This window comes from Rhododendron vialii, chromosome 6a, assembly GCF_030253575.1.
Source record: "Rhododendron vialii isolate Sample 1 chromosome 6a, ASM3025357v1".
NCBI classification, from domain to species: domain Eukaryota; kingdom Viridiplantae; phylum Streptophyta; class Magnoliopsida; order Ericales; family Ericaceae; genus Rhododendron; species Rhododendron vialii.
The window spans coordinates 12,387,195-12,456,187 of NC_080562.1; the positions used below are offsets into that span (position 1 = coordinate 12,387,195).

Sequence of the window (68,993 nt, forward strand, 5' to 3'; positions counted from 1 at the left end):
TGGCTTGGTGGTTGTAAAAGAAGAAGAGGATCTCCGCGAATAAGAGGATAGGCTTACCGTCATACTCGCGGTCATCGCGAGGGTAGCGACACCTCGGCGGTCAGGGGGGACAGAAGGGACACGTGTCATTTTATCAGCGCGCCACTTGGTGCCCGAGCATTAGCTCGTGTGGTCTATAAATATGAAACGTCTCTTCATTGAATCCCAAGTTTTAGAGCACATTGTGAACATTCCCTAGAGAGAGAAAGTTGGTGAGCACTGATTTTAAAGAAGGTCTTATCCTCTTTCAAGGGCTCTATTGTCTTTCCTCTTGGGGATCTCTGGGTTTGGATATCCACTGCCTACCCTCTTTGTTCACTCCTCCTCTCTTCTTCACCCTTCTAGATCACTCCTTTCATTTCTTTCCATAGACTATTCTAACCTCTCCGGTATATCTATTCCTAAGGGGTATTTGTCCACTCAGAAATCGAACCTATCCTACACTCTCTGATCTAGAGGACTACAAACCTAAAACTCATTGAAATTAAACCGGGGATGTTAGGTATTTGAGGAAGGATGAAGGTAGAAGTTGTTTTTTCAAAAATCCACAGTTACTGCGGGTGGGTGGCCGGGTTCATTGAAGGATCATTGTCTCATGTTCTTCAAGAATTACCTAGCTTGGATTTCAATTTTGCTTTAAGGAGTATCATGAAATGTTTCCGCTTGTTAGATATGCTGATGATTCAACTTCTTTCCCACTTCATGATCTGCCCATTAATATGTTGTCTTTTTTGGGTATAGTTTCTGATGCATCATTATGATGATTCTGTTAGATTTATTCCAATTTTGTGGACTAGCATATTCATTTATGTTAAAATGTTTTGGATTAGTTCGACTATCAAATATATCAAAGTATTTGTTTAGACCCATTTGGTTAGTGATCACCATTTTTGTAGTGGGTTATTTTGATGCACCTAATTTTGTTAGTATGTATTTTGTTAAGTGTGGGCCTGGTGCTATATGGTTAATTTAGACCCATAATGGGCTGGGCCATTTTATAAGCACAAAAAGATATCTTACTCCCATCCTCATAGATATGTGTGTCTAGCCCATTGAGATACACACGGTTGTTGAGAGGAAGAGGAAAAGGGAGTAGCTACTCCTCTCAGGGAAATACCTGGTGCCTTTAAGAGGCTTGATCTTCTTCAGCCATCTAGAGATCAGAATCACTCATCTATGGCGTCTTCGTCTTTCACAAGTATGAGCTTAGGTTTTAAGTTTATTTCACATGCCATGGATTGGAGCAAGAAATTAGGGTTTGTAACTGTGCAAATTTCTAACAATTGGTATCAGAGCTTGCTTGCTTTTCGATTCATGTGCTGTGATTGCAAATTTGATTCGTATTTATGTTGATTGTGGGATGAATGACTGCCGATCGAAAGTTTTAGGCGAGGAGACCCATTTTTACTTTTCCTCCTCATTTGTCGTCAACTATTTATCTCCTCCTCTTGATTGTGTTGCCCTTTCGCACAGATTGTAGGTATAATTTAAATGCTCCATTTGTTTAATGTTTGAAGAATGTATTGGAAGTGTTAAATATGTTGGTTGTTGCACGTCTCATTGCTGTTTTGTCTTCTTCCATTAAAGCTGTAAATCTGTCTTTTGCAAGCTAATTTTGGTGTAGCTTGTTTATTGTTACAAGAGAACAAGTTTTCTGCGTTGATTAAAAATAAAAAGGAAAAGGAAAAGGAGAAGGGCTGAAAACCCTTTTTTGTGCTCCTGTCTTTTTTCGACATTTTTTTTTCTTCGAAGCTGTTCAAGCCTATTTTGGTCTCTTTTGTAACAGATGTTGGCTTTAGTTAAATGCTTGAAGTGTTTAATCTTTAGACGAAAGGGAAGTGATGAAACCTTTTAACTGTTGCATCTCACGGACTTCCCGTCGTTGTTCATCTTCTTCTATTAAAACTACTATTTTTATATTCTGGTTTTTGAAAGGGCTTTTACTAGACATTTATACTCCTTTGGTTTAATACTTGAAAGTATGAAGAGAGCTTACCATATGTTAGTATCCATGGTGTGTTGGCGTGATTTTGAGAAAGATGGGCTTTCCTCTTTTTAGTCATTTATTGAACTTGTTGCCAAATGAATTTTGGTGTTCCTTGTCTATTGTTAAAGGAGAACACGTTTTCTGTGGTGATAATAATAATAATGGCTTTACCAAATTTTGGAGGACTTGATTGGTTTAATCTTTGATGAAAATAAGGGAAGTGGTGAAACTTGTTGACTATTGCACCTCTTGACACTTCCGTCTTTTCCGTTTCATCCTTTTAAAAGCTTTTGTTTGGATAAACAAATCGAAGTACCATTTTAGATTGGTTTTATAACCAGTTTTTAAGTGCTAAAGTGGATAATATTTTTCATCCTTATTGGTTATCAAAAGCTATTCTTTGAACGCCGCTTATGTTGATTACGGTGATATCGTTGAGATTAGCAAAGGTCCATATAGTCTAGCTATGACTTTACCCTATCGGTAAATCATTGTTTGGAAGGATACTTTGAACGATAAAGAGAAAGATTAACTATATTGCATTTGGTGACTCAATTTTACCCTATCGGTAGTGGGTCATTTTAAGTCGTTATATTTAATTGTTCTGCTTTGTCCTACGTAAGAGTCTTACTAGTCTTGTGATTTAAGACTCTAGTAGAACTTTTGTAGCTAGTGAAGTGAATAAATTTTTTATAAGCATGCTTTCGTTTTACATGCTTAGTAAATCTAATATTATTTCTTCAATTTTCAATCCTAGTGTATCTCTGCAATTGTCTGCCATCAAAACACTGAATGAGACCAATTATGAGGATTGGAATGAGTCGCTTAAGGTGAACTTGGCCATTATGAATTTAGATTTGACCATAAGGGAGAATGCACCACCTAAGCTAACTGCCGAAAGTTCCACTGAAGCAAAGGCTTATTATGAAAGGTGGGAGCATTCAAACAGTACTTGTCTCATGATTATGAAATTTACTATGGACAAGTCAATTAAACAATGTGCTCCTGATAACAAAAATGCTAAGGCTTACTTGATTGTTGTTGGCATGCATTTTACCAAGTTTGACAAAGCTGAGAAAGCAACCTATATGTCTGTGAGCACATCATGAAGCGAACACACTATTATAACAAGTTGAAGGACATGAAAGTTGAGCTGGCTGAAGATTTCTTGGTCTGGACAATTCTTGAATCTCTTCCTACAGAATTTGATGGTCTCAAATCTGCCTATAATGCTCAGAAGGGAGAGTGGAACCTGAATGAGATGACTGCAATAGTCTCACACAAGAGGAAGCGGGATTCAAGGAAACCAAAGGGCCAAGTTTGAAAGTGCATTTGTTGTTACTAATGGTAGTGGTTCTCACAATAACAAGAACTTCAAGTCTGAGAACAATAGTAATAAGTCTCATCCCAATAAGAAGCATGGGAAATCTACTCAGCAAGCTGCACCATCGAGTCTAGTTGAGCCTAAGACTAATAGTTTTAAAGGAAAATGCCTCTTTTGTCATGTCTATGGTCACAAAAGGGTGGATTGTAAGAAATTCAAAGCTTGGTTGGAGAAGAAAGGAATTCAGAAGCAACCTGAAGCCAAATGAACAGGAGTTGATGGTGAACATAGGGAATGGAGTAATGGAGTATATATGAGTGGTTAGACTTCCATTATCCTTTGGACATATTTTGGAACTAAGGGATGTAGCTTTTGTACCCTCTATCAGAAGAAACCTAATATCTGTATCTCTTTTGGATCGATGTGGATACACTTTTGGAAATGGACATGTTAGCTTGTATTATAACTCTCTTGTTGGTTCAGGCACTCTATTTGATGGTCTCTACATGGTTGATACATCTTCAGATTTTGGTTCGTGCTGTTTTTCTTGAAGTTTGATAAGATTGTCACCTCTTGTGGCTCTAAGGAGAACGTTGCAGGTCAGTGTATATACCTGAAGGTCGGTGGGAGTAGTTATATTTTTCGTCTTGTATGTCGATGATATTCTACTTCGATGCTAATGATACTGCACTTTTGATTGAGACGAAGCAATTACTCTTTATGCTTTTGATGTGAAGGATCTTGGTGAGGTATCTTATGTTTTAGGTATCCGAATCCATTGTGATAGAACAAATAGTATTCTTCGCTTGTCTCAGAAAATCTTACATTGACAGAATTTTGAGAAGGTTCATCATGTAGTCCTATTCTCTCGGAAAAGCACCTATTGTGAAAGGGTAACAAGGTTTTTGTGTTTACTTACCGATGCGCTAATATTCTGAATATAGTTGGATACACCAATGTTGATCATGTTGGTTGTATAGATGACCCAAAAAAAAAAATCCACCTTTGGTTATGTGTTTATGATGGCAGACAGAGTTGTATCTTGAAAAGTGTCAAACAGACACTTACAACAACTATGGAGGCAGAGTACATAGTTTGTTATGAAGCTACTTGTCATGCATTTCTGCTGTGCAATTTTGTTTCATGGGTTAGGAATTGTTGATTCCATTTCGAATCTACTAAAGATATTTAGTGATAACTCTGCTACAGTTTTATAAATGTTGAACACATTTTCACATAGCTAATGTTGGCTGACCTACTAACTAAAGGTTTGGCTCCTAAAGTGTTTTAAGAGCATGCGACTCATATGGGATTGGTTGAGTCTTCTATTGTTTTTGCTTAGTGGGAGTTTTGTATATTGTAATCAGCTGCTACTGTGTTAATGGTGTTATTTTTGGTTGATCATACTCTCGAGAATTTATGTATGCATGCTATGATCAATGTTTATAGCCATATTTTGTTGGGCGTGCAATTTTGTTAATTATGGCATTATTGGTGCTAGAATCTGAGATATTTTGACCCAATCTCAGTAGACATAGTGTCTTGGGCGGACACATGGATCTTGTGGAAATTGATGTGATGATCACATTTTGTATATTTTCCACACCACACTTCCATACTACCATATGTGTCACAGGTTCTAAGTGTTTAGTTGTGTGCTTTGGATCCTGTCGATGCATTGACTTACATGATTGAATACTTATGTACCCTTTATGGACACAGGAATGGTTTTGGGTGCTGACTCACGTTTGATAGTCTATGTTGTGGCCATTTATTAGCTAATCCGGATATGTGTTTGCTTATATCATTATAAAGCATCTTTTGTGTCTTACATAATGACATATGTTGTCCAAGTGGGAGAATGTTAGATTTATTCCAATTTTGTGGACTAGCATATTCATTTATATATGTTAAAATGTTCCGGATTAGTTCGACTATCAAATATATCGGAGTATTTGTTTAGACCCATTTGGTTAGTGATCACCATTTTTGTAGTGGGTTATTTTGATGCACCTAATTTTGTTAGTATGTATTTTGTTAAGTGTGAGCCTGGTGCTATATGGTTAATTTGGACCCATAATGGGCTGGGTCATTTTATAAGCATAAGAGGAGATCCTACTCCCATCCTCATATATATGTGTGTCTAGCCCATTGAGATACACACGGTTGTTGAGAAGAAGAGGAAAAGGGAGTAGCTACTCCTCTCAGGGAAATACCTCGTGCCTTTAAGAGGCTTGATCTTCTTCGGCCATCTAGAGATCAGAATCACTCATCTATAGCGTCTTCGTCTCTTACAGGTATGAGCTTAGGTTTTAAGTTTATTTCACATGCCATGGATTGGAGCAAGAAATTGGGGCTTGTAACTGTGCAAATTTCTAACAGATTCAACTTCTCTCAAACTCATGATTGATGCTAATGTTCCGGTTTGAGATCGACGTTCATTAGCAAGGCATTAGAACCAAATGTCTTGGGACAAATTCTTAAACTGGTATGTATATTTGTCATTGTACCCATGAGGAAGATTTTAGTCAAGGTGACTTGCAATCCGTTTGGCAACCTAGGAGAAAAAAGCACGGAAGAAAAATGACTACGATGTCTCTCTTTCTATTGTTTGTATGTGCAAGATAGAAATGAGAGAGTGATTTTTCTGATATCTTTTGATTAGATTGGCAATTTAGGAAAGAGAGTGATTTGTCTCATATCTTTTGCTCTCTCAAAATCTCTCTACATCCTTGAGATTTAAGGGAAAACATGTCTTTAGACTACTCTCCAATGCTCTCCTCTCTTTTTTTCTGATAAACCAATGCTCTCCTCTTTAACAATGCAACCAAGGAGTTTTTTTTGACAAGGGAGGAGATGTTTACATGTCTATTTTTTTTTCTTTAAATCTCGCAAGCCGGTTTGATTACCTAAGCAGCATCATTCAAAATGTCTCGTGCTATATATTGGTCCAACTCTTGTATTTTGAACTTAATAAAAGAATTTGTTCTTTATAACTTTAATATACATATCAACTTATGCACACCTCAACTAATCTTTCACGGCTAATTCCACTATCTATTAGTAGAAGTTGAGGCAAAGCCCAAAATAGTTTCATAGTTATCACGTGCATTGCTTTTAAGACAGTCCCAACCCTTGCAAAAAATTAAGACAGTCCCAACTACTCTCATAAACCCCGTCCATGTCTCCCAACCAACCAACCCATTACCCATCTCTCTCTCTCTCTCTCTCTCTCTCTCTCTCTCTCTCTTCGCAATGCCCAACGACGCCGCATTCCGGTGGGCTCTGGTTTGGCTGGCAGCAATAGTGGTAGTGATAGGACTGTACACCCACTCCTGGAACAAGATGATGGCCACTTATCTCCTGGGGATCCTCGGAATAATGGGAGTGCTATTGCCCGATTGGGACTTCTTCGACCGTCCTTTCTCTCACTGGAACTCTCCTATCTCATCAGTTGATCATCATCGTCACGGACCCAATTCTGCTCCCACACCGAAACCCCCCACAAGGTGCTCATTTCATTGATCGATCACTAGCTAGCTACTTCTTAATTTTAAAGAGATCTATATATATGGAGTAGTATATATAATATCGATCCTCTTAATTATTTCGTAGATTAATTCAGATAGTACGTAGGGAGTATTGAATTAGATCGCTTCTCTCCTGATCGAGTATTTGTTTTTGTTTATATGCAGGTTCAGAATGTACCCAGTGAGATTGGTTGTTTACACGCTGGTATATGGTTTTGGATTTTACAAGTGGTGGATGTTCATATCAAACTAGCTAGTACTGTACTCTACTGCACTGGAGATCGATGTTTGATCTCGATCATGATACATATATACATATATATATATATATATATATATATATATATATATATATATATATATGCATGTCTGACAACATGGGTTTTTTTGGTTGATGATGTTCGTTCACGCTTAAGTTAATTAAGTAGTTCTGTTTAATTACTTGCAATGGATCTTATATAGATGTACTCCATTAATTAATTACTGTAATTAATGCTGTGTGGTAACTGCGACTTTTGTCTATCTCTTCATTCGCATTGAGATTACACTACACGGAAGCTTACATGAATCACTTCTCTTGTAAAATGCCCAATATTTATCACGTAGTATTTTTCCCAAATCCATGGAAGGGGCCGGGGTTGTGTACCCTGTCTTTAGTTGTTTAATTTGTATAGTTACATATTTCCCCACTGAATTGAAGAGAAGAGACCAACATGGTTGGCAAGGGTGGAGCCACGATTTTCGATAAGTGAAATCAAAAATTTGAACTATGTATGATTCATTTTTTGTCATTGCTAATTGAAAAACACAATTAGATTAACAAGTTAATCAAAAAGTAGATATATATAGAGAGTAACAAAATGTAACTTTGATTCACAATTAATCTCGATGACTTTTCATACTTTGAAACCGATGGATGATAGCCTCGTTTGTAATGGTTTCAAACGCCAACACTAAATTAACAACACCAACAGCCTGTTGGTATAAAATACTAAAAACTATTTTAATGACTTTAATCACATGTTTCGAAACAAAAAGCACTAATCCCATGATTTCCATAACTATTGTAATCCGATAGCAGAAACAAGCATTTAAAAGAGGCTAAAGTGATGTAATAAATTTGAATAAGTAATCTGAAACAGAACCCTTACATGGGTGGTGATTCTATTTTGACCCATTTTCTCTCTAAGTACAAAACCTTTATATAGGGTGGGGCAAAAATAAATTTTAAAATGGGGTCAAATGAGTAAAAATGGGATGAAAATCATACCTATCACTAAGAAAATTTGGGAGGCAGTTGACCGGGAGGCAGTGGGGTCAACTGCCTCCCCTTGTCTCTCACTAGCTTTGCCACTGTTGGTTGGGTTTGTTAATAATATTGGGATGATCGGGTAGGATGATCAGGTTTAGTCAAAAACAGTCTAAAAAAATTAAGTGTTTTAATTTTTAATCTATTTGAACAAGTGCGAAGATTTTACTATTTTGATCATATTATTCTAAAGAGACATAATTAAATTTTGTCTCTAGGGCTCTTATATCACATTTCTGCTCCACAGGATCCTAAATAAAGAGATGATACTTAATTATGAGAGTCCTAGAGATAAAAATTAATTATGATCATTTAGAATAATATAACCAAAATAATAAGATCTTTTCACAGAATCAAACGGATTAAAATTAAAAAATATAGTTAAAAAATTAAGTACTCCAATTTTCAATATGTTTGAACCGGTGCAAAGATTTTATTATTCTGATCATATTATTCTAAAGAGACATAATTAAATTCTGTCTCTATAGCTCTCATAATCACGTTTCTGCTCCATAAAATTGGAAATAGAGATTAAGGTTTTTTTTTTTTGGCAAACGGTGCCGTTCTAGAACTGGGTAGGGGCGAGACCCCACGTCCGGCAATTTGCCTAACGTGTCAAAGGATTAGCACCTACTGCAAATAGCTTATTTCCGGCTGGGCCGGAAATAAGTTTTCCTCAGAATGAGTGATAGAGAGAGCTGGGCCTGGGTAAGAGATGCTCTAACATCAAAAAGAAACTCGTGCAGTCTAGGTTGATGAAATGCTAATAATCCTCTTTGGGAAAATGACAGTCCCAGGACGTGCTCTGATAATTAATACTCGTCAATGACAAGCTAAGAACATTTGTTAATGTTGAAAATGTCATTGGTGGGTATTAATTATCAAAACACGTCATTGGTCGTCATTTTCCCATCCTCTTGGGAAAATGACAGCCCAGGACGTGTTTTGATAATTAATATCCGTCAAGGACAAACTAAGAACATTTGTTAATACTAAAAATGTATGAGAAAATGACGGCCAATGACATATTTTGATAATTAATACCCACCAAGGACGGCCAAGGACGTATTTTGATAATTAATACCCACTAAGGACATTTTCTGCATTAACAAATGTTTTTAGCTTGTCCTTGGCGGGTATTAATTATCAAAACACGTCCTGAGCTGTCATTTTCCCGAGGATGGGAAAATGTCCCACGAGAATGGGAAAATGACGGCCAAGGACGTGTTTTGATAATTAATACCCACCAAGGACATTTTCAGCATTAACAAATGTTCTTGAGTTGCCTCAAAAGAGAAAAGGTAATTACCTAAAAATATGTTATTGAAAAAAATAAAAACCGTTGAAGGAGCCTTAAAAACAAAAAACAACTACTATGCCAAACTGTAATGGGCCGGAATACCGATTATAGCAGTGGCAGAGGTGTGTAGGAGTCCGAGAAGCCTCGGCCAACCCCCAATTTTAGGATTTTACTAATATTATGAATAAAATTGTTAACATAATATTAAAAAATATTGTGTTACCATGTTTTGTAAGTTCTATTATTTTATATTTATTAGTTGGTTTAGGTTTCTTGTCAATTTTCTTCTATCAAATATTATTAGCATTTATATAATTTACTAATTTCGTATACAAATCTATGAAAATCTAAATATTTTTTGGATTTGATCTAGTCAAAATTTAAATTTATTCTACACTGTCATGTGGAATTTTCTCGGAGACCAAAATAATCATACATGAGCGTTGCAAATTGATGACCAAAAAATAAAATAATGTCATATACAATATTGTAATGTACTACAAAAGCTACACGATATATTGAGTACATTTCTGAATGAAAATACTTTTCATAAGACGAATAAAACACACTACACTTAAATTAAGTTTACAAGAATGGAGTAAGCCAACCTTAGAGCTTCTTTTATTTATTTTGTTCTACAAATCGTTCTAATATATCCCTATTCGTAAATTGTTGGTAAAAAATTGATAAAAGTCTTCGAAATAAGCTAAGAACATCTCCATTCCTTATTCAAATTTGAGTAAAAATCACCCAAAACACCACTCCACTACTTACTCAAACTCATATCAAATTTGAGTTTTATTCAATTTTTTTCCCAAATTTGGTTTGAACCAAATCCTTACTCAAATTTTGAAGGCTATTTTCTTCCCCTCAAATTTAAGACTATGCTATTAATGAAACCTTTACTCAAATTTATGCCTAAATTTGCATTTGTCCATTGGATTGCTTCATACCAAATTAAGTTTTTACCCAAATTTTTACTCAACTTTGGGTAAAAAATTAAGTAGTAAGGAGTGGAGAAGCTCTAATATAACAAATCGGGCCAACAATACGGGACTGGCCCAGTTTCGTAGAAAAGCCCAGTCCGTCCTACAAACCCTTCAACGACTCTCTGTCTCTCTCTGCTAAAACCCTCGAAACAAGATTTTCACTCTCCTCATCAAGAGAGAGAAAGAGAGATGAGGCTTCTAACCCACAACATGCTATCATCGAACATCAAGGGGGTGACAAACGGCTTCCCTCTCCAAATCGAAGCCGTAAAAGTGGTGGAGAAGCAAGTCGACTTCAACCCCGACTTCCTCAAGAACATGTTCTCCAAGGTCGACTGGGCCGCCCTCGCCGCCGCCTCCAAAGCCCTCGGTTACGCCGACCTCCCCGAAGCCGCCGGCGCCGACATGCTCGACTCCGACGACTTCCTCCGCCGCTTCCACCACGCCCTCCTCCAGCTCCACCTCGAGGAGGGCGCCCTCGTCTGCCCCGAGACCGGCCGCCGGTTTCCCGTCAGTAAGGGGATACCCAATATGCTGCTTCACGAAGATGAGGTCTGAATCGTCTTTTTTATTGTTCATATCGGTATTGTATTACTTGGGGTTTTATGTGTACTTGGTCTAGTGACTATGGAAATGTTGGGGTTTGTGGAAATTATGATGTTAAGGAGGTGATTTAACCAAGCTTTTGCTGGGCTTTTATCTTGAATATGAGCGGGATGATAACTTAGTCTTTTGGAGTTGGGATTTGTGTTGGTTGTGATTGGTTGATTGCGCAATTTTTTTTTATCCGGGTAAGCTTACGCACATGAATGTGCTTTGTGTGAGAATATGGGTACTAGACCGAGGCACAAATGGAGAATTAGACATGGTTTTGGGTTCCACTCTTAGAATACTGTTAGAACAGTGAGACAGTTTAATCAGAGGAATCAATGCCAAATTTGTTATAACCTTTGTTACCACTGAATGGTATGTTTGGAAGAATTATGTTTTGGAATCCATGTTTCAAAATATGGTACTACAATTTTACTCAAAATGGAGATTTGTCTATCCAAAGTGTCCCGGTCCTGTTTATTTGCTTAGGAATTTTTTTTTGGGGCCAGCTTGCTCCATACACCTTGACTAATCCTGATATTAAGAGATTGGAGGAGTGGAATTAGGCATGGCAAAGTTATGTAGAGAGTGTCATGTATGTAGAGCGCACCAATGTGATTGGCTGAAGTGTTAAGAGAATGAAGCATTGAGTTCAACTGGGAGGTTTTGAAGCTGAAGTGTTAAAAGCTGGTTATGTGTAATGCCATAACTCACTTCCTTCTTTTGGTACTGCAAAAAGAATTGGAAAGAAAAAATAGTTACAGATATCCAAGGTCCCTTGTCTATTTTCAATGACGAAAAATCCTTATTATCCGCTTGACCTTGTTGAATGTTGATCGGCCCATGGTTTCTAAGTCCTTTTTCGGGGTAGCAAAACAACTGGACAATAAGAGCTGGAGTTTTGCTGGACAGTTTCGGTATTTCACATGGTTGTAGTTTGTAACTTTAGGGAAATTATTTATTTATTGGTTTGTTTATACCTAAAAACTAGCCTAGTAACAGGATGAACCGACTTTTGCGCACTTCGCAGCTGGAATATCTTGAATTTGTGCATGGTCCCTAATCTATTGTGAAGAGTGAAAGAGTCTTGCCGTCCTCTTGTTATTTGTGTTGAATGCTGGTCCGCCCATTGTTGGTGTATTTATCAACACTAGTAGAGGAGCACGTGGGAGAACCATGTATGGAAAGTCATTGCAACTCTGCACATTGTCATGAACAATCTTTCCACGGAGCAATTGAAAATTGTATTGTCATTGCTCAAATGACTTTTTTTAGTAACATGGATCATCATATCAATAACTGTACAATACAACATAAATAGTTGGCCCCATTCTAAAGGCAGCAATAGCCAGCATATGAGTTGATCTTACTTACATTACCTTGATGAACTTTACTAATAAAAACATAACTGAAATTGCTAAACAGCCATATAATATCTTCAATCGCAGGTTGTAGAACAACAGGGGCTAGAATTGAAACACACCATAAACCATTTATCACCTCTTATGTATCAATATAAATGGTAACGTTATCAATGTTAATGCTTCAAACAGGCCATTGCTTCCACTTTTGTTGCTGATATGGCGAAAAGGGAACAATTGTTTCTTTGATGTTGCCCATTGCTTGTAACAACCCAAGCTTCTATCATCATATTTCAAGCGCCATCCACTATCATTTCCAATTAGCTTGGAAGCCAGCACGAACCCAATCTATATTAAAGAAACCATCAGAGCATTCAGTCGTATCATTGGCAACAAAACAGTTATTCAAAAACCATGACATATTATCCCAACATTTCAAAAGTGAATCTAAATTAACCTCATACCCAAACTTTGTAAGCAACATAATCAATACACTTTAGTCATTCAACTGGTTATTCAAGGGCTTTGGATGTTTGGCATTTATTCATAGCTAGTGCTTTGTCACTATAAGCGCCATGGAGCAATGTAAGATATTCGTTTGGTTGTCTCAAGAAGTCATAGATGTGCAACACCAGTTTTAATTTCGAGCTTCAGAATGTTGTTAGATTGTTAAAAAAAAAAAAATGGCGCAGTACAATATGAGTGTACATTTTTAGCTAACCATTAACGATTACGTATCGCTTATGGAATTTGGAATTTCAATCAACAGCATGCACCTTCTTCTCTTGTGCTTGGGCAATTTCTTTTAAAAGTGAAAATCTACCAAATGACAGACAAGATCGTGGAGTGCATTTTGAAGGATTGGGCTTCTAGGTGATGCATTTGAATTCTATTGGTCATGGGAAATTAGATATGGTATCATGTTTTATGATGTTAACACAAGGTTGTATATAAAGAGTAAGGTAATTTTGGAAGTATATACATTTAAGGATTTAATCAAATAATAATCTATTTTAAAGTACTAACCAATGGTTTGGGTCTCAATTTGGTGGCCCTCCGATGGTGTATCTGGAAATGGAATTTGTACTTGTCCATCTAGGATTTCACAACCATGATTTATGTTTGGAGATGTATTATGCACATTGCTTTTCCTCTTCCTATTTTGCTTGGTCTTTTGAATATATCCGCTCTCTGTTCAGGTGTAAATCAGCATATCCCTTCCTTTGACGAAATCACCACTTGCCAATTTCATCGACTCCAAGGCAACTCAAACCTTCTGTTTCGTCCATCTTTTTTTTTAACACACAGAATCTCATATGGAGATAGCTGTATTGGCAAACACACTTTCATATATGAAGTACAAGAAACTTTAATGGTGAAGAAAACAAAAGCGGGCCACGTTCAAAGAAAATGGCATCAATCGGAATAAATTTGCCATGAAAGTATTCCTTACCTGCACTTTTTGTCTAGACCAACCAAAGAGGCTAAGCAAAATGTATCACACATCGAACGTAACATACTACCACAGAAATTTGATAAGTATTGGTGTCCATATTCTTCTTAGGCCTCAGCCATATATAACTTTTTTCATTCTATTTCCTTAAAATTGCTACCATTCGACTGGTATAGATATCCAGTTAGGAAAAACGACATGCATTTTCTCCCTTTGGACTGATTGACCATGAAAATAATGGAAGGGAAGAGAATCTCCTTGGCGTTAGTATTATGCTACAAACATTTTTGTATCATGCATCTAGAAATTTGACTATTCAATGATTTTAGAATAAGTACCACTTGCCTATGATTAAGTATCTAGTTACTCTGCTTACAATAATGAACCAAGACTATTGGTGAGAAATAAATGAGGACAAAGGAGGATATGTGAAAGAACAGATGATTATGCATGGGATAAATGAGAAAGGGTTAACAAATACAAAACCATAATGAAAGATTCTTGCTAATTAACCCTTCTAATGCTGTTTGTTAGATACAAAATATCTACCAACAATTATAAGAAGCTCATAATTTTTTACAAGGTTTTCTAGTCCATTCATTTGACAAGCATAATGCAGTGATACAATTTTGAAGACTTAGTCACAAATTTATGTAGGTCCTAAGAATGACCTAAAACAAGAAACACCTTGCCTACAGTAGATGACTACCAATAATCCAAAAAGCATCCCAGACAACAGAGAGCAAAACCTTGGAATTTAGAATATAAATGAGTAACCCAATGCATTGCAGGGATTTGAATACAAGAACTGCAAAGATTGTGTACTAATAGTCAATAAAATGTGGAGGTGACTGCTCTCATCTAATGAGAGATTTTTTATCGCCTAGGGGCACTGCCATGGGCCCTTTTGCCGCGTACACATTGGCTTGGGGTTTAGTACTTAGTCTTGGATCAAATAATCAACTGTCAGGCAAAAGATGCATAATACGTATCCTTGCATGTTTTTTTCCATTCAGTCATTTCATCAAACAACTGGGCTGCGTTTTCTTTGTAAGGATGTCGGCAAATCCTCCCAAAAGATTATTACCTCCGGCCATGTACATTAATTGGCCAGGAAGGTACAGATGAAACAATATTCGAACCAAGTTTGAATTACCTGTTGGAAGTTCTTGTGGTTCTCTTGCCTTTACAACAAACTGGCAACCTCAGCACTTCAAATTCTTCTCCCTAGTGTTAATTTGCCCTTTTTTTGGGGGGGATGTAATGTTGGTGGTGAGGAATCTGAAGATAAACGTGAAGGGGAATTCGAATTTCTCATTTATAGAGGCGAACCATTGCAAAGAAGGATTGAAGGTTGCTTATTGGGAGCCATTTGTCACTTGTTACCGTCATTCAGGTTGTATTGTTTTGGTTGGAGCCCATGTATTGTGTCAGTTGAGAAGAGGTGTAGGACATAGTTGATATTAATTGCAAGTATTTGGGGCATTTGTGGAAAGCAAAAAGGAGAAAACATTTTCGCATATTTAAAAGTAGTAGTATAAATTAACAGTAGCAATAGAACTGTATAATCCCACATTTTCAGTGGATCTCATGGTTGGTCGGATCGCACGTTTTCGGGGAACATTTTTTTGAATAGTCTTATTTTTCTGTTATGTGGTTTGGCTTTTCTGGGGGGAAAAGAAAAGAAAGAAGGTTGGTGGTAAACAAGTCAAAGTATTGGCACTAACATATTTCAAATTTCGCAACTCCTTGACGTTATTCTCGTATCACTTGACATTTTGGAAACGTAATTCAATTCAGTCAATAAAACAAAAGGAAAAACTTGGTGACAATTGCTAGCTATCCTATCCACTTTCTGCTACTGCAACAACATTATTCACCAATATGTGAATTAAACCTTTGCATTATCAATCTCGATGCAAGAGCTACTAATGTATGTTCTCGAGTCCTCTCGAGTCCGACAATTCAGAGAACCTCTCATGAAGAGAAGAGACCAACAATTTAGAGAACCTCTGAATTGAAGAGGAGAGACCAAACAATCTCAACACCCTGGCTTGAAGAGAGGAGACCAACAATTCAGAGAACATCTCTTGAATCTCAACACTCCGGCATTTTCACCTCCTCCTTCGTGGGGTCTCGGAAGGGGGTAGAGGCACACCGAAAACCCAATCAAGAACATTCAGGTACTTGGATCGGAAGACATCTCTCTCTATGGCATAGCAGTGCATGATAATCGCAGTTGAAATGCTGAAAACCGCAACATCGGCCCTCTTCAGTCTCTTTGACGATGGTAAATATCCTACGTCTGCCATGCACATAAAGAAGCTCTCAATAGCTCGTGCAAGGCAGTAAAGGGAAATCTCAATACGCCTGCTTTTCTTCTCTATTGCCAATGCCAAGCCCGTTGGGAACTGCCAGGTAGAAAACCAAAACAAAATTCAAAACAAAAATAAGATTGTTTCTGTCAATCGGAAAGTGAGAAAATAGTTTGGTGTTACCGTCCCCATTGCCACCATAGGAATATTACATCTCTTAAATAGCCTGAAGAGCAAGCATGTCCACATCCTAATGAACAACAATAACATCAGCCAAACTGGACTGAGAAACAGTCACTAATATTTGCAATAGCATCTAGCTACTCAAGATTCCAGCAAGGGCACACATGCAAGGTTATTGACTTCATTCACATCAGAAACGTTGTGGGCTGTGGAAGAAGTTTAGCAGATCGTACTGAATCCATATATCTATTGGCTCACTTAGCTTCTCCATTTCTGGATGAGGAAAAAAGACTAAAACGTAACATTGTCAAAGCAACATTGCGCAACAAAAATAGGCGACATGCAAAAAAAATTTTCAATTGTATCAAATCGTCATGTCATAAACTGCTTGCAAACCATATGACGGATTGATGCCCCATAATTACACAAGTCAAATCACGTCAGTACCATATTTATAGGGCATCAAACTGTTGCTAGGAACACAACAATCCAAACACAACCTCTCACAAAAATGTGGGGCCCACACGCACTAGTATGTGTGGACCCCACATGTATGTGAGAGGTTGTGTTTGGATTTTTGTGTACGTAGCACTTTTGGAAAGCAATAGCAAATCTTTCTCTATCTTCTAACTTCTAAGAAAATACAGCTTACATCTTTCTAGCTGTGGAAATCTGAAAAAAATTACTGCATAGATTCCAGGGCACATGTCAACAAATCCAAAAAAATACTGTACCAACTTTCTAGGGCACACGTTAAAAAAAAAACCAAAATAATACCAACTTTAGTTGTAGCACATCAATCATCACAATCACGCAAATTTCAAAGACGTTCACTAAAGAAACAACAATAGCTCGTAGAATAATCATCATAACCTCGAGTAACATCATAGTGGTTTCAAAATGAATACTTACCAGGCAGATGAGCAATACGTGGACAGAAACAAGCTTGATCTTGCTGTACCAAGAAGACCTTTCCCCAAGATCGTGTAAGGTCTGAGTAAGGTTGAACAAAATAGTTAAACAACTATACCATGCAAATGTACTCAAGGTACTTTATTATGGTAAATTCAATGGCACTTGTCTAGCAAAACAGATCTTTAAACTCAATAAAAGTGACACCACAAAGTTGTTGTGACAACCCAGTAGAACTGAGTTCATGACGATCACAAAAAGATCAGAATAAAGGTTTCATAGAATGCAATCCCAGTAACAAGTGAGGATGGGAAACAGGCTTGCTGAGATCAGCAAGTTAGTAAAAGGATTAATGGAAAGAGAACAATGATGTTGGTGTTTAGCTTAGCAAAAAAAAAAAAAAAGGAACTATAATTTGTTTTGTCAATCTATACGAGTATTTGCCTTAGTTGTGAGAATTGGGGTCGGGGGAGGGATCAGGGGAGGAACCACTGGAGCAGAGGATCATAAAAGCTCCTCATTCGGGATTGCTGGAATTATCCATACAAATACATGTGTGATACAAGAAAGTATGTTCGTAATACGTGTCAACTGCAAATATTATTTTAGCGAATGAGTAAATATTATGCTTCTACAAAGTACTTGATGAAATTGGAGTTTATATTTTTCAAGTATCTTATCATTACTTAAGATTTTCTCTTGCTTGGTATCTTTTACTATTGTTTCTTTTGGGATTTTTATGCCCAAGAAGTTCTATCCTAGTTGAGAATGAGTTCCTTTCTCGATGGAAGCCAAGATCCTAGGAGGGTTTTACTTGTGCAGGAGCGAGATTTTGAGGATTCTATAACCCGATAGGAGGTTCTGGCGACTACCTGTTCAAAAATATCATGAAAAGAGAAGTGCTAGCCGTACCGACCAATTTCAAACCGAAACCGTACCGACGGCCGCTCCGGGCTGTCTCCGGCCACCGGACGGCCGATCCAAGCCGTTCAAAAATTCTAAAAAAAAAAACCGAGTGGCCTTACGCGAGAATAAACGGCATCCGATGTGTGTAGGGTGGTTAGATCGAGTACCCTATTTTTCGCGTATACATATATACACGAGTATACACGAAAAATAGGGTACTCGATCTAACCACCCTACACACATCGGATGCCGTTTATTCCCGCGTAGGGCCACTCGGTTTTTTTTTTTAGAATTTTTGAACGGCTCGGATCGGCCGTCCGGTGGCCGGAGACAGCCCGGAGCGGCCGTCGGTACGGTTTCGGTTTGAAATTGGTCGGTACGGCTAGGATTTCTGTCATGAAAATTACAACAGAATGTCTTTGGACATTCAATTTGTCAGAAAGACAAAGTCAAACACCATACATGTGAATTGTGAAGAAATGTTCTCCAAACACTCAATTGTCAATGTGGTTGACATGAGAAGAAACCATAAGCTATTTATTTCCTTGATCTACTCATGCCAAGAGAAAAAAACACAAAGAAAACAAATTGCTTGTGTAGCCTTCCAGATCTCTTGCAAGCACAAAGTTACAAAAAGTAAGTCAGTCAAACTCAGTGCCTGAATACCAGAGCAAATCATATTTCCACCTAAACTTGAAGCCAACTCATGTCAGTAACACACTCATACGCGCTGCCATGTTTCCAGAAGAGAATCAAGAATATGCACAATAGGAATCAAGAGAAGACAAGGAAACACTTAACCTTTTCAAGAGGCCCTGACGGTGAACTATTAGAGCAGGAATCAAATAAACTGGAAGATAAACTGGTAAAGCTCTTTTGTAGGCTTGGATAAGAAATGAAATAAAATGTGCACCACATGACTGATTTCCATGTACAATCTGCAAAAATTTAAAAAGAATTTACAGTCCTTGAAAATTATAGAAGAACAACAATTATGATTTACACAGTGCTGACATCACACTGAAGAAAACAAAAAAATATATCGCAGTAATTTGACATTCTCTAATATAACATCGATGATAGCGTCCGGTAACAAGCCAAAAAAAATAAATCAGATTTTTAATTGATATAAAGAGAATGATGGGATGTAACAATGCCAGGTGGCATGGCTTCATGATGTACCTTAAAAGCCTGAAAGACATAAAAACTGCACCATCATATGGAGCATATTAAATTCATTGGAGCACATCTGTATTGCCCCCCACCCCAAAACTATGACCATGCATTTGACAATATAGAATTTTTGGAACTAAGATTTTTCCTACATTTAAACCTAGAAACTTATAGAGCACCCTTGAGAGATCAACTGCTGCTGTATGCTTTAAGTTATGCTTATCTGCATATGCGAAAGCATTCATGAAGTATTCTACCGGCTAGAAAACAAAACCAGGCAAAAATTCCAAGAACGAAGTCCCACATAGAAAAATTTCTCAACTTAAGAAATTAACTGAAGATGAGCATATGGAGGACTGGCATGATTCTAGTTAAATTGAACAGATTCAGATATAAAGGACAAAATAGTCGGGAAAATTTTTCAGCAAGTCTACTGTATAGATGCCATGGCAGCGCTTAAACAGCTGTGTAGAAAGGTTCCAGCAAAAGTTTATCAAGGAAGTATTATCGCACTTAACATCAAACCTTTTTTATATGGCCTCCAAGCTTGCTTACCCAGGAAAAGAACCAAAAATTACTTTAACATTTTGTAAGTCTCATGGGCTTCTTGATGCTAACCCTAAAAATGCATCTTTCTGACAGCCATAATAATAATATCATGATCAACAACAGCCTTTTAAACTAGTTTCTACATAATAATAATAATAATAATAATAATAAAACTAGATGAAAAAGTACCAATTGGAATCTTGTTTTTCTTTCTTCCCTGTTCGTATATCTGTTCGTTTACTTAGCCTCTCTTCCATTTCAAGCTTAATTACCTAAAGTAATAAACTACATATTTGTAAAACGAACATCCTATGCAGTAGATAGGATCATAGGATATCCCACATCTTTAATATACCGCTTACAGAAAATTAATGTTGTAGAATTTTATATTTCCATTGACCTGCTGATAAAACCAAATTTACGGAGAAAAATTAAAATTGTGACTTAAGCCTGTCACCATTGAAAGCCTTCTTCAATCTAGTTTCAAGTTTTAACATATTTATCAGATCACATGCGTCAGAATTAGCCTTCATTCCCACCTTATGTGCCAAAAAGATAGCTATCCAATCATCAAGAAACACTAAAACCCAGCAAATATGCTCCGAGCCTCCAACAACTCCACAAGAAGCAGATAACAAACTATTACACCAACTGAACTATGTATGTGTAAGTACATCATTATTTAGTGGATATAAAATCTACTTGGTAAGTAAACTCTTGAGACAACCTTTATGCAAGTTACGTATCAAAAGTTAATCAGTAAGTATGTGCAAATACATGGGATTCATATGGGTCCTTCTCAGTAAGTATGTGCAAAGACATGGGATTCATATGGGTTCTTCTTATATTATATCCCTATTGTTCAAATTCTTGCATGGATAAAACCATGTGGCAGTGATAAGCTTATCGCATTGTTTGCAGGTAATACATAAGTTCGCATACATGGCACAAGAGGATGACCAACAGCCATTTTTCCCTATGTACTAGAAAATTCGAATGGCTGAAATGAACCATTGCCAGAAATGTCAGGTACATACCGAGCAGGGGACTTTCATTTGTGGATCCAGTTTAAGGTCAACACCAGTGGCCTTGTAATACTTCTCTATCGCCTCCAAATTAGTAAAAGGCATGCCGCAAGCTATCTCTCGCACACCTTGCAGTATAATGGGATCTTTTCCGCCATGTTTATTGAGAAAAGACTTGTACGTCCCCGGCAAGCTCTCCTGCTTCAGTATATAAGCAGACCTACCAATCAATGAGCGTGAGAGTGTCAGACTGTCTTTCGAAGTCAAGTCTTCAGGACATATCACTAAAGGGATCTGTTCATACTACACTCTTCATACAGGAGATTAGCGAATTGAACTAAAAAAACGAGATTGAGCAATATGTAACCCCAAAGGGAACAAGTCTCCCAACTGAGACACTACAAAGAAAATTCAAGCCTAGCCTAAGCCATAAAAGAACAACTCAAAAACTGATAATCAAACTAGTAACGCTGTAGAGTTCCGATCAGAACCAGGAGGGAAAATGAGACGAGTTTTAAATCTTAATGCGGGCAAGGCATATCTCATTGAATCAGTCTTTTCCGCCGCTTTTACCCGGAAAAAAAATTACCCATTATTTTTTCTGATGGGGCGGAAGTAGCGGAACATTAACTTGAGATATGCTATGGGAGCTTCAGCTCTAATATTATTTATTTAATTAGCAATCAAACAAAAAGGGAAAACTGGTTGTTAAACCTCAAGGAAGATATGTCACTCATTTTTAATATAAACTCAGAATCACGGAAACTATTCAAAAGTTGCTGATTCTTAGTACATGTTTCTAGAGAGGAAACAGATATGTTCATTTGGTAAGTCGAGTACATAAATTACCTAATAAATTGATAATCATCAAAGCCGTTATAAATGAGATGCTTCTGTTGATGGAAACATGATCTTGCACAATCTCTTTGAGGAATATATAAGACGAAAAAATTCTAAATGCTTAGCAACAAAACTGGAACGGTATTGTTATCAGCTTATTTTTGTGGAGAGAAACACAACGGTGAACTTACAAAATCTGTGAAGAGGAGAGACACATGAGGAAAATATCTCCATGAACCCAAGTAAGAGGTTTGCAGATGCGACCGAAACACTTGCTTTTTATTCCGCAGCGTGATGCCAATACAGCAGCACGCATAAGAATGTAAATTGCCAAACTTGTATGCTGTGTGTCCAATCCAGTCAGAAGCATCGAAGGCCCAGCAATCGCCCCAGCCAACAAAGCTCTCCATCTTGCAGTCCTAAAGTAAATCAGGCATCAAATTATCAACCAGAAATAAAACCATCCAGAATTTACAACAGCCCTTCAATTAGATGACAGCCTTTCCCAATTACCAGACTAAGTATACTGAACAGTTTGTAAAATTACAGCAGCACTTCACCGGTCAAATTATGGTTCTTGAAGCGCCCACCTCAAAATCAATTCATAATAAGTGGAGACAAGCTCTAACACTACCTTGATGTGCAACCCCGAAACACAGAATCCAAAACATAAAATCCACATGGAACAACATGCACTTACGGAAGAATTGGAGGAATTAATTAATATTTGCCCAAAAGCCTTCAAAAGCCCAGCTCTAATACCCTGTTGAACTGTCTAGCTCAAACCTATCTATAAATGGAGAAATACATACATATACATCTAACTATATGTGAAATATATTTAGAAATCCAAAATATCTAAACAAGGTTTACAAAGATTAGATGAAATCTCAAAGAATCCCACATGCCTAATAAGTAATAAACAACATAGAGGAAGAATGAAGGGAATATCTTATCGAGGGAATCGGCAACGAGCGGAGAGGTTGACATAACACTATCTTTCGAGCCCAAATGCCAAATACACTATTTTTTCGAGGTGACAAAAAACCCATGACAATCATCTAAGATTTAGTTATATGGAAGCCTTAACTACCAAACCGAGTACACCAATAATTTCTAAAACTACAACAGCAAAGCATAAACTAATAAATGGAGAGACAAGGAGAAAAATAAAGTTTGAAAAGCATGCCTTCGGTGTCCTCCCACTGTCGCTATAATTTCATCCACTGAAACAAAAGTCCCAGCAAAGGTGCTAAGGAATAGACCGTATCTCAGAGTTTCTTTAATGGCCAAAATCACATCCTCACTGCTTGAAGCCATTCCCACCTTCCTGAACGACAGAATTTATTTAATTATAGAACATAAATGTTGTGTATAATTTAGGCTCCATTCTTCTTAAATTTTTGTTTTCCTTTTTTTTTTTCTTTTCTGAATTTTTTTCGCGCTATAAATTTTTGGATTAATCGTTAGTACGACTAAAAAGTTTAAAATTATGACCAAAAGCACAAAAAGTTCACTACAGCCGAAAAATACCAGGTTTTTAGTGTTATCTTATATTAACTTTTTTCCAATTCCAGTTCACATTTTTATACTTTCATCCCAGCGAAAAGAAAATTACGACGAAAAGCTAAACAAAAAATTTGGAAAAAGTAAAAAATACCGGACCAAAAATTTAGATAGAACGGGGCCTTAATCAGATCTGCGCAAGTATATCGTAAGTAAGAACGAAGTGAAACAAACGAAATCGTGTAATTACTTGGCAGAGGTCAGTAACCGTCTGCGTCTGAACCGAGCAACTATAGCGAAGAGAGCGAGGCCGCCTTTGATGCCAGCTCCAATGGCGAAGCCTTTGATCGAGGCAGCCAAGATCCTCCATTTCTTATCGTAGTCATAGAGAGGCACAGAATCGAAGCTGAGCAAAGACGAGGAAGACGATGAGGAAGGGAGATCGGACCGCCTGCAATGCCAACACCTCGGATTGTCGTCGAGATCGGCTCCGTTCTCGTCGGAGAAGCAAGTGCAGGGGCCGGCGGCGGCGAGTGGGGCGGCGCCGGGCGGCGGCATGGTGGGGGGAGGAGGCTAGGGTTTGGGGCAGTGTGCGGGGAATCTTCGTGGGAGAACGAATGAACTTGGTGGGAGTTTTTTTGAAAGCGATGAGAGAGAGAGGGAGAGAAAAGCATTTTCCGTTTGGAAGACATCGAAGGGGGCGAGTGAAGGGGTTACACGTAATGTGGTAGTTTTCGTAGCGCGCTTTTTTCTTTTTTCTTTTACGGTGATGAAAGGTGTTCTGGAGCATCTTGTGCACACCTCAAACTATTCTCTACCACTCCTGGCCTTTCACACAGATTATACGAGCAAGCAAAATCGAATATGAAATCTGAGGAGGGACCAAACTCCTATCCTCCAAGTCTCGGGGGTAAATACTGTCCATTTGCTTCGGACCAGTTTGGTCTATTTGGTGCATCTAGACCGTCCAAAAGTATTTTGGAAGACTTAGATTTAAAATGGTTTTTAAAAAAAAAACAAATCAAAAACACTCTCTTTAAATTTAGGCCTTCAAAAATACTTTTAAACGACCAAAATATATCAAATGGACCGAACTGATCCGAAGCCAAATAGACGAGATTCGAGTCCTCCAGGTCTCATGCTAAAACCACCGGGCCACCTTGGGTTATTTTCGGAGAGCTCTTTCCAGGTAGTACAGTATTAATTATGCTGAAGATACTCTTAGGCGCATTGATGGATTTTCCTTTTTAGTTAGGCTCCGATGAGCATGACAGAATTGATTACTGATTCGGACTATAAATCCAAAGAACAAATAGTGCAGAGAAAAGAGAAATTGTTTCTTTGCCGGGAATGGAAGTTTTTGTTCGGTTCGTTAACCTGCTTTATACCTCGCGGGCTATGAATTTTGTGTAGGAATTTTCCTAAATGTGGTTAGTATGGTATGTGTTTCATTGAAATGTTTTTGGAGACCTTCTATCGGTACCGATGAAATGGGCACTGACGGTACACAGACAACATGTTGAGATCCACTTCTAGATCCTACATAAATAATGTTTAAAAAGTTTTAAAATTACTTTTTCAGAAGGACCTTATCAACAATCAGCTCAATTGAATATCTCTAAGCCATTGATCCAAACTTTTATTTCTTATTTAGAATTAAAGATACTAACTTCAGAATGAAAAATTGAAAAATCGGATCAAACACTTATGAATATCCAATTGAGTTGATCATTTGTGTAAGACTCCTAAGTGGGCCACACACACTGTATGTGCATTGTCGGTACTCACATCATTGGTGTCCACAATTGATGTAGAACACGTGAAGACCCAATTCCATGATCAATTGGACCAGTCGAAACCTCGGAAGTCCAAACGTTGTTTAATTGCAAATTACCCGATTCGGCAACTTTCGGATGAGCTCGGATCGGACCCAAACTTTGTGGGTTGACTTATTTATGCGCTCCGGTCAAGGCTCACTATTCTACGTTTGTGAGCCCCGGTGTTTTTCGGTCTCATTCCTTCGTTTAGGCCCCCAATTGGACGTTTTTCCTGTTTTAGAAAATATTTGTTTCGTTAATAACTTTTAGCGTATAATTCCGTAGAAGTTGATTCTTTTTGAGAAAGTCATGTTTTTCTTTCCTTTTTTCAATTTTATTATTTCCCCCAAATTTTGAGAATTTTCGTTTTTGAGTTAGGGTTTTGCTAGGGTTACGTCTTTTTCCTATAAAAAGGGTTGTAACCTAATGTTTATGCAACTTTTTATTGTTAATATTCAGATTGTCTCTTTCTCTCGTGGACTTGAGTTTATCATTCGTTCAATTAATACGAGTTCGGGTTTTGCTAGGGTTATGCCTTTTTCCTATAAAAAGGGTTGTAACCTAATGTTTATGCATTTTTTATCAATAATATTCAAACTTTGTCTCTTTCTCTCGTGGACTCGAGTTTATCATTCGTTCGATTAGTACGCAATCAATCTCTTTGTTAATTCCGTTGCATCAATAATTTTTTTTGTTGTTTTTAGGTTATTTGCTCTCTTTTTTCCCAAGATCGTCGTATACATGAACGGTAATTTAGAGAAAAATTAGTAGGTTATCAACTAATGAAAGTTCGACGTCTCTTTGTAGATTCGAACTCCGGACCTCCTCTGTGAAGCCATGGGATACAATTAGATGGGCAAACACCACATCTTTTAGGTTATTTGATATGCTTTCATCTTGAGAGAGGAGATTTACTCCTTGATGCTTTCTAAAATACTCCCTCCGTCCCAATTAAATTATTATTTTTGAGTTCGTGTCACTTTTTAATTGATTATATCTTATGATCGAGTCTATCAAGCAAGATCCATATTAGATATGAAATTAATTACGAATTTCAACATATAACTTGTTTTTTAGCCGATTAGAATAATATGATAGACAATTAAATATGAACAGATGAAGTATTAGTTACCTCCTTGTCTATAATCGGGTCACAAACTATATTCCGCTCCCCTTCACTTCATCCGTCTTACCATTTGGCCATCTTCACTTTAGATTTAGGCATTCTAACACTCAAACTTTAGGCCAACTTAAAATCTCCATTCCTTTAATACATCCAAGAAAATTAGAAATGGATTGTGAAACTAATTATACGAGTGACATATGACCTCATTTAATAGTATTTTGGTGCGTTTTTCTTTTTTATTCACCACACCCCATTCAGAGTTAATTTCGTGTTTATCCCCTAAATTATTCACGTTTTGCTATTTCATCCTTTAACCATGAAAATGGTCTATTGCATCCCACAACTTTTCAATTGCAACCCATTTGGTCTAATAGATGATGGGAGTCCAAATCTTAGACAGAAAAAAGTACACGCGGCCTTTGAACAAACAAAAAGACTACGTGCAAAGAGAGACGGAGGTTTCTAGAGAGCTTCATAGAGAGAGAAAGTTCTCTTCCTCTTTTTTCCTTTTTCTTCTCCTGCTGCCATCCCCCTCCATGCTCCCCTCCCCCCAGGCGGCTCCCCCACCTCTTACCTCCCCATCTTCTTCCTTCCTCCTCATCTCCTTCCTTCTTGGTGGTGAGATAGTTAAGACTCTATCCTTTAGAAGATTAGATCTCCCACACTCCCCATTATATTTGGAATTTGGAGATCTAGATCTGGAGTTTTAGGTCTGGGTACTGGCTCTTAAATCGATCCGGGAGACGGTGTTTTTGTCCTCTCCAAACTACAGCAGTGGCAGTGTCAAGATGCGGATCTAGTGGTGATACTACGGCAGGAACCAGATCTAGTGGCGATCCTCCACCTACCTCTTTAAGTGGAGTGTTGGGTCCTCATCGGCGCTAAGCTGCTTTTTGGTTTTGTTTTGCTATTTTTTGTATTTTCGGACCGGTAGTGTCCTTTCTTGTACTTTGTTTTCATATATATATATATATATATATATATATGTGTGTGTGTGTGTGCGCGCGCGCGCGTGTGTGTGGGATTATCTTGTTTGTCAAAAAAAAAAAAAAAAGACTACGCACACAAACGGAGCCCATTTTGGGGTCCACACAAACAATCCAAAACATTCATTAAATTTAGAAACAAAATTAGGTAGCCCTATAGAAAATCAATAAGTCTAGGAACCTGGAAACGAGCCCATGCTCCAACCCACGAAGCTGATGTGGCATGGGCTCCGCATCAGCTTTAGGTTAAAAAAAAAACCCCTCTCTCCTTCTTCCACATATTCAACCCACCTCCACGGCTCCACCCTCTCTTCCGAGCAGAGACCACCACTCCACCACCAAACTCCACAGATTCGCCCCCCGCCCCAAGACTTCATTCCGCCTGCCGGACCGGTGCCCCATGGCGGCGAAGTTATTCGTTCATGGAGTTATTAGTTCTTCTATCGCTTTCCTTCGTTTGAATGAAGCATTGTTAGGTACTTTGGGGATTTCTCTGGTGATGGAATAAGAACCAGAACCAGAACCAGAACCAAACCCATAAAGCTGTTGATGCCCACCTTTATTTTGACATTTCATTAAAAAAATCGGATACATGTATGCAACCTCTTCTCTTCAACTCTTAGATTGGAATCCATGGCACAGTCTCCATTTTGATTTGGTTTAAAGCTTATTTTCCCAAATCTGTGAGTCGGCTCATCAAAAACACGTGGTCGGAGTGTTAGATAAAAAAATTATTTTAGGGTTTTGTTTATTCTAAGATGGGAACCGAAATAGACAAAGAGAGATCCCTTATTGTAAACCTGTGGAGTTAGGTGATGGAGTGGTGGGCTGTTGGTCGGAAGAGAGAGGGTGGAGGTGGGTAGAATATGGGGAAGAAGTGGACGTGGGGCACCGGTCCGGCGATCGGAATAAAGTCCAGAGAGGGGGGATGGGGGGCGGGGAATCTGTGGAGTTTGGTGGTGGAGTGGTGGTCGTTGCTCGGAAGAGAGGGTGAAGCCGTGGAGGTGGGTTGAATCCGTGGAAGAAGGAGAGAGGGGTTTTTTTTTTTTTTAAACTTAAAGCGACGTGGGCCCATGCCACTTCAACTTCGTGGGTTGGAGCATGGGCTCGTTTCCAGGTTCCTAGACTTATTGATAGAAAATCAGCTCAATTGGATAACAACAAGTTATCGATCTAATCTGCTAACTTTTGATTCACAATTAATATCCTGAATGAAAAGTTAAAAAATTAGATCAAAAACTTGTGATCATCTGATTGAGATAATTTTTTACGATGCTAATAAAAAATTACTTTAAATTTAATGAACTTTTCGGATTGTTTGCGTGGGACCTCGAAGAAGGCCCACAAACTGTCTGTGCGCGTAGTCTTTTTGTTTGGTGGCCACGTGAATTTTTTTCCTTCCAACAATTGGACTCCCGTTATCTATTCAAAGGTGCTATTGGTACAGATTTTATATCTGTATCAGTGTGTATAAATCGCTTTTTGGTCTCGTTTTGAGTATCAATAAAATGATCGGAACCATTCATTTTGTTTAAAATACTTTGTTCATGACTCTTGCGAAAAATAAGCTCAATCCAGTATCGGTTAGAGCGTCTACAAAACGTCCAACTTTGTCTCAGAATTCAAGCATGAATTTTAAAACAAAGTTGGATGTTTCATAAATGCTTTTACCGATACCGAATTGAGCTTATTTTTTGCAAGAACCATAAGCAAAGTATTTTAAACAAAATAAGTGGCTCCGATCATTTTTTTAAGACCCAAAACGGGTTCAATAAAAGGTTTGTACATGCTGGTACAAATATTATATCTGTACCACTAGACTTTCTGTTTTCCATTAGACCAAATGGGTTGCAATTGGGAAGTTGAGGAATAAAATAGATAATTTTCATAATTTAGGGATGAAGTAGCAAAAATGTGAATAACCTAGGGAATAAAAACAATGTCAACTCTCCTATTTACTCCAAAAGCCCTCCTTCCCTCTTCCCTTTGCCTAGCGTTACCATGAATGATCCATCACCTATCACATGGGCCACCAAAACTCACCTCGGTCCTCTCGTCTCTCGTCTCTCCATCAACCACACCATTCACTACTGTCACCGAAGTTCACATTCTCTCTCCTCTTCTCACATGTTTAGACTACAATAATATATATGTTGGATCACAAAACTCGTAAGAGTAACCATAAAAGTTTATACATATGTTGGACCACAAAATTCACAAAAGTATCCATAAAAGTTTATATGATAAAATAATTTGGCAACAAAAATATCATAATACGAGGCACAAAAATACATACCCGACGGATGGGGTGTAGTTGGTTGGAGGAGAGAATTCCTCAAAGAGGGGAAGTCCTCTGCTTTTTTTTCTTTACGGTTGATGGCTATCTTCTAGGTAAGGGAGTTAGGAAATCGGGTAGACTAGAGCTTCCGATAGGCAAACAAGGAGGGTTGCCCAATTTGCTTAAGACAAAAAAAGCACACCATAGGCATAGGGATCCCAATCATTACTGTCGATCTTATAAAAGATTGGCTGGATCCGAGGCTTGTTAAGGGTGTATGGTACACCTCAAACAAGAGATGTGTACTGAACCATCCTGTAAGTGTTCTTTTTGTGGGTTATGACTCGTGACAATTGACAAATGGTAAAGGTAGAGTAAGCGTTATGTTATTGGTGATGCTGAAAGTATAAAATAAGCTGCTCATCCTGCATGTGTATCATGAAACAATAATTCTAAGTATCCGAATAATTACTCCAAAAATGCCGTAAAAAGATAAATCAATGGTTCAAATTCACATAGTAGCATTGACTTATCTTTTCGGGGCATTATCAGGGTAATTTCTCAGAATATGTAGCATTGCTTATCACGAAATATAACAAACCAAAGCAAACCAAAGCAAACAATAAATGAGAATTGGCTGTAGGTTTGGGTGACAATACAACAAAAGAAACTTTAGATGTACCATCGGCCAATGTGCCCGTTTCCGAAATTTTTGAGAGCAGAGATTATGAGATTCTAGTCTCTAAAAATCACCAACTTTTTTTGAAGCTATTTTAATTTTTAAGGAACAAAGGCTGATTTTTTGGAAGCTACAAGTTAGATATTTTACAAATTCTAACGAGCTGTAATTAGCATAAAGACAAAAAAAATGCTTGTTGTTTAAACAATTACCCATTGGTCAAGGACAAAATGGACTAATCCACAGCGAAAAGCTTATTTTGCTGTCTAATTACTCGGGAGCCCTGGCAATGTAGTCGACGCATTAAAATGAATTTAAAAAACGGGGTGATTTCAGGGACACTTAAAAAAACACTTCAAAGTTTCCGATCAAATTTTGATAATCAAGCCATTCAATGTGTTTAAAACGTGTTTTTAAAGGTACTCACGAGAAATCAACTCAAAATACGATCGAGAAGTGTTTGATCAAAACAGTTTTTTCATAAAACAATATATATAGACATTTATGAAAAACTGTTTGCATCAAGAACTTCCCAGTCATATTTTGAGCTGATTTCTCGTGCATTCACTTAAAAACACGTTTTAAACACATTGAACGGTTTGGATCATCAAAATTTGATCAGAAACTATGAGATTGAGATTTTAGGTATTTTTTTAGGTGTCCCGGAACCACACCATACGGGGCGGGGAAGTTACCCACGAAATATAAGAACAAACAAAACAAACAACTAACATGAGAAAAGAAGGCAATCCATAGATTGACTTGCCCCGTCAAAATAAACACCAACAGGCATTGTGGAGTGGCTGGTAACCAAACTAACCTGCTTCTCACTCTTTAGAAAATAATCTATCAGAAAATAAGAGCCAAGGGTAATCTTATGAAAGCAGAACCACATAAAACCACCGGAACGACAATTCTCACCAACTGATCTGGACAGATATAACAATCCCTGTTAAAGGTTTGACATGGACTACCCAAAACTACAAAACTGGAAGTAGAGAGTGAAATACAATTTTTGTCAAAACATCTTTGCTACTGCATCGTCTTTATATTTCTGTTTATAACATAAAAAGGACCATACACTTGTAATAAGTGAGCTTGTTACCACTGATAGGCTACAGATGGGCAAGGATATTATTCTGCACAAGGATAACAAGACCTTGAAGGAAACTCCAAATTTACAATCGTTAATCGTGTTGTGTTTCATTGTCAAGACGAAGGTAACGAGATTTGTGAATCACAATTTACAAGAGAGAATCCAAATGAAAACTGCACCTTATTCATCTAGAGAGAGATGGATAGGGAGAGAGAGAGTCGGTGGCAATCATTTTAGTTCTGACTCTAGACTTTTCTCTGGTAGTTATCTTTGACTTGAGTGCATCTGTTCTCAATTTATTCCACTTTGAGAACAATCTTCATGAACTCATAGACAAAGTAACTTATAGCAGCTGAAGGTAAGACCTGAATATATTTCAAAACAAAAGGATGTGCAAGAATTACAAACTCTAGTACCCTAATGAAAAGTTGCAGTATTCAAAAGATCACCAGCATTATGAGTGAACTTTTTAACAAAATTCAACATATAGGGAGACAGTTAAATATGCGGTGAATATTCAACAGAAAGATCATTAACGGTAATGGTTGATCTATTCTATTGAAATAGATGTGCATTGGAAACTTAAGAAATGGTCACATGAACAAAGATAAAAACACCATTAATTCCACTTAGAACCCCACTTTGAAGAAAGAGTCGGAAAGACCACATCATGCAAAACTAACAGAGACCACTTTCATTCCCATTAGCATTTCAAATGTGACTCATGCAAGTCGACACCAGATGCATCAGCTCAAAGAAATTAGATTTCATATGGGATACTGGTTAAAGACACATCCGAGAATGGTATCTATGAAAGGATCTTGCTAACCACCGCCCACAATTGCAGTGAATATACTACAAAAATGTCCAGCTTTCCAATGAAGGTTTCACTAATTCCAACCTACTTTTCCCGTTAAGCACACACTTTTCGTATTTCGATACACTTTCTCACATTTATTGAGGTTATTTAACACCCCTTGGGCGATGGTTACCATAGTGAAATACCTGCGTAGATGAAGAAAAATTTGATGAAGTGGCCACAAAGCTGTTACATGAACTCAGTCAGGTGCGGTGAGTTAGATTCATTTACTTTGCATCTCAAGGACATGGGGACATGTCAAAATATTCATAATCTAAGAACCACGGACACTTAAAGAAGGATAAGTGTCCATGTCTGACACGTGTCGGTGTCGAACACTGAAACTTCTCGGACACTCTCTGACACTTGTCTGATACTCTTTTTTATAATCTAGTACAAATCTTGTTTATGCCTTGGAGCATTTCATGCATAATCGTAGACTTCTATAACCAAAAAGCCTTTCTAGGTTAATGTCTAAATAAGTATGCCGGACACCAATCTCATAATATAATCTGAGCGTTGAATGTCCATGGTATTTCCCATATTTTGAAGAGTCCATGCAACATAAAGGCACAAAGGAAATGTCAAGAGGGCATATTTTAGTTAATCCCTCATAGAAATGAGAGTAAGAAATGCATAATAGACATCCATTCCATGAGGATATCCTTGACTGTCAAATTTCAAAATTTATTCAGTCATGCCTGCCTTATTAACTATCTTAGGCTCTTAGCACTATTAGCGGCTGTAACAAGTTCTCAAAGACTGACCAAGTGCAATCTTAGAGCCATTAACTACGGCAGAACATCAATAGAACAACATTCTGACAATGGATGACAGAACATGATATTAAAGAATTAGTTGTGCATCAACATAACTAGAAATCAAGAGCAGTGCATCCACATACCTGCAATAAACTAGGAAACAGTCCTGCATAGAGAGCTGGAATGCCTCCTCGCTCCACTATCTTGACAAAAGTCGCCAATGCACTTAATTTGTTTGCTTTACTTTGTAACTGAAGCTGCCTCCGGAGAACTTCAAATGGATAGGTACTAGCCTCGGCACAAGCACCAGAAATAGCCCCATGTAGCAAGGTTCGGACGGGTCCCAACTCCAGCTGGTCTAGAGCACTCAGTTCCTGGCCCTGTTCCTTCATGTACTGAATCCTTTTCCTTCCCTCAGGTGAATGCAGATAAGCTGATTTCAATATATCATACACCCCGTAGAAAACTGCACCTGAAGGAGCCACACTCATAATAGAGGGCAATAAGCCCTTGTAAAGAGAGAAGAACCCTTCAGTCAGGATAACATTGCGGAAAGCACCCACCACACCACCCAAAGCTTCCCCACCAGGTGCCACCAATTTTGTGCGGATCTGAAAATTTCAATTACAGTAGCTTTAACGCATACTGAGGAAGTAACTATGTAATTCCTATTTCTATAAAAGAAGAAATTCAACTTTTAAATATGATATGCATTGAGTCAATTGAGGGGAAAGTTCTGCATTATTGGCTGTTAACCTTGTCCCTCTCGCAGGGATCTAAAACCTTAAGAGTACTAACAGCAGTGATAAAAACCTTCCTTGAGGCAGGATTTCGGCACAGCTCTTTGACTCGGCCCTTGACCTTGAACTTCTTTTTGGCTGTTCTTCTGAACCGAAAGTCGCCTTCAAACTGATTCTGCCAAGAGGTGTCTGTTACTGTGGGTGCTTATTGCTGCAAGGATTGAAAAGATTACGAGAGATTTCCTTTGGACTTCGGTATCAGTAGTTCAAACAAGCACTTGCCCCCAAGTCTTTCAGCTTCCTAACTAGAGAACAAGATATTTAAACTACATATACATACTATGCATATACGTATGTGCATAGTATGTAAATGTTGGAGATATTGCTACCTTACGAATGCCAACAAAACGTTCAAGCGAGACTACATTTCAATCCCAGTCAATCAAACTGTTACCCAGGCGAAACTACTATTTCTAAAAAGGCTCTAGTGAGGAAGAGTGTATCTGAATCATGATTGAAATAAACAAGAGACGCTGATTCACGCAGTGCCATCCTCATTCGTTATGCTAATAGCAGCCGGAAAAACACAAGTAAAAACATAGTAATAGGGTAACATGAACAACAAACATTTTGAATGAATAGGTAGGTTTACGTGGTCTCAAGTTGCAACATCCTCACTACAATGACCGTCATCAATATTTTCTTTTTCTTCTTACTTCGTGCTGTTCTTAGAGTTATTAATTTCTACTTGCAGAAGGACCAATAAGCGCAAGTACATCTCCCTACAGTAATGCATGCAAAAAGGAAAAGAAACATCTCCTGTCACATACAGTGTCCAGTGGTAAGCAGAGCATAGATGCAGTAATGCCAGATGCCGCACCAGCAATAAACCTCTCAAAGTTTGTGACTTCTTCATTGCCAGAGAATCTGAGGAATTGCTTCCTGTATGAATCATAACAATAAAAGTTGATTGCCTTAAATGGAGCTGTGCGAAGTATGTTGACCAAGTTCCCCTTCCAAAATCCCCTTAAGCCTTGCGAAGCTGCAATGCTTTTGATCAGCTCAAAGAGATTCTTCTGCTCACCCCGAACCATATATTCAAGCTTTAGTCTCTCAAGTGGTGCAACGAGAGTTCTGACAAAAAATCCAATTTATGCACACATAAAAAAGTGAGACAGATCCCCAACTAAATATCAGACAAAACAAAACAGATCATAGTTCGAGACTCAGTTCCCCGTCTGTGTCCCGGAAGAAGCAAATGGGAAACATCATATGTTCAATCTCGAATGACGTGTTAATGTTTTACAGCAATTTCTTGAGGAACACAACAAAGAGCAGAGGCAGGATTTTATTCTCCAGAATTGAAACTTCTTCAAGAGGAGAATTCTGCACAATTTCACAATTACCACTGACAAACACGCAGAACTAAAATAGCGGAGTCTAAATTAACAGGCAATGTAGGATTTCACAAGCTAAATCAAACCAAAAGCATAAAACATATGGCATTTGTCATTTAAAAGCCAATCATACATAAGCACAAGGTAACCTGAAACCCAGAGTCCTAACTTCAGTAAAACGACTAAGAACAGTATAAGAGAAGTCTTTTTCAAATCAAAGGAAAAGTTCTTATCAATTCCTAACCAAAATCAAATCAGTCCTCATATTGGAAAACAAAAAGCACGCACAGTGAGCATAAATTATTGATCAAGGCTCCTCAAAGTTTTTCAAATTGCATGGCTCTATTCTCCAGGAGACAAAATCCGATCTGGTAATCAAGCCGAGTAAGGCCAACATCATTATACGGGACATAAAGTTGGGTAGCTAAGAGACAACACCTAAATAAGATATTGTAGCTTAAATAAGAAATGCTAAGGTGGATTGCGGTAAAACCATTAAGACTAAAAGAGATAGGACAAGAAATGAAAACATGCATGAATTGGTAGGGGTAGCACCAAGTGAAGATGACTTGCCGAGCTGAACGAAAGAAATTGAAGATGAGTTGAGAGAGAGAATAGCCTAAGGTATTTTTATCACATACGATGAACAAATAAAAAAATTTGAAAACCAATAATATTATCGTCAATGGCAATGTTTTGGGGTAGGGGAGGCCTAAATTAACATGGGATGCAATTGTTAAAAAGTGTATCAATTTAGCAAACTTCTTGGAAAGTATGGCCCTCGACACCGCAGAATGGAGCAAAAGGATTCATGTAGCTGACCCAAATTGATTGGACATAAGGCTTAGTTGAATTTGTTGGTAAATTACATGTGAAACGGAAGACAACTTTTGATATTTTATCAGAAGTGAGAAATGAAACGTTTACTGCAAGAAACATGGCACATCCCTGCCCTTTCATGGTGGTGCATGAGGAGTTTAATAATTACTGTAACAGAAGCAATAGCGTCCAGTGAAAAAGAAGTGACAAACCATTACTGTTTTATACCATAGGACAAATTGTCTTAATAAATTCCCTAAAGCCACCTGTCCCACCACCTTAGTAAGATGGGTCGAGTTCTCGAGTGTCTACGCATGGTGATGTACATTTCAATGAAGAAACAAAAGAGTTGACAAAGATGAAAGGAATTTTCAGATGAAGCTGTAAGTCAACAGATATATTCTTTTTAATCAGTACGAGCTTACAGGAAAATGCCCAAAATGTTTACATAAATTTTTAGCTTCTTAAGTCAGAGAAGTAAAATGGGCAACTACAACCGTAATGAACATACTGATTTCAAGGTTTGGGCAATCTAGATCAGATGGGGCATTCACCACCCATCACCTGTATCATGCAAGTCTAATTTCCCATAACTTGACAAATGTGTACAGAAGAGAGACTAAGATCAACTCACCAAATCCATAAGACTAAATTCAGATAAGCATGAGAAAAAAAAAGGTCCATGTTTGTCCAGTCATAAACAAAGAAATTTGCCATCCCTACTTATTGCAACTGGACTTTGAATCTTGCCAAATTGTTGTAAATTGTAGGAGAGCATTTGCATAATATAACGATAACTACAACACGGGTCTCTTATAGACAATGTAACACTGCACCAAAAATTACAATTGCAGCAACTAAACTGAGACCAATTACAAAAGCAAGAAAATTTACTCAAGAAATAGCCACCACATATCTGGAACAAATAAACTAACAAACTCCTGTACGAGGGAGAAACTCAATCTTTGCCATCGTAAAAAAATTTACCCCTCACCTCCCAATTACGCGTGTACTAGAATACCCAACAAAAGCTAAACCAGTTGGTCTCCAAATTTGCTTTGCCTATACATAGCTGTTTTGAAAAAGCGTTTCTACATGGTATGATAATGTCTTTTACCTCATTTGACTTAATACTTTGGAAATTGAAATTGTATTTCAGCAATAGTCAAAAGATAGATGATAAAGCCATGTTAAAAGCTTCAAAAATCTTCCAATATAGAATAGAACATACCACGGATAAAAGGAGAAACAGTTATTGCCACTGTGGCAACAACCCAAGCAACAAATGAGCAACCATTTCAGTATCTCCAATGTGTAGCCAAATTCCTTGCAGAACCTATACTTTGGCTCATACTTGTAAAAGGCAGTCCTAGGCCCAAAGTGCATCAAGACTCACCCTTGGTGCCTGGAGGGTGCCCAGGCGAGGCCTAGGCGACCAAGGAGAGCGCCTTTAGAATAGTGCAAGGTGCGTGCCTGTGAGCCTCTTTCAGTTCACACCAAATTTAATTCTGAAGGAAAATTGTACACCACATCCATCTCTCATATCTCAGTCGAACAACTCAAACAAAACGATCCCTGCCTCTGTTACAGCGTCGATCTCTGAACCTCCATTTGGCGTCGATCTCTCGTCTCTTTCCAACCACGGAAATTGTGAAAAATGGATAATTAGTTGGTTTAACTTCATTTCATATATTGGAAGATCGTCTTTTGTTGAATTTGGCGTTTTAGTTATTCTCTATGCAACAGTTTTTGACCTATTGGCATTTGGTAGATGTTTTTATTGATTTTTTACAATGTATACTTTCGACACTTCATTGTAGTAATGTTTTTTATCTGGAATATTAGTATATGCCTTTTTTTTTTTTCCTCCCCCAATTGTGCCTCACTTCAATTAGGCCCGCGCCTCGTCTTGCGCCTAGACTCCCAACAGAACCGTTGCGCCTCGGTGCATCTCTCGCCTTTAATAACTATGCTTTTGCTAGATTACTCAAAAATTCAAGTCCAGTGGCCAGTTTGTATCGAAATTTTATTGTTACCATGGGTTGTGCAAAACTTAGCACAGATTTCTCTCTTAACCAAATTCTCTCTTTATATCCCCTGATCGGGCCCCGCTCTAGCTAAATTTCTTCCTCCTATCTCTCTATCACCATTGAAGCAACATTGCCAAATACTTATCTGCATTGTAGCTAGCCAGCAAATTACAGGTGTAGGAAATGAGGAAAGAGTAAAAGAAAAACGCAGACCTCGACACCATGGCGGACACAGCTCCGGACCAAAGATGCTTCGTGGTGTTCACCGCGCCACGTCGTCCCGGCCGCAGTCCCACCTTCTGCTTCTTTCCCCCTCCTCCAACCGCCGCCTCTTCCGTCTCCTTTGAGCTCTTACCTCCATCTTGCACAAAGTGCTTGGTCGAATTCCTCAGCAGCTCTTCGGTTCTGCTGACTGACGAACTCACGGACAAAAATTCACAAGCCGAAACCCTACTTCTCCGCCTGAGCCCCCCAAAAACAACCGGCTTACGACGACGACTAGAGGAATCTACAGAAAATACGTCAACAATTGAAGAGGAAACGGTGTTTTCGAGGAATAATCCTCCGACTCCGAGTAAGGAAATCGAATCGGTTGAAGCTCTGCAATGAGGCTGTTCGAACGAGGTAGAGTTTCTCAACAAGGCATCGAGTTCTGGCATTGGAAAAAATGCGAGGGGTAGTGTAACGTGTGTCGACTAATTTAGAGGTATAGTTAGGTGAAATGTATGGTAAGTATAATAATGAGTTTGCTATTTGGAGATTGGATTTCTAGGGTTTGGATTGGAGTTCGTCTGCCATTATGGAGGGAGGGCCAATGTTATGCGGATGACGTTGGAAGTTGGACATGAGGAAGAAGAGAGCGGCGGAAATGGAGCTTTGCTTCTATCGCCGCACACAGTATTCAATTCTATTTGCCCCACAGCTCGGAGGTGTGTAGACTGTAGAGTGACTGGTTCCTCGATTATTTTCTCACAACTTAGATTTCGTTAACGTGTTTGCATGGACGAGTACTGTCACGTGATTCTTCAAGGGTTATTTTCTACCCTACCTCGGTAAGATTTTAAATGTTTGGCCCCGCGAGAATATAAATTCGGAACTTTATAGAGGAACACTTCTTGCTTTTTCACAATCACTTAGCCAATTATTTTGCTAAAATTCAAATTGTAAATTTTTTAGAAATGTCCTCTTTACGCATAGAATTCCATATCCCAATCAGTTGTGCCAAATTAAACCTTTCAATTCAACTCTTGTTTTTAGTTACTGTAAGGGAGAGATTGTTCGTGTAGAAGCCATTGTGGATGAAGATCAGGGGGCAAATGAGACTTGTCACCCCCACAAAACAAAAGGAAGCACAAATATTCTTCAACCGTAGCCATTAGAACATCTTCAAGCATATTCTATATCTTGAAAATAGATAGCTAAAATTACTCTAAGGAAGCTCTCTATATTGGATATCTAAAATAGAGATCTAAGTTTGGGTCTCTAAATTTGAACACACATCTTCAAACAAGGCATTCACTTTCTTTTTTGTTAAAAAAAAGAATTAATTACTTTCATACTTTGTATTGCATCCGTCCAAAATTAGTATAGGTCTAGATTTTAACTCAGTGTTCTTCAAGATAGATATGCATAGTAGATGAAGTATTTAGGCCGTTCCACTTTCTAAAAAAACAGAACTTTAAGAAAAAGAAGGCAATTTTCAAGGTCAAAAATCATATATTTAAGCAAACAATTTTCCTACTAATATGGATCTTGTTTGATAGATCTCATTGAGATCTTTAATACGGTGTAAAAAAAATTTAAAAAATATTTTTCATTTTCGTTATATTTGAGTTTGAAATTACCTTCTTTTTGAAGAAGAAGGTTTTTGGAGAAAGTAGAACATGGATATTTCTATTAAAATCATCCTTTGTGTTATGAACTACACATTATGTTTTTAGATGACTTGGATCATCCAAGCGTGACCGTGATTACTTTCACGTAGGGTTGCAAATGAACCAAGCTATTCGTAAACTATTCTAGACTATACTCGGTAAATATTCGTTCAAATTCAGTTCGGGTACTAAACGAGCCGAACCTGAATCTCAATTTTAAACTCATGTAATAAATTAGCCGAACATGAACCTGGCAATATTCGGCTCGATTAGGCTCGAGAACTCGAAGTATATGTATATATCTCATAAAAATCTATGTATGAACTTATTTATGAACTTATTTATTTTATATATGTATGAACTTATTTATGTACGAATAAAAATCTTATTTTATAGTTCTAGACTTGTATAAGAACATAAAATATCTAATATTTTTGACTTGTTAAGGCTCGTGAACAATTTCGAGTTTCACTCAAATTATGGGAAGCAGGCTCGTGAACAAGTTTGAGTTTCATTCAAACCAAGGGAAGCTCAGGTTGCCAAATTTTCTTAGAGTTCGAGCTCAGTTTGAGTTCGCTTAAAAATTTAATGAACGGACTTGAACACTCTAAAACTTAACTCGATTCGATTTTTTTGCGGCCCTTCTTCCACGCGGCAGGACGGTGCGACCACCCACAGCTGATCAGAACATCCACTAAACCGTCCAACCGCCTCAGATGTTCCCAAACAGAGCCCTATAAATAGCACAACACTTCGCGCCCAATTCATTTCAACTACACAGTTTAACATTCTCAAAGACCTCCAGAGGCTCCTTCCCCTTGAGAGCGAACGATTCGACGAATAATTTCTAGGGTTTCAACTTCCGTTCATTTCAACTTCTCCAATCCAAACCTAAGTTCCTGAGTCGAGATCGAGGTCTTCGAGAACTGATTTCTAGGGCTTTTCTCGAGTTCATTTCCACGATTAAGCTCTACACTTCGAGAACGAAATCCTAGGGTTTTCTTTTGCCTAAACTTAGTACAGATCTCGAAATGAATAGGCTGGTAGGATTGTCAGGGATGAAGAACTTGGACCAGTTCAGATCATCGTTGTCAGGATCCGTTTCAGGAGCGGCGAAAACCTACTCGAATTCAGGTCCATCTGGAAGTTTCGCCAATTTGAAGCTCACTGCAGGTGCTTCATCGAAATCTTGCTCCGTCATTGAGTTTCTGTGATAAAAGTTGAATGTTTTTCTTGATCCTGTCATTGATTTGTTAATTTCCAGAGAAACTGGTTAAGGAACAAGCTTCTGCAAAAACTGATCTTGAATTGGCGGTATGAGGAATCTAGTTCTCATTCTGTGTGTGTGTGTGTGCACGCCGTGTGTGTTCCTGTATATCTGCGTGCTTGTGTGTGTGCTCGCGCGTGTTTGTCCCCTCATATGTGCGTGCGTGTGCGTGCTTGCATGCGTGTGGATTGCCCGTTCTCGAAATATGTTTGTATTTTTGTAGCGTGTGGAAGTGCAATTGCACTTCATGGAGATGTTGGGAGTATCTTCTTGCTCTGGTTAGATAAGAGAAATAATCTGGTCAGTAGTTTTAAAAATGCAGAATAATAAGATGAAGAAATTGACAGAGCATATTCATGCATTGGAAGAGAAACTGCAGAATGCATTTAACGAAAATGCTAAACTCAGAGTGAAGCAGAAAGAGGATGAGAAGCTGTGGAAAGGATTGGAATCTAAGTTCACTTCGACGAAAACTTTATTCGATCAATTAACTGAGACTTTACAACACCTAGCCGTTCAGGTTCATGATGGTAGGTTTTCTTTATTTATTTTTTTCTTTGTAACTCTTGGACTAGTAATTAACTTATTTGGATATTCTTAAGAATGGTGAGTATTCTATATCTTGTTCAACAGCTGAGAAAGACAAGGAATTCTTTGAAGATAAGCTATCATCCAGTGCATCAGCTATTGATAATTTGCACGACCAGATGAAGACTTTGTCTTTGAAATTAGAGTGTTCAGAAGAAACTGTTAGAAATTGTAAGTTATTCATGTTTTGTTGTTTCACAATAAATTTCATATCCATTTAAAAAATAAGGAAGCTGCTGAGGAGGAAGCTGATCAGTTTTCAGTATGGAACCAAAGATTTCTGCTCCTGTACTTCTTTAATTCATGGTTAACATGTGTTTGAGTTATGAATGTAGGCGAAAAAGAGTTTAAAGAACTCAGCATTGAGAAAGATGAGGTCGAGAAATCTTTTAGAAATGAACAGTGCAAAGCTGCCAATCTCATCGACGAAAAAGGTAAGAATCTTCGTGGCCACATGTTGTAGAGACCGTTCACCATTTACTGAAGTTTTTTGTGTATGAGATTCATTGCTTCTGTTGATGGCCTGTTTCTGGATTGGCCACTCTGGCAGCGTGTTGTAAAGAGAAGTTTATGGTTGGAAATTAATCAATGTGGGTGTAAAAGAATGCGATAAAGGATTCAAACTATTTTTTTGAATAACTAACTTTTTGAAGTACTTTGTAAAGTTTGTAATGCGTAATGCAACTTGAATAAGCTCCATGCTAACACTTTGAGGTTAAAATACCTACATGTTTGTATAATGCCTCATGTGGCCTTTTCTTTTTTGAGAACTTTCTAGAGATTAGACCAAAACATAATTTGAGACTAACTGAACTATTGTTTGCTTGCTGAGTTGAATTGAGCTGGTTTGTATGATCAGTTTGCTGCTGCTGCTGCTGCTACTGCTGCTACCTCCCTCTTCAGATAATGATATGAGTCCTTTACGCATTTAACATAATGACTTATTTGACGGATTTCAAAACATTTAATACTATATTGCTCCTTTTGAGTCTTTAATGCTCATCAAAGATTTCTTCTTTTGGTGCTGAAGGATAGGAGTATGTTATAACGTATTTCGTTGCATTTGTATATTCTCCATCACTGATTTGTTACTGCAAACTAATTTTTTTCCCAAGGGTAGGCATGGATATAATTCGGGTGCAAAATTTTCTCTCATTTTTGGACGAGCAGTTGGCAATTCTATTTTCTTTTTTGAGTTTTGTCTCTCAATGGTGATTGCATGCAGATATATTACTCTCTAAATACTTTGGACTTGGTTTGGCAATCCTTTCCTCTTTCACTTTTGGCCACCCCATGAGTCATGACCTGGCAATTAGAATGATACATCTCTCGCCAATTCCATGTCAAAACATGGCAATTCTCCTAACACCTCCATTTGATCAAGTCCTGCTAAGGGGTCATATCTAGCCAAATTTATCTCGTGAGTCCTTCAGAGGGAACAAGAGTGCAAGTGTCTAAGTTGGAATAGTTTCTACTTTAATTGCGGTTATGGTTTTGCTCACACTAGATACAATATTTGGACTCTCATGTTGTAACCCTCCTTGGGAGGTGCATCACATACAAGGATATTATGGCATTCCAAATCTTGGGATACAAGTAGAAATGTCTTACTCTTAGTCTGGCTGTTTTCTACGACTTGGATCGAACACCAGACTATGGTTTGTCTCAAGACTAGGTCTGGCTGTTTCCATGGATTTTGTTTTTTTTAAGCTGATGATGTGCCGTCCCGATTTGGAAGAGATGCGCAGACAGTAGTAATCAGCACTTATATGCTTGCAGAGGTGTTTCGTTTGAATTAGTGTCCAGGAGTTTACAAGTCTTTCACTTATATAGTAGGAAACTGCTTCTGATTTTTGTTTGATTGATAAAAGTGCGCCTTGCCTTGAACTCAGATACTATGATCAAGCATTTGGAAGCTACTGTAACAGCTGATAGGTTGGGTATGGAGAGCTTAAACTCGAAGTTGGAAGAGTTGCATTGTGAGTTGAGATTCAAGGAAGATGACCTCAAACACTTGAGAATCTCAGAGGACATGTTGGAGAAAGAAAAGAGTGATCTTCTAACTAGCAACAAAGAATTTGCTAGCAAACTAGACAAGGCACTCCAAGAGATAAGGAACCTTGAAGATTTTGCCAATCTGCTGGCTGCCAAGTTAAATGAACTTGATAAACAAAGTTTGACTTTTTCAGACAAGGTTGTTCAGTTAAACTCTTTGTATGACTCTTGCTTCAAGTTGGTTCAGGAGGAGAAAGACCTTGGTTCTCAGTGTGCTAAAAAACAATATGATCAACTCCACAGTATGACTTTGCATGTTACATCAGAGAAAAATGCACTTCAAGTGGTGAATAAGGAGTTAACCAATACGATCATTGAACTTCGGAAAGGTCAAGAATTTGCAATGGTACAGCATGCGGAGGAATGCCGTTTAGCAGAGGAGAGAATTCGAAGGTTGGAATCTGAAGCAGAAAGTCTTCTTTCTAGGAAGTCTGAAATGGAATTGTTGCTTAACAAATCAGGGGGGGAAATTAAAACTTTATCAGAAAGTTTAATATTGTCCGAGAGTAAAATGGTAAATATATTAATCTACATGACTTTTGTTGGTGATATGCTGATATGCTTAACAAAATTGTTGCTTCTTTGAACCTTGCAGCAAGACTTGTTATTGAAAATTTCAGCATTGGAATCTGAGAGCAAAGATTCTACAGAAAAACTACAGGAAGAGATACAGAAAAAGTTGGAGGAAGTGGAAAGTTTACAAGAAGAAATTGATAAACACGAGCAGCATCGAGATTCACTGGAGAAGCAAGTTGGCCAACTTCAAACCACTCTAGACGAGAAGGAACAGCTTGTTCTGCAATCTACGGACAGAGAGAAAGAGCTGGACGATCAAAAAGCAGAGGTTTCTAAGATTAGAATGACCACATATTGAAATAATTTTTACCTCTAGCTCAGTGTACTGAATAAAAATACATTTGCAGCTTCAGGCGGCACTGGTAGATGCTGAAAGTAAACTTTCTGAAGCGAAGATGCAATACGATTCGATGCTTGAACGTAAGCAATTAGAATTGTCAAGACATTTGAAAGAACTATCTCAGAGAAATGATCAGGTGCCTCCCTTCTCCTTTTACGTTATATGATGTTTTAAAAGTGCTTGGACACATTTCTTTTGATTAAAACTGGGAGGAGTTGTCATCAGGCCATTAATGATATCCGGAGGAAGTTTGAGGTTGAGAAGCTGGAGAGTGTTACCGTTGAGAAAGAAAAGGTTTGGTCATAATCATTGTCATTTACATCGTCTGTTGGTCGTTAATAATGTTGCTGACGTGGTAACATTCTTGACCTTCAGGCTGATAAAGCTGTTCAAGAAATGGAAAGAAAATGTGACCAAAAGCTTGCAGAACACAAGGAGGAATCCCAACAGTATTTGATGTGTATACAGGAGGAACATGCTGCTTTGGTATGTATCCGATTCCAACTGCAATGATGGTTAACAGCAAATGGTCATTCATTATCTTTTATCTACAGTTTTAGCTTTTGACAGATTCAAATAGTCTCATAAACGATTCAAGCTACAGTTAAATGGCATTATCATTCATTGTACGACTTATTGTTTATGAGATTAAAATATCAGAAGTTGTGTCGTTATCCAATCTATAATAAACAATCTATAATAAAAAACTTTAAATAATATTTAAAAAACCAAAAAGCAAACCCCAAACCCTGCGGGACTAGATTTTTTTCGTCTTTTAGATCTTTATGAATTTCAACTTGTTCCAATGCTTCCAAAAGTCATTCTTCTTGGCACAGAATCACTCTTTTTCTTTCTCTAATTGCCTCAAACATGTATTCCAAGAGATGGTATATAAATTCCTCCTTCCTTTTAGCATTGCTTATATCAGGTGAAGCCAAGATTTTGTATATCAGAACATACATAAGCTTTGCGTTTACATACTGCCAGTTTATCACCCCTCTATCAGCCAGAAAAACATTAATGGTTTTGAAGGGACATTTTTGTTGTTTTTTTGGCACAGTGTTGCCCAAAAGTTGTTTCTAAGAACTTCTGAACAAAATTTTGCTGTTAAGTACAGAAGTTTGACTTTTGTATATCCATTTGGTAGATCACCTGTATCCAGCAGGAGCATAGTACAAAGGAATTGAACCTTAAATACAATCACAGTGATGAGCTAAAACGTGTTCAACTTCAAGCTGAAAATGAGTTGAGAGAGGTATATGTTTTCTATTGATGAGCTATGGGCAGCATTAAGAGTTTTGGTTTCAAGGTTTCAGTGGCTAACTTGTCAGAATTTATGTAGAAAACAACGCTACTGCGGAATGAACATGAAGTGCAGTTAAGGGCATTGAAATGCCAGCATGAAGATGAATGCAGGAAACTTCAAGAGGAGTTGGACGTCCAGAAATCCAAAGTATGTAACCTTTGTGCTGACAAAGTCATCAGTGGTTTTTCTTATTTGATCTGGTGTATAACAGGAGGACAGGCAAAGGGCGTTGTTGCAATTGCAGTGGAAAGTAATGAGTGACAAACCACCTGAGGACCAAGAAGTAAACTCAAAAAAGGTGAGACAGATTGCTCCCCCTGCGTCCTTCGCTGTATGTCTGAGTATGTGTCCACACTGATGCAAAGACTACCAATCTTTGGCGCGTATAAAAGCTAAACATTTTGGGTTTCTCCACATTTTGGTTTATTTTTCCAATTTAAATTCAGCTTATTTAACATGGGCATCACAAAAAATGAAAAAAAGGCTTGATCAATGTTTTTTGTCATCACTATCTTCAACTATTACTTACACAGCAAAAGCACAACATCAATTTACTTAGTTACTCTATTTTAAGTGCGTGCTTGAAAGCTACCTAGCCTACCTTCATTATGCCTTCTGTTAATGATGCTGGACAGCGATACCAATAGTTCTGTACAAATTATAATGGTAGGTCCGCTATACAGGTCCTTGATGCTCATGTATCATCAGGCCATCCCCAGTAACCAAGTCCAGCAGTTAGCTCTTATTTGTTTGAGTGTTCAGGAGAGATTTAGATTGTCTCTAAAATTGCATTATTGGGACCTTGAGCAACTCTTCTGCTTTGACACCTTCTGAAGATGCCTCTGAAGGCTTGTCTTCTATAGAGGTAGAAAGATAGGAAAAGTTGAAATTTTGAAGTGGTTAGGAGGACCGTCCATGACATAGCTGTACAAAATCGCTCTGAAGGATGATGCTCTGGAGTATATACAAAGAACAGAATATTCTACCGACAGATACATTTCTAACCCTTGGGAGCGCTATACTAGTATTGACGGAAACTTAGAACCATGTTTAATTATGGATTAGCTATCACACAGGTGTAAGAACTAGTGACTTGGCGCATATCATGGCTTATCACATACTCGGGCACTGTTAGATGTGTTTTTCTTCAGCCATACTGGAAAATGAAATTCAACTTCAAAGTAATTGTAAGGCTTAAAATGCTCAGAGGGAATGTGTGCATTCTTATTGTTTTGTTAGGATATTGGCTTTTAATGTGTGCATTCTTTAGTAGGGGTGACTGACTAATCTTTATCAGCCTCAAAGATATTCTGAGTTCTGAATTCTTAGAGTATTGGATTTCCTGCAGTAATTTTAGGAAGTCCATTTTAAGTTTAGTATGGCAATACAAGTTGTGAAGTTCCTGGCATGAGATTTTATTATGTTATTTTCTCTTGTGAAGTGTGCTAAATTACAACTGAAGTTATACCTTATAAGTCATACTCTTTTGTAATCATCTCTACTTTTGAAATGTGATTTTCTTTATTGTTGACATCTCAGAATCATTCTGTTTCGTCAACCAAGGTGAGAAATTCTGAAGGTGGCAGAAGAAGCCAACATGCTCCGGTCTCTGTGGAGAATGTACAAAAGGTGACAAGGAAGCTTCAATCAGTTTTCCCCTTCACTTAGGTTCTTTTTAAGGGTACGATAAATGTGAGATTAATTCATGATTTCATGGTCGAGTGTAGGATTCACCTTACCTAAAAGCAACACAGACACCTGTCTCAACCTTGTTGAAGAAAGTGGAGAAGGTGAATACTGGAAGTGTAATGAGTATTCCTAAGCACAGTAGGAAGGTGAGTCACTTCTCGACTCTGCTTTAGTTTATGAGAATACATATCTCGAAATGCACGTGTTCTATAAACCCTGAGGTAGGTGAATAGCATGATATCTAGAGAGGTCCACTGAAAATTTTAGTTTAGTTCGGACAACCTTCAGTTCAGTTGGGTTTGAGCAGTCAATAGGTTTTGATTCCTAGGGAGTCAAACTAATATTGTTTCACTGCAATCAGACAATAGGAAATTGGTTTGGAATCATCAGGGAAAGTTTCTTGAGTTAGGAGTTTGATCCATTCATACATATAAGTATATTGTTGTTTTTGACTTGTGCATACGTTCGGAGTGGACTCCTCCATTTTATTTCAGCCGTCTTTCTGGATTTGTCTATGGCCTGGCAGGTAACACACCGTGAGTATGAAGTTGAAACATCTAATGGTAGGACAATTACGAAGCGAAGAAAAACAAAGAGTATGGTCATGTTTGAGGTATATACGCTCTTTTTTTGTAAGCAACTGTTTCCATGTGCCTATATGGGAGATTGTTTGACTGAGAGCATAAAAAGCTGCTTTTGCATATTTTTTCCTCTTTGTTACCTTTTTGTATGACTTGGTAGGACCCAACAAAGCGTAAGAAGGGAACGCCAAAAGTTTCTACCCCCAGAGATGTTCGCAAGGTAACAAAATACTCTTAATTCAAGCAGTGGTACCAAATATGAACAGGATGGTGAACCGTCATAGTAAAATCAATGGAAAATTTTCTTTTCCTTTCTGTTACTTTTTTCAGCGTTATCAACATTGTATTCTTTAATTGTATATTTGTACTTTTCATCTGTGTCCAATCCTTATGAAGGGAATGAAGGGAGGGAATCCACACCCTTCCAACATAGGTGATTTGTTCTCAGAAGGGTCGCTGAATCCATATGCAGATGATCCCTATGCATTCGATTAGAGGTATCTCTATTTCAGTCTAATTGTCACCTCTTAATTTTTTCCTTTTTTGGTTCATTGAATTAGAGTATCTTCTTGAGCATTCTCTGTTTACAGTAGTTTTACATATGCGTGTATAAAACACATATAGACACATTCGTATGTTTTTACTGTCCATATTGATATGTCTTATTTGGTTTGGCTTGCCTGCAGGTTGCTAGTAAATAAATAAAGTGTCTAAGGATGGTTGGCCAAACATACATAATAGTATGGCTTGTTCGGTGCTTTACTTGATTCTTTTTTCTGCAATAAAATCTGTTCCATGGATTGAACCAATGACACAAAGCATTGAAACAGAGTATTTTTCTTTCCCATGTGTGGAATTCTCTACGGTAATTGTGGACTTCTGCACTGACGGAAGATGCATCAACTGCTTTATGTCCAAAAGGTTGGAGTATATTCTTCTTGTTTGCACTCAATTGAAGTAATACCTTCTATCTGTTGATACACCCGATTCTTCTGTGTCATAATATTGCTTCTGGACTTTCATTTTTAGGTTGTTGAATGCTCGAGTAGGAGAAGAATGGGAAAGGGACAGACATTTGAATTTTGTAAATAAACTTCTATATTTTCTATAATTGTCAAGAAGTATTCCAAATGAGGTCTGGTGGTGAGAGTAACAAACAATTTTCTGAATGGATGGTATCTGGAACTGATAATATCTGTGATTTGGTGGCACTGCTGATAATTGTTTTTTGGCTCAATAGAATATTTCATGTTGAACTTTCTCTCTTGAAATTTTCTATTTTAGAAATTTGATTCTGTAACATGCAATACGGGTGATTAGGTTTCTCTGCATGAGAAAAAACAGTTTATTTCCAGCATTAACTAGAGTGTTGGAGATAATATGACAAGACCTAGGGACCCAGGGTAGAGTGCATTTGTGTAGTTCGAGGATGTTGGGTCGAGACCGACCCGGATCTATACCACACACACACACACACACACACACGAGAGATTGAGAGAAAATTTTCACTATGTATGTAAATCACATATATATAAGCTACCTAAAAACTCTCCGGAAACCACAACCGGTTCCACTCCGAGGAGGCCACAACCGGGCACCCTCTCCCTCACATTGTGCACACACTCACACTAACACACTAGGGTTAGCAACATATATATAAGGGCTCGGGGGAAAAAACACCAATACCCAACGCTATAGATATTTACATAAAAACCCCACCACTATGGGTGGATCCCAACAAAGCTTGACACTAAGCAATATAACATGCTCCCTCGAATCCTACTGACCGACGGCGTCTCTAAGTACCCTGTAAAGTTTTGCCTTATTTTATGTCCTCGTCACATGCTCGTTGAACAACTTGCATTTTTTCTTTAATCCGAAAGATACTACGTATTGTTTGGGATCCCAGAAAACAGAAACCCATGTTAAAGAATGATACAAATGTTTCATACTTGTTAGATGAATCTTTTATATTTTTGTTGTTACCGTGCGAAAAATAGCTGAGGGATCTTATTTTTATCTTATGTAGTTGTGTACTTGGTGAGGAAAAGAGTAGTCCTCCAATCCAATGTGTTGTATCTGCAACTGGAAAGACTCGTTTCAACGGGCAAATACGAGTTTGGTGCTTTGTGCAATTGAAAATTTAAGAGGAAGTATTAGCATCTTGTTTTGCAAATCAATTTCACCATCATTTAGATTTGGTCATTAAGAAATTATTAAGCATGGTTGCTACTAATTAATTCATAAGCACAAATAAAGTGGCAGCAGCATATTGTTGACACAATATTGTAGCGATAATCTTCATTTCGAAGTCGATCCACCCCTCATCTGCTATTCTTTTTTTTTTTTTTTACATCTGCTATGCTTGAAAGTCCCTTTTCTTATACGTCGATTACAACATTACATCAAGTCTTGTTCAACAATGTATGTTTACTACTTATACCAGGAAAATAACCATTCCAACAGCATAACAAAAAATCACAGTTTATTCAGTTTCGGGTTATTCCAACGATATTGTTACCTCATAGAACTTACAACGAGCACAGTGCATAAGGGATATAAAACAACTTCCCACTGCGTGATACTCCATCAGATGCAGTGCGATTTCATAGAAATGATAAACGAGCTGAACACACTGAGTGCTGGATTGTTTGTCTTGAACACTGAATGAGCTTTAAAAAATGTATAAGCTTGACTTATTTATCAAACTAGATAAAAATCTCAAAAGAGCTTTAATCAAGTTGATCACCAACATCATTAATTGAATGAGCCGAACAGTAACTCAATCAAACTTTAGGTCGAAGCTTTAACGAACTTTTAAAAAGAATGCTAAAGCTTGGTTTGTGTTACGTAACAAACCGATCATAAATAAGCTTTTAACGAGCAAACACGAGCTTCAACTCAAAAAACTTGGTTTGTTTATCAGTCTTAAGGCCGCTAGTGCATGCAGTAATCAAAGTAGACGCATATGAGGTAGAATTCAAAATAAGCTTGTTTTTAATTTCTATTCATACCACTGCAATTAAAATGAAAGTGAGCTCTAAATGACGGACAATGCCGGCGATGTGGTGTTCATCTACAGCATGCGAAAGATCATCCTTGCTTATGCATACAAGCGACTATGTATGTAGTGGATCAAAATGTTTCCTAACAGTATTTCGAATTACTAGCTCATATCGATCTCAGATCGTCAGCGAACATGGTGTAATAGGTGATTACGATGTGACAAATTTCTCAGAGGAATTTGAGGACGAGCATCAAACAGAGAGTCCACAGAGACAGCAAAAGCACCATCTGCAGAAGCAACTCCATCACGCCGCAAAGCTTCACCCTCCGATTCTTCAATCTCTCCCTCACCAGTTTCCTCCTCAGATCCTCCACCGTCCTACTCAACTCCATCTCCCTTCCCTGAAACAGAGTAATTAATTAACCTCAATTTTTTCAGCGTCACTTATGTACATAGTGCAGAGAGAGAGAGAGAGAGAGAGAGAGAGAGAGAGAGAGAGAGAGAGACCTGGTGTTCGGTGAAGGTTGTTGAGTACGTTGAGCGATTTCGGGGGAATTTCAGACGCGAAAGGAACAATGCGGCTTTGGCGCAACGAACGGCGAGATGCGATCGCAGAGCTTCAGGTTGGTTTTCGATCCCAATCGCCTCCATTCTCTCTCTCTCTCTTGAAATTCTAGATTCGCAGACTGAGAAGGCGAGGGAAAGGATATTCACGCTTTGAAGCGATGACGATGGCATATGCTTCTGTTTGGAAATTGGAACAGGTTTGGCTGATTGTTCTCTTTTATAGGGCTCTTCTTCCCCTTGCAAGGAGTGGGTTATTTCGGTTTAGCATTAACACTTTGGAAATGATTTCTACCATCCTTTTTATTATTTATTTTTATTATGACACTTATTTTCTTGTCTTTTAGTGAGAAAATACATATAAAAAACTTTACTGAAAGACAAAAAATGAAGTACCATAACAAAAAAAGAGTGTAGAAATTATTTTACTTTACACTTTGCACCCTAAATGTTAACACTAGATACATAAAATTGCACCTTAATTCCCATTAAAGTATAACATTCTTTTTAATTATCACTAAGTCTAGGTATGTGCTGAGAACGTTTTAAGAGTTGAAAACGTCAAAGAACAAATTATCACTAAGTCTAAGCGTGTGCTAAGAACGTCTAAGAATGAATTACCTCGAAGTCTAGACGTATGCTGAGAATGTTTTCAGTGTTGAGATGAGAATGTTCTCAGTGCTGAGAACGTATGAGAATGTTATCAAAATTGAGAATGAATTACTACTAGCTCTGAAAACGTTCTCAACAGTCAACGCCGGTGGTCACCGGTCAATGCCGATATTTGGTCAACAGTCATCAATAGTACTGGTGGAGTAGTATTTTTAGCATAAAATATTGACTTACCTTAAGGGTGTATTTAATGATTTGGGCTTGACCTAGTAGAAATTACTTTGAATTTTCTGTACTTACACGTAAATAGCCCCTTAATTTTTAGGTTTTTTAGATTTTCTCTGTAACGCCCCGAATTTTGGGTACGTTAAAAAGATATTTTATTCATAAAATCAAATGGAGTCTGGCTCGTTATTACAATAAAACTCTCATGAGGGTACTTTTATTACACAAGGGAAGAGAACTAAGGTTCCTAACTACAGCTCCTCCTGCTCCTCCATCCTAGCCAGCTCTTCAGCTCCAAAGGCTTCCACGGTGAACTGTTCGTCTTGAACATCTACAAGGTCTGACACATTATACCGGCGTCACCACCAATATAATATGTCAGGGTCACCGAAAAGGCAACACCGTGAGCTACAATGCTCAATAGGGAAATCCTTACCCACCAACCTTAACTTACAAACAAGACTATAATAAAACATCAATTTTCACATGATAAGTATATACACAGTTAATCAATGACACATCCACATTCATTAATCATCTATCGTTGGTGTCCAAGATTTCCGGGTTTCTCCTACGCGACTCATCGTAGACTGTGTCAACAATTTCATTTACAAAATAACCTTTCAAAAATCATTTGCATTGGCTCCGTACCGCGGATAACCAAGCTACACACCTAACTTTCAAAATCATTTGCATTGGCTCCGTACCGCGGATAACCAAGCTACACACCCAACCTCGGTTCGGCCGCGCTGGTCTCCCGAGTATCCTCACAATGGTTCCGCCGCGCCAGGTTTTCATTGGCACACAAAAACATTTGCATTGGCTCCGTACCGCGGATAACCAAGCTACACACCCAACCTTCAAAATCATTTGCATTGGCTCCGTACCGCGGATAATCAAGCTACACACCCAACCTCGGTTCCGCCGCGCCGGTCTCCCGAGTATCCTCACAATGGTTCCGCCGCGCCGGGTTTCCATTGGCACACACACACACAACTCCATAATGCCACCCGAAATCGGTCATTATGTACTTTCAAAATATTTTCTTCCTCGAAAAATATTTCCTTTCATTAACCACACCCTAGGTGTCATGTTTTTACTTTCTCGGTTCTCGTGTCTCGTTACATGTATAGACTTCGCGGTAAGCATGAAACATACTAATAAGATCATCCAATTCTATACTACTTATCATGCTAAATCATCACTTATAGCATAACGCCACACGTACGGACGCCCTTGGAGTGTATCACTTATGCTTTATTCAAAGCACAACGCCACATATACGGACGCCTTTGGAGTGAAATCACTTATGCTTTATCACACCACAAGTAATACAAGCAATTCATATATGCATACTCATAATCATCTTAAAGATCAAAATACAAGTACTTCTAAACAAACGATAAGTAAGTAAATAGGAATAACCTACTTTATACTTGAGGTGAATGATAAGGATAACTACATATACGTAGAGTTAGGGGACAAGGAATCCTACTTATACGTTGAATTAGTGGACAAGGGACTCTACCTTACTTCTTGGCGGTAGTGACGGCTTACGGAAAGTTAGTCGGCGGTCGGACGGAGTAACTTCCTACAGTGGTTTCCGGTAGCTTTGAAAGAGAAAGGTTTCTCTCGAAATTTGACCTTGACTATTACTACTACTACTTTTGGATCGAGAGGGTGGTCGAGTGGCGGTCTAGTGGCGGCTTTGGATGAGTTTCTTGAAGAACACAAGAAGAACTCAAGAACAAAGGAAGAACTAACAAGAACAAGAAAGAACACAAAATTTTCTAGAGAGAGAAGTTGCTAGGTGAAGGTGTGAGTTGAATGAGAAGCATGGGGTGCTATTTATAGAAAAACCTTGGCTCTCTCTCCTCTCTTCATGGCCGGCCCTCCCCTCTCTCTCATTCTTCAATTTTTGACACTTGTCAAGCACTCATGGAAGGTCAAAGTCTAAATGGTAGGCTTGCATGGCTAGGTTAGGCTAAATGGTAGACTTGCATGGCTAAGACTTGTCCTTGGATGGGATTTATGGAAGATTTGATGCAAGAAAAGGAGACAAGAGTACAAGATTTGGTTTTAAACAAAGCATGGAAGTACAAATGGAGAGTTAAGTTTGGTTAGGGGAAAGATTCTTCCATGGACTTGAAAGGATGAGGAAGATATGGAAGATCAAGCAAAGTACAATCCCATCTCTTTCTTTCTTCCTTCCTCTCTCTCTCTCTCGGGTCTCTCTCTCTCTCGGGTACACACACACACACACACACACACACACATATATATATGTATATATACTAGAAAGAATAAGTAAAAGGACCAAAGTACAAGATTTACAAAATCAAATACCCAATAAAGAATTACAATATGACACATGATGGATTTAAACAAATAAACTAGTGTACTCTAGGAAGATCATTTCCCCAATAAATTAATCCAATTGGGTACAAAACCCTAATACAAAATAATAAAAGAGTACTTAGGAAAATTTAGGCTTTAAAGGCTACTAAGGCTAATAAGTACTTTCAAAATAAAATTTTGGTACTTCATCACATGGGCAATTAGGAAAAATGACTAGTTTAATAAGCCCATGTACTTGGTGAAAGAATAACTCTATTACCCAATGGATAATAAATACCCTAACTTTTATTATCCAATGGATAATAATAACTAGGGAACTTTTTATAATAAAATAATCAAAAAGTACTTTAAAGCAATTATAAAAGTCTATTCAAGTACTTTTGCTCAAAACCCTTTTAATATAAAGAATTGGATTTCTATTATCCAATGGCTAATAGTTTCCCTAACTTTTATTGTTCAAAGGACAAAGAATAAAACCAAATTAATAAAAGGAAATAAATAAGTAATTTTCTAGGGTTGAAAAGGTTGACTAGTCAAATCAACTTTATTGGAAGGTTTCCTAGTCACATCGATAATTTATTTGGTCAAAAGACTCTATTATCCAAGGGTCACTAACTTTTCTAACGGTTATTACCCAATGGATAATAATTCTCCTTGCGGTTAATAACTAATGGATAAAAGGAGTACAAGTACCTTTTATTAAAATAAAATTTTGAAAAGACTACATGTACTTTTTTAAAAAAAAAGTTTATTGTCCAATGGACAAAAATTATCCTAACCATTATGGACCAATGGGTAAAGGCAAAAGGTTCAAAAGTTTCAAAAGGTCCAAAAGGTTCATCTAGTAACTAGGTAAGTTGGTTGCTCGGTTCCTCCAAGTAGTCGGTTGGAAATTAACTAAATTGGTCACGTAGGGTTTCTAGTCGAGACCAAAATCTAACTACGACGAAAATTAACAAGAAATCATATAGCCACTCAAGAGAAAATAAGTAATTCAAATAAAATTCAAATATTTAACGAAATTTTTATTGACCAAAATTCAGGGGCGTTACATTCTCCATTTTGATATCTGATTAGATTTTGGTTGGAAGGATGCTACAATTGGTTTCACCAATCAAAAATGCTACAACCACAAACAACATTACATAGGACAAGGCCGATATTTGGTCAACAGTCATCAATAGTACTAGTGGAGGAGTATTTTTAGTATAAAATTTTGATTTACCTTAAGGGTGTATTTAATGATTTGGGCTTGACCTAGTAGAAATTACTTTAAATTTTCTGTACTTACACGTAGCCCCTTAATTTTTAGGTTTTTTAGATTTTCTCCAGTTTGATACCTGATTAGATTTTGGTTGGAAGGATGCTACAATTGGTTTCACCAATCAAAAATGCTACAACCACAAACAACATTACATAGGACAAGGTCTGTATTTGTTCATGGTTGTAGCATTGTTGTTCACTGATATACACACACACACAAACACACACACTAGGGTTTACCTGTGACTGAAGGTACGGCGTAACATGAGATCTAATTAGTGGCAATTATGCAATTAATATTGTTTAAGAGAGAGGGAGAGTCGTAGAATTCATAGAACAAATCAATGGTTAGGAGTTATAGAGAGATAAGATTCAAAAACCGTTCTCCCTTATTGTTCACTGATACACACACACACACACACACACACACATATCACCCGGCCACAGGACAAGATGTGTTTTTTTTTGCTTTCATTATTCTAATTATTTTGTTTCAAATACAACTAATCGTTATTCCCTCAGTCTCATTTTGTTAGTTTCTAACATTTCATTTTGGGATGACCCAAATTGTTAAGCCTTTTTAACACTAAAAGAAAAAAGCGTTTAGATTTTCAAAACTAAACCCTCATAACAATGCAAAAATTATTTTAAAAGTGAGAATTAAAGGACAATAATAGAAATTGAAACCAACTTTTTGAGAAGACATGCATTTGATGAATATTCTCTTAATACATTTGAAATCCCGGAAGGGACTAGCAAAATGGAACGGAGAGAGTAATATTTAAGTCAGGCGACTTGGCTTTCTTGCACCTTTAGATTGGGCCTATTTACGGGATCTTCTCAAGCATGCAAAGATGATCGAAATGGTTCACTTTTTAATCTACGTCAAGAACATTAGCCGTTTGAAAAAATCATTTTAATCAAACATTGGAAAAAAATCACTTTGTCCCACCGAATCCAAATCCATTTATTGCATTTTTTTTTGATAAGTCCCATTTATTCCATTTGTCTGAAGAAAAATGGAGCACGAAATCATATGTATGGATATCCAATCGACATGATTTCTTTTTGTAAGTTTTGGCCTCCACTTGAACTAGCCCTTTTAGCTTAAAATTGTTAGGACCGGAGTGACACCATGCACACACCCACACAACTGTTTCAGAGAAAAACCTCCTTCGCATATATATTCACACAACGTATACAAAAAGATGAAAAAACTCTCAGGGAACCACACACCGGTTCTGTAGACACCCCAATCCGGACCTCAGAGGTTCTTTGAATACCCCGATGATGAAATTAAGGAAATAATACATTTGAGAGCTTGAATAAAGAATTCCCTCAGCCCAAAAGCCCAGATAAATCCAAGAGCCCAAAAGCCCAGATAAACCCAAAAGCTTGGAATTGAACCTTTAGTGCAACACGATACATCTCTACATCGCGCGGTGTAATAAAATTTGTTACATCGTACGCCATCATGAAGAAAACCGCACGGCATTTTAGGTAAAGTTTCGGTTAGCTCTGAAAGTTGTCGGTCATGCTCACTTGAGCCACAACTGCAAATTGGCTTAGCTGAAAAAGCACTTCTAGCCCGCCCAGAAAATACCTCCACCATTTGAATTCAAATTCTTGGCTCTTGCCTATAAATACACCCCACCACTCAAGAGAAAGGGGTCCCAAGTTCTCCAAAAGAAAGAGCCCAGGCCTGGCCTTTTTCTCTCTTCTTGCCTTTACGCTCACTTTCTATTTCCAAGTCTTGAGAATGTTATTCCCAAAAGATATTCTCTAAGCACTTTACTCCATTTTCTCCTCACCATTAAAGTTAGCCTCTTACTAACTTTGAGACCACACCCACCAAAAGACCAGCCACAACTCACACCCATACCTATCTTTTCTCACCTAACCTCGTCTACCCACATCATTCATCATCCACAATCACCGTCCCCCCCCCCCCCCCCCAATTCAAGCTCAAGATCAAAGGTAAAAACCAAGTTTCCTTGGGCTAAGGCTTTGTCCTTGCCCTGAGGGGGCTTCCCAGTTGTCAGGCTTAACCCCTTTTGGTTAAGTTCTGACTTAAAAATCATTTCTAAAAAACAAAACAGCCACTGTGCTGAAGTCGCCATGCCGCGCGGCGTTTCGATGCGCCGCGCGACGTAGTGTGTTCAGGCGCACGGTCTTTCATCAACTATTGTTTTCTTGTTTAAACTGTCTGAATCATAGCTACCCTTCATAAGACCTGTTTTTGTTATTGAGATATCAGTTATCAGTACTTTCAGACTAAGACCATATCTACAAGCCATGTTCCATTTTATAAATAAGGTCTTCTTGACCTTCTCAATTGATTAAGAGTATCAAAAGTTGTTTTATGTCCATGGCTTGAAGAAATGGTACTATCATGAGATGATCCAGTGATTGTGCATCTTTAAATGTCTCCTAAAAATGTTGCACATGATATTCTGAAAGCTGATAACAGTCTGATAACAGAATAGGTACCCTGTACGGCGTATCGTAAAGTCGTGAGCGGTATTACAGTATGCCGCGCAGTAGATTGCTGTAATCTAGACAGTTTGTTGAGAAGCTTCTCTTTTCTTTTCCTTGCCGCATCATCTTTATCACTTTTGTACAGACGGCACCATGCGCACGTCAACATGATATATTTCCCATGTCCCTCCCCCTTCTACTTGTTTATTAAAGATTTTCATTTTTCAAGAGATGCACGAAATTTTCCCCTTTGAAAGTGTTTAGTAGAGACCGGTTTTTACCAGGCGAGCAGGGTGCTTTTTCAACAAAACCTTCCCCGCTCGTAATGTGGCTCCCGGATCCAAAATCTCGACGTTTTCGCTAGACCAAAAGCCTCTTTTTCAAACGAGTTCTTGGTTTCTCGGATCATCCATCTCGAAAATCCAGGTGGCGACTCTTCGATCACGCGCTGGGCGGGGAGCCCACAGTGGCGACTCTGCTGGGGAGAGTTATTAATCAAAATTTGGAAATTAATACATGAATGAACAATCTTTCAAAAGTCTGTCAAAACAGTATGCTTCACGCTACTAAGGAACGAAATGGTAACGTAACAGGATCTTATATCCGACCAATCCGATCTGGGACTTTTACTATTGTTCGCTTGTGTAGTTTTCTCCAAAGTATTGATTAATAGAGTGAACCAAGCTTGAAAGATGTTTTCAAAGGGAATTTTCGATATCTTTTGGAAAATGAAATTCTTTTATCCTGTACACTCTGCACTGCACAAGCCTCGCCAGTGTGTTTTGATAATCTTGCCCGATTTAGTGGTGATAAGCTCTCCCAGGATGCCTTGCAACCCTCGACGACGATGAGCCATTGTATTGCTCGACCATTGTCTTGTAATACACTTGACAATGGGAGGTACATCTTGGCTCTAGTCCAGGAAACCTTGTTGAGACCCAAATTGGCCTTTGCACCTATACGTAACCATAGAACCATCCCAATTAGGACATGAACCTGTGGCTAGGGCTTATGTGATATATCCTGTTTGTGTGCTTCTCGTTTCTATACAAGCATATCATTCATGCACCATTGCATTCTGTAGGCTAAAGGGTAGGGCTCCCTTAGGATTTGGTCAGTCTAGGAGACTATAAATCCATGGAGTTTGAGATATCTCCGGTGTTTGCCGTGCCTGAACGGCTCCCTCGATCTAGGATTGACCTTAAGTGTGTGCGTATCTGGATTCCAACGGTCACATTACTCTACCTCGGATGGTCAAGATAAGGAGATTGGCTCTAATTTCGAAGCATTCGGAATTTAACTTGCCTGACAGCACCTACCTGAATCATTGGAAATCTTCTGTACAAACACCTTAGGTGAGGTCCGGCTCGTGGTAGGTCCTAGGTCTAGTTTCTAGGAGATACGAGGAAGGATAGGGCGAATATTCGTGATGAGTTGAAAGTTTCCTCTTTGTTGCCAATTCTGAAACATTGGTCGCCTGCAAGAAGAAGCTGTACCCAATTGGTTTCGTCCACTCCAAAGACTGGTTCGTGTAGACACCCTGGAATGCACACAATTGTTTGAGGTTCAGATAGTACATGAAGGACAACCGTCAACAGAAACGCCACAAGAACCCTCAATAGGGATACCACTTGAGAATCCCTTACCAATGGCTGACCAAGGAAATGAAGTAGAAGAGCTTAGGCAAAACATAGCCGCTTTAGATGCTCAATTTAGACAGTCTATCGCCAATGTCGATGCGCAACTCAAGACCTCCATCGCATCCATGACAAATGACATGATCATGGTGATGGAAGCCATGCAAGAAATTAGTGATAAACTTCAAGTCAGTCCTCATCCACAGTATGAGCAGCCCAAAGAAGTACCAGCTATAGATCCTAAACTGGCTGCTCTGATTGCCAACATCAGCAAGCTAGAGGAATCTGTTCAAGAAACCAGGTGACTTAGGAAAGGAGAAGTCGACATGAATAAGCTGTGCTTATTCCTGAACGCCAAATTGCCGAAAAAGTTCAAAGGCGTGGATTTTGCGAAGTTTGATGGCATTGGTGATCGAAAGGCACACCTTCAAGGATATGTTGGCTCTCTCACCATGCGAGGAATTGAAAAGGAAGCTATGGCGCAACTATTTCATGAGTCCCTATCCGGTCCCGCCTTGCAATGGTTCCTTACTCTTGAGCCATCTAAGAAAAGGACTTGGGAGGATATTGGGACAGCCTTCGTAGCCCAATATGACTTCAATGTTGATCTAAAAATGACTACGAGAGAGTTAGAAAGCACTAAGATGGGTGAGAAAGAAAGCTTCACTGAATTTGTGAAACGTTGGAGAGCCAAGGCCGCTCAAATGCAAAATAAGCCGGATCTCAAGGAACAGATACGAATCATAACAAAGAACTTGCCAAGCTCCTTCGCCCCATACATGGTTCTTTCCCAAGCCGCCCAAATTTCAAAACTTTCCATGACTCTGGGTTGGCTGTAGAGGAAGCTTTGCGAGACGGTACCTTGGAGAAGAAGGAAACGGGGTCGAAATCCAAAAGGGCATGTTCTGGTAACAACAACGTTCTTTTCGGGAATACCAATCAGGTCAGAACTTCGTCCACCAAACCCGCATAAGTTAACCAAATTTTTGAAAAACCAAAATCCCAAAACTGAACCTTTTCCTAATTCAGCACCCCCAGATCTGTGTTACTCAAAAAGCTCACAGAAATTGGGGTATTGAAACCTTTCCCGCCACCACAAACCATTCCACCAAACCTGAACCAAAGTGTCTATTGTGAATTCCACCAAATGCTTGGCCATACCACCGACAATTGCATTTGCCTTCGTCATGAGATCCAAAACCTCATTGACAACAAGGTTATTGACACCCCACCTCCAGATAAACCAAATACCATCTCAAACCCCTTACCACAACATAACACCCCTTTCATAACCAAATCACCTTAACCCCGAATCAAACCACCCAAGATTTCGATCCAACCCTTTTCATTATCCTTGATACCGAACCTAAGCCAGTTGTGAAAATTCACGAAGAAATTGCTCTTTGCTTCCAAGGAGAATGGGAAAATACGTGGGGAGACCTCATTTCAGATTGGGAAGAATTCGAAGTAGCCAACTTTCAAGGGGATGCTGAACCACCATTCGAGCCTGCATGGGAAGTTGATTGGCAAAATGTTCATGCTGACCCTCTAAATGGATTTTCTCTATACATGATGTTCGAAGGGCAAAACGATAACTATCAGGTCCCTCAAGAAGTTCCTGAGTGGGAATGGGATCCAACCCTGAATGAGTATTAACTTTTAGCCAAGGATGAACCGCTGGACATGTTTTCTCTACCTGCAATGTTCGCTGAGGAAAACCAACCTGAGATGCCAGCCTATGGTTGGCTGGAGCCTGTCCCTCTTTACCCAAACTTCTCTTATTACAATGAACTCCCAGAGCCTGAGGAAGAAATGGCTAGTAGTGAGTTTAACCCCATGGATTACATAGTGGAAGAAACGGAGTCAGAACCTTCGGTCACCTCCCCGAAGGACGTCGATGTCGCCATGATGAACTTATGGGAAGATAAACCGGGAGTCAAACTGTGGGCCAGCTCCGAAGTTATCAACATAAAAGTAAGGAATGAGGAATGAACTGTGAACAAGGCAGTAATGGAGGTCAAGCAATGGAAACCAGAGGACCTTTGGGAAGATCTGGTTATCACTGATCTGGCGTCCAACCTCCAGGATACCACCATTGGAACCAAGCGCAAGGCTCCAATCGACTTATGGAGTGAAGAATCAAAGTACCTCCTGATTGATCACCTGACCAGGAGTGGCCGTGTCTATCAACCTCCCAACCTTCAAATTGGAGAATCCTCTAACCCCGCAGCTCCACCAGTAAAAGAACCCTCGAACTCTTTCACTACGCCGACCAAAAACACTTTCCAACCTTTTGCTCCACCAGCCAAAGAACCCTCCCGTCCTGAGAAAAACCCTAAAGAAATGATCAAGCAACAACTTGAGCAAACCCAAGCCAAAATGTCTGTTTGGGATGTGCTTGTTCATTCCACTCGCCATCGAGAAGGGTTTATCCAAGCCCTTTCCCACCTGAAAGTTCCCTTCGATATAACCCTTGATGGCCTCGTGGCACTCATCAAGACCATACCTATCAAGCATGCTATAACCTTTACTGATCGAGATCTGCCTGCCGAAGGAATAAACCACAATAGGCCACTTTATGTCACTCTGAAATGTCATGATAAATGGGTTCCGGTGATTCTCATCGACAATGGGTCAGTCATCAATGTTTGCCCGCTCCATGTTGCTTACTGCTTGGGGTATAAAAATAAGGATTTCTCTCCCTCGGAAGTCAAAGTCCAAGCATATGACAACACTCGCCGCGATGTGGTTGGAACTCTCATGCTTCCTATGACCTTCGGACCTTATCAGACTGAAGTAGAATTTCATGTGGTGAGCATCCCCGCTTCTTTCAACTTGTTGCTAGGTAGACCCTAGCTGTATCAACCAGACATCATGGCTGTACCCTCCACCCTTCATCAGAAAATCCGTTTGGGACTTGAAACAGGAATGCTCACTATTCACAGAGACTCTGGGATCCGCGCACCTACTGAAGACAAGGCCCCGCTTTTGGAAATTCAACATGGGGAAGAAGATGTTGCTCTGGGAGGCTTTTCATTGGACACTTCCAATACTGTCTTTTCGGTCAGAATTGATGATGATTTCATCATTAGCAACGTTGCCATAAAGATAATGAAAAAGATGTCCTACATGCCAGGTCTAGGATTGGGAAAGAACCTCCAAGGGCCTGCGAAGTTTGAGGCCCGTAGAATCCTCATGCGCATTGCTGGCCTTGGTTATTTGCCCTCAAACGGCAGTAAGACGAACAAGGGAGATAGATTGGAAGACTATTTTGTAAAAGAAAAAGCAAAATAGGTCTACCAAGGTCAGCCAGAACCATTCTGAGATAAGGAAACTAATACTCTATTACTAGGGTTCGAGATATTCGCCAACGATGTTTGGCCAGAAAGTGAAGAAGAATTCGAGGTTGCCAATGAGCAGGAAAAACCAGTTGATTGGATTGAGGTCTTAAACATAGGGAGTCTAGCGGTCCTATTCAAGGAGGACGAACCAGTGGGTACAGTCATGGAAGCTGAAGTATTGATGCTGGGACAGGAGGTCCCCGAAGACCCAACTTCGCTCATCATGGATGCTGCTGGAGATTACAAAAATTGGACTTTCATACCGAGTGCAACGTGCCAGGAGACTAATTCTGAGTTCGAGTCCGAGTCTGAATCTGGGTCTTCCAAGTCGTCCGAGTCTGTTGAGTCTGAGTTGGTGCCTCTTGGCCCTACTCCTCATGGTCTTTACTTCGAATTTGAGTCTACCCGTGTGTATGGTGCCCCTGAGACCTTTGCTAATGATGAAATAAATGAATCTGATTCCGCTTACTTCCCTGATCTTGAAATAAATTGTGTCGACCCTGACAATGAAGAGATCGATTTTCTATAGGGACATCCTTCAAGAAATCCGATCACTAGTCGAAAGAGAGGACGAGAGACATGCTCAGCCTGTAAAAGAAGAAGTTGTTATAATAAATTTGAGAGATGAAGTGAATGCTCGAATGATTTAGATCGGTTTCGTGTTGTCTGTAGAAGAGCATCAAGCTCTCATAAATTTACTAAAAGAATTTGAGGTTGTTTTCGCGTGGTCACATGCTGATATGCCCAGAATCGATCCTGAAATCGTGGAACATCGGATCCTCCTTTATCCTAATGCAAAACCCGTAAAACAGAAACTGAGGCGCATGAAACCTGATTGGGTGCTTAAGATAAATGAAGAAGTTACCAAACAGATTGATGCAGGATTTCTACTAGTAACAGAATACCCTCAATGGGTCATAAACATTGTTCCTATCCCCAAAAAGGATGGTAGAATTACGGTTTGCGTTGATTTCAGGGACCTCAACAAAGCAAGTCCAAAAGATGACTTCCCATTGCCACATATTGATGTGCTGGTCGACAACACCGCTAGACATGCTTTATTTTCATTCATGGATGGTTTTTCAGGATATAACCAAATCCTCATGGCCCTATAGGATCGGGAGAAGACCACGTTTGTCACTGAATGTGGGACTTTTTGCTATCGGGTAATGTCTTTCGGACTAAAGAACGCAGGATTCACTTATCAGCGGGCCACCACGACCTTGTTGCACGACATGATCCACAAGGAAGTGGAGGTTTACGTTGATGACATGATCGTTAAGGCCAAGGAGCAGGAAGGGCATTTACCTGCACTCAGGAAGTTCTTTGAAAGGATAAAAAAATATAGGATGCACCTTAACCCGGCCAAATGCACGTTTAGGGTCACGGCTGAAAAAATGCTCGGGTTCATGATTACCACTTGTGGTATTGAAGTTGACCCCTCAAAAATCAAGGCTATTCTAGAAATGGAGCTGCCATGGTCTGTAAAGGATGTGAGGAGTTTTCTCGGCAATGTGCAGTTTATCAGTCGGTTCATTGCCAAACTAACTTCAACTTGTGAACCAATCTTTTGCCTGCTCAAGAAAGGTGAGCCGTTCAAATGGGACGACAAGTGTCAGAAGGCTTTCGAAGCAATTCGGACTTATCTGCAAAATCCACTGGTGTTAACACCCCCCGTGGCGGAAAACCTTTGATCCTATACCTGTCAGTCATTCCATCCTCCATGGGATGTATGTTGGCACAGGAAGAAGACGATGGGGTTGAAAGAGCTGTGCACTATCTGAGCAAGAAGATGGTCGGATGTGAAGAGCGTTATACTCCATTAGAGAAGACGTGTTAGGCACTTGTCTGGGCTTCCAAGAAATTGAGACATTACATGCTAACCTATCCAGTTAGGCTAATTTCTCGAATGGATCCCCGCAAGTACATGTTCGAGAAACCGGTCCTTACGGGAAAGATGGCATGATGGCTATTGATGTTGTTAGAATTTGAATTAAAGTATGTCACTAGGAAGTCCATAAAAGGGAGAGCTGTTGCTGACTTCTTAGCAGACTACCCAGTCGAAAGAGGTGAAGATGCTGAGTTTAAGTTTCTTGACGAAGACGTAATGACTCTAACTGAAGATGTTTGGAAGTTGTATTTCGATGGGGCAGCTAATCAGAAAGGGTTTGGAATTGACGTGCTGTTAATAGCACCCGACGGTTCTCACATTCCACTCGCATTTAAGCTAAACTTTGAGGTTACCAACAATCAAGCAGAGTACGAGGCTTACATTGTAGGTATGGAAGCAACAATTGAAATTGGTATAGAGAAATTAGAGGTAGTAGGAGATTCCAACCTGGTAGTGTCACAGGCCAATGGTGATTGGAAAGTCAAAAAAGAAAAGCTAAAGCCATACCATTAGGATCTCATCCCCCATTTCAACAAGGTAACTTTTACTCATGTGCCGAGACTCAAGAATCAGTTTGCAGACGCCTTGGCCACATTGGCATCCATGGTTGAAATTCCCATTGGTGTGAAGCTAAGGCCAATTATAATCGAACAAAGGGATACACTGGTATATCAACATGTCATGGCCGTTGACAAGCCCGATGATGGTCACCCTTGGTATTAGGACATTTGGAGGTTCGTGGAAAGAGGAGAATACCACACTGAAGCAAGCAAGAAAGACAAGATTGCCCTCCAGAGGATGGCGGCTCAATACATCATTTGCGGTGGAATTCTATATCGGAGGTCGCATTGCGGCATGCACAAGTTATGCATCTATGGTGCAGAAGCAAGAAGGGTAATGGAAGAGATTCATGAAGGTGTGTGTGGCCCTCACATGAACGGCATGATGCTTGCCAAGAAGATCCTCAGGTAGGGGTATTTTTGGTCTACCATGGAGACAGAATATGTGAAATACGTGCGGCGATGTCACAAATGCCAGATCCATGCTGTTGTTTAGAGAAAGAGAGAAGTGTTTAGGGTGTTAAATTAACCCTAACACATAAATAGCTTTATTTATATTATGTCGAGACCCATTACATAACATGACTACCCGATGTGGGACTAAACTATTCTAACACTCTCCCTCAAGCTGGAGAATAAATATCACAAAGTTCCAGCTTGTTACATAACAACTCTAAACGTGGTTTGAACAATGATTTGGTGAAGATATCGGCCAACTGGGCTCCGGTAGACACAAATGGAGTAGCTAACACACCACTGTCAATCTTCTCACACACAATGTGACAATCTACCTCAATATGCTTGGTTCTCTCATGAAACACCAGATTTGAGGCAATATGTATCGCCGCCTGATTATCACAATACATAGGAATGGGCAATTGCACCTGAAATCCCAGCTCCTCAAGAAATGATCTCAGCCAAACAACCTCACACGTAGTATAATCCATAGCATGATATTCTGCTTCCGCACTAGACCTTACTACCATAGTCTGCTTCTTACTCTTCCAGGTAACTAGATTACCACCAACAAAAGTACAATAACCAATTGTTGAACGTCTATCAGAAGGAGACCCTGCCCAATCTGCATCAGTAAACACCTCAACACGCAGAGGACCATTGGAACGGTAAAATAAGCCACGTCCAGGATGAGCCTTAAGATACTTCACAATGCGAATACAAGCTTCCCAATGTGGAAGTCGAGAAGCAGACATGAACTAACTCACCATACTAACAGCAAACGAGATATCAGGACGGGTATTGGTAAGATAATTCAACTTACCAACCAAGCGACGATATTGGTCGGGATGAGGAAACTCCTCCCCCTGATCAACACAAAGTTTGACATTAGGATCCAACGGAGTCTCCACAGGCTTGGCTCCCAACAAACCTGTCTCTTCTAGAATATCCAACACATATTTTCTCTGGGACAAACTAATCCCATCCTTAGACCTTGCTACCTCAATACCCAAGAAATACCATAGCTTACCCAAGTCTTTAGTGTGAAACTGACTATGTAAGAATTGTTTTAGCTCTTCAAACCCTTTCTGATCGTCTCCAGTAATAATAATGTCGTCAACATAGACAATGAGCAATACTTTCCCTCGAGCTGACATAAGGGAAAATATAGAATGATTTGATTGACTTCGACGCATGCCAAACCTCAAAACAGCCTCACTAAACTTGCCAAACCACGCTCTAGGAGATTGCTTAAGTCCATAAAGTGCCTTGCAAAAACGACATACCTTATGACACTCCCCCTGAGCAACAAACCCAGGTAGTTGCTCCATATAAACTTCCTCCTGGAGATCGCCATGGAGAAAGGCATTTTTGACATCAAGCTGCTACAACGGCCAACCAAGATTGGCGGCAAGAGAAATAAGAATCAGAGCAAAGCTTGGCAATAGGAGAGAACGTATCGGAATAATCAACGCCATAAGTCTGGGTGTAGCCTTTGGCAACTAGGTGAGCTTTGTGACACTCAACAGTGCCATCAGGAAGATACTTGACAGTATAAACCCAACGACAGCCAACAGTAGATTTCCCAGTAAGAAGAGTAACCAACTCCCATGTGTCATTTGTATGAAGAGCAGACATTTTATCCACCATAGCTGTCCGCCACTCAAACCGGGATAATGCCTCCTGAACATTTTTAAGAACAGAAACGGAGGAAACAGTAGTAGTGAAAGCACGAAGAGATGAAGAGAGATGACCATAAGAAATAAATCGAGAAATAGGATGAAAAGTGCTTGAGATAGTAGTATAACTATATTTTACCGATGGACGACGATTCTCACAAGTCGGATAATGAGGGATAGGCGGATCTGGCGATGGGGGAGAAGACAGAGGCGTGGGCACAGAGAGTTCGGCAGACTAAATGGTTTAAGAGGCTGAGGCGGAGGCGATGTTGGTGCTGGGAAACGACGAACATATACCTGCAAAGGGTTAGGTGAAATAGTGCCAGTAGGAACAACCATAGGTAATACAGACTCAAGTGGAAGAAGGTCGGTGGTAGTAACAGGATTCGCAAGAGATTAACAAATTGTAAAATCCAAGCAACATCGAAGGTCCAAATCAACACTAGACTGCATACCGATGTGTTAGAGGTCAAACAAATATTGGGTGACGAGCAGAATGGAGATTTCGAGCAACGGCGAGGGCTGAATAAGAGCAGTTGAATGTCGACAGCAACTGGGAAGGTGGGTCGACCACGGTGGAGGGCTTGTCGAACAAATACTCGTGGGTTTTTCAAGCTGGTATAGGAATTTCAAGTATGAGGTTAGGGTTTTTTTTTTCTTTTTTTCTTTTTTTTTTCTTTTTATGGTTTGGGGGTTCGATTTATTTTTAGATCAGAAAGGATGACGACAAGGGTGGCCGGCAACGGTGGGATGGTCGGCGGCGGCG

At 38.9% G+C, this 68,993-nt stretch overlaps 8 protein-coding genes and 2 long non-coding RNA genes across 12 annotated transcripts; 4 read left to right on the plus strand and 6 right to left on the minus strand.

The window, feature by feature from the left end:
• Positions 1-6,503: 6,503 nt before the first annotated feature.
• LOC131328909 (signal peptidase complex-like protein DTM1) lies at positions 6,504-7,386 on the plus strand. Its single transcript, XM_058361873.1, has 2 exons — positions 6,504-6,859; positions 7,046-7,386. The coding sequence occupies exons 1-2, from the start codon at positions 6,606-6,608 to the stop codon at positions 7,131-7,133; spliced, it is 342 nt and encodes a 113-aa protein (XP_058217856.1). The 5' UTR covers positions 6,504-6,605; the 3' UTR covers positions 7,134-7,386.
• A 3,171-nt stretch (positions 7,387-10,557) lies between these two features.
• On the plus strand, positions 10,558-11,211 carry LOC131328910 (multifunctional methyltransferase subunit TRM112 homolog A-like). The gene has a single exon (XM_058361875.1). It carries the CDS (start codon positions 10,668-10,670, stop codon positions 11,034-11,036), a length of 369 nt encoding a protein of 122 aa, XP_058217858.1. The 5' UTR covers positions 10,558-10,667; the 3' UTR covers positions 11,037-11,211.
• Positions 11,212-12,290: 1,079 nt separating this feature from the next.
• LOC131328911 (uncharacterized) lies at positions 12,291-15,412 on the minus strand. Its single transcript, XR_009200576.1, has 3 exons — positions 15,040-15,412; positions 13,457-13,756; positions 12,291-12,778 (listed from the first exon to the last, which is right to left on the minus strand). It is a non-coding gene; the product is annotated as an uncharacterized LOC131328911 (long non-coding RNA).
• A 185-nt stretch (positions 15,413-15,597) lies between these two features.
• LOC131328912 (uncharacterized) lies at positions 15,598-24,011 on the minus strand. The gene is made up of 8 exons (XM_058361876.1): positions 23,543-24,011; positions 22,976-23,116; positions 21,978-22,205; positions 20,959-21,166; positions 19,001-19,137; positions 17,294-17,374; positions 16,382-16,448; positions 15,598-16,294 (listed from the first exon to the last, which is right to left on the minus strand). Exons 1-8 carry the CDS (start codon positions 23,848-23,850, stop codon positions 15,998-16,000), a joined length of 1,467 nt encoding a protein of 488 aa, XP_058217859.1. The 5' UTR covers positions 23,851-24,011; the 3' UTR covers positions 15,598-15,997.
• LOC131328913 (uncharacterized) lies at positions 17,666-18,994 on the minus strand. Its single transcript, XR_009200577.1, has 2 exons — positions 18,662-18,994; positions 17,666-18,165 (listed from the first exon to the last, which is right to left on the minus strand). It is a non-coding gene; the product is annotated as an uncharacterized LOC131328913 (long non-coding RNA).
• A 7,179-nt stretch (positions 24,012-31,190) lies between the features above and the next one.
• Positions 31,191-38,834, minus strand: LOC131328914 (probable mitochondrial adenine nucleotide transporter BTL3). The gene is made up of 4 exons (XM_058361877.1): positions 38,094-38,834; positions 34,465-34,768; positions 33,038-33,505; positions 31,191-31,639 (listed from the first exon to the last, which is right to left on the minus strand). Exons 1-4 carry the CDS (start codon positions 38,537-38,539, stop codon positions 31,571-31,573), a joined length of 1,287 nt encoding a protein of 428 aa, XP_058217860.1. The 5' UTR covers positions 38,540-38,834; the 3' UTR covers positions 31,191-31,570.
• A 1,657-nt stretch (positions 38,835-40,491) lies between these two features.
• Positions 40,492-49,431, plus strand: LOC131328915 (synaptonemal complex protein 1-like). Of its 3 annotated transcripts, XM_058361879.1 has the most exons (21): positions 40,493-40,927; positions 41,019-41,068; positions 41,344-41,551; positions 41,655-41,780; positions 41,945-42,043; positions 43,502-44,178; positions 44,260-44,508; positions 44,588-44,716; positions 44,806-44,874; positions 44,956-45,066; positions 45,728-45,835; positions 45,923-46,033; positions 46,098-46,184; positions 47,426-47,515; positions 47,614-47,721; positions 48,102-48,188; positions 48,317-48,376; positions 48,553-48,653; positions 48,843-48,896; positions 48,987-49,077; positions 49,186-49,428. In XM_058361879.1, the coding sequence occupies exons 1-18, from the start codon at positions 40,786-40,788 to the stop codon at positions 48,649-48,651; spliced, it is 2,610 nt and encodes an 869-aa protein (XP_058217862.1). In that variant the 5' UTR covers positions 40,493-40,785; the 3' UTR covers positions 48,652-48,653; positions 48,843-48,896; positions 48,987-49,077; positions 49,186-49,428. The 3 variants fall into 3 exon arrangements, with proteins under 3 accessions (XP_058217863.1, XP_058217862.1, XP_058217861.1); XM_058361880.1 differs by having other exon boundaries at positions 40,492-40,927; positions 47,450-47,515; positions 48,843-49,077; positions 49,186-49,431; XM_058361878.1 differs by having other exon boundaries at positions 48,843-49,077.
• A 1,699-nt stretch (positions 49,432-51,130) lies between these two features.
• LOC131328917 (uncharacterized) lies at positions 51,131-51,956 on the minus strand. The gene is made up of 2 exons (XM_058361881.1): positions 51,671-51,956; positions 51,131-51,564 (listed from the first exon to the last, which is right to left on the minus strand). Exons 1-2 carry the CDS (start codon positions 51,899-51,901, stop codon positions 51,391-51,393), a joined length of 405 nt encoding a protein of 134 aa, XP_058217864.1. The 5' UTR covers positions 51,902-51,956; the 3' UTR covers positions 51,131-51,390.
• A 12,425-nt stretch (positions 51,957-64,381) lies between these two features.
• Positions 64,382-66,504, plus strand: LOC131328405 (uncharacterized). Its single transcript, XM_058361351.1, has 6 exons — positions 64,382-64,675; positions 64,757-65,302; positions 65,386-65,474; positions 65,652-65,982; positions 66,070-66,198; positions 66,256-66,504. Exons 1-6 carry the CDS (start codon positions 64,382-64,384, stop codon positions 66,502-66,504), a joined length of 1,638 nt encoding a protein of 545 aa, XP_058217334.1.
• Positions 66,505-66,517: 13 nt separating this feature from the next.
• On the minus strand, positions 66,518-67,705 carry LOC131328406 (uncharacterized mitochondrial protein AtMg00810-like). The gene is made up of 3 exons (XM_058361352.1): positions 67,316-67,705; positions 66,884-67,243; positions 66,518-66,577 (listed from the first exon to the last, which is right to left on the minus strand). The coding sequence occupies exons 1-3, from the start codon at positions 67,703-67,705 to the stop codon at positions 66,518-66,520; spliced, it is 810 nt and encodes a 269-aa protein (XP_058217335.1).
• Between the last annotated feature and the right edge of the window lie 1,288 nt (positions 67,706-68,993).

What these genes read in the sequence shown, in the direction of transcription:
- LOC131328910 (XM_058361875.1), top strand. Translation starts at nt 10,668, where the DNA reads ATGAGGCTTCTAACCCACAACATGCTATCATCGAACATCAAGGGGGTG.
- LOC131328405 (XM_058361351.1), top strand. Translation starts at nt 64,382, where the DNA reads ATGCCCAGAATCGATCCTGAAATCGTGGAACATCGGATCCTCCTTTAT. An exon ending in TATACTCCATTAGAGAAGAC is followed by an intron (nt 65,475 to 65,651) that starts GTGTTAGGCACT and finishes GTATGTCACTAG; the next exon opens with GAAGTCCATAAAAGGGAGAG. An exon ending in TAGTAGGAGATTCCAACCTG is followed by an intron (nt 65,983 to 66,069) that starts GTAGTGTCACAG and finishes CATTTCAACAAG; the next exon opens with GTAACTTTTACTCATGTGCC.
- LOC131328909 (XM_058361873.1), top strand. Translation starts at nt 6,606, where the DNA reads ATGCCCAACGACGCCGCATTCCGGTGGGCTCTGGTTTGGCTGGCAGCA. An exon ending in ACACCGAAACCCCCCACAAG is followed by an intron (nt 6,860 to 7,045) that starts GTGCTCATTTCA and finishes GTTTATATGCAG; the next exon opens with GTTCAGAATGTACCCAGTGA.
- LOC131328912 (XM_058361876.1), bottom strand. Translation starts at nt 23,850, where the DNA reads ATGCCGCCGCCCGGCGCCGCCCCACTCGCCGCCGCCGGCCCCTGCACT. An exon ending in CTCTCCTCTTCACAGATTTT is followed by an intron (nt 21,167 to 21,977) that starts GTAAGTTCACCG and finishes ATTGATTGGTAG; the next exon opens with GTCTGCTTATATACTGAAGC. An exon ending in ACGTATTGCTCATCTGCCTG is followed by an intron (nt 16,449 to 17,293) that starts GTAAGTATTCAT and finishes GTTGTTCATTAG; the next exon opens with GATGTGGACATGCTTGCTCT.
- LOC131328406 (XM_058361352.1), bottom strand. Translation starts at nt 67,705, where the DNA reads ATGTCAGCTCGAGGGAAAGTATTGCTCATTGTCTATGTTGACGACATT. An exon ending in TCTCGTTTGCTGTTAGTATG is followed by an intron (nt 67,244 to 67,315) that starts GTGAGTTAGTTC and finishes AAGTATCTTAAG; the next exon opens with GCTCATCCTGGACGTGGCTT. An exon ending in AGAGAACCAAGCATATTGAG is followed by an intron (nt 66,578 to 66,883) that starts GTAGATTGTCAC and finishes TCTAAACAACAG; the next exon opens with CATGGATCTGGCATTTGTGA.
- LOC131328917 (XM_058361881.1), bottom strand. Translation starts at nt 51,901, where the DNA reads ATGCCATCGTCATCGCTTCAAAGCGTGAATATCCTTTCCCTCGCCTTC. An exon ending in CAACCTTCACCGAACACCAG is followed by an intron (nt 51,565 to 51,670) that starts GTCTCTCTCTCT and finishes ACTCTGTTTCAG; the next exon opens with GGAAGGGAGATGGAGTTGAG.
- LOC131328915 (XM_058361878.1), top strand. Translation starts at nt 40,786, where the DNA reads ATGAATAGGCTGGTAGGATTGTCAGGGATGAAGAACTTGGACCAGTTC. An exon ending in TTACCGTTGAGAAAGAAAAG is followed by an intron (nt 44,875 to 44,955) that starts GTTTGGTCATAA and finishes CTTGACCTTCAG; the next exon opens with GCTGATAAAGCTGTTCAAGA. An exon ending in TTCCTAAGCACAGTAGGAAG is followed by an intron (nt 47,722 to 48,101) that starts GTGAGTCACTTC and finishes ATGGCCTGGCAG; the next exon opens with GTAACACACCGTGAGTATGA.
- LOC131328914 (XM_058361877.1), bottom strand. Translation starts at nt 38,539, where the DNA reads ATGCCAGAACTCGATGCCTTGTTGAGAAACTCTACCTCGTTCGAACAG. An exon ending in TCTGCTTACCACTGGACACT is followed by an intron (nt 33,506 to 34,464) that starts GTATGTGACAGG and finishes TGAAATTTTCAG; the next exon opens with ATCCGCACAAAATTGGTGGC. An exon ending in TGTTTCCTAGTTTATTGCAG is followed by an intron (nt 31,640 to 33,037) that starts GTATGTGGATGC and finishes AAATATATTCAG; the next exon opens with GTCTTACCTTCAGCTGCTAT.